This window comes from Erpetoichthys calabaricus, chromosome 5 (genome assembly GCF_900747795.2).
Source record: "Erpetoichthys calabaricus chromosome 5, fErpCal1.3, whole genome shotgun sequence".
Classification (NCBI taxonomy): domain Eukaryota; kingdom Metazoa; phylum Chordata; class Cladistia; order Polypteriformes; family Polypteridae; genus Erpetoichthys; species Erpetoichthys calabaricus.
Window position 1 is genome coordinate 31,784,297 of NC_041398.2, and position 72,089 is coordinate 31,856,385.

At 38.0% G+C, this 72,089-nt stretch overlaps 1 protein-coding gene across 1 annotated transcript; it reads left to right on the plus strand.

Moving 5' to 3' along the window:
- Positions 1–13,511: 13,511 nt before the first annotated feature.
- Positions 13,512–50,265, plus strand: rpia (ribose 5-phosphate isomerase A (ribose 5-phosphate epimerase)). Its single transcript, XM_028792703.2, has 9 exons — positions 13,512–13,719; positions 15,094–15,154; positions 15,670–15,725; positions 16,617–16,676; positions 31,936–32,000; positions 33,447–33,515; positions 36,553–36,694; positions 42,739–42,838; positions 46,738–50,265. The coding sequence occupies exons 1-9, from the start codon at positions 13,555–13,557 to the stop codon at positions 46,833–46,835; spliced, it is 816 nt and encodes a 271-aa protein (XP_028648536.1). The 5' UTR covers positions 13,512–13,554; the 3' UTR covers positions 46,836–50,265.
- The last annotated feature ends 21,824 nt before the right edge of the window (positions 50,266–72,089 follow it).

Below are 72,089 nucleotides of genomic sequence, written 5' to 3' on the forward strand. Positions count from 1 at the left end.
TTTTGATCTGAGACATTTTTTCTCCCGGTGTTTCAGAAGCGCGTTTTATGCGCCGCCGTCTATTTTCTTGTTTCTTTCATGTTCATGTGTTTGTTCCCGTTATCCTTTCCGAATAGTTTTGTACCCGTGACCGTGTATTCATGACTTGTTTCTTTCTCAGCATGTGAAATATGGATAAGTAATAAGGAGGATCGCACTCACTGTTAATATGTATCCTTTTCTGCAGTTGAACGGTTAATAGTGCTTTATTGAAAGGATATCCACCTATGCTGACACCTATGCCGACACCTATGCTGCCTAGTGTGAAGGTGTCGACGTTCACTTTAGAATATGTGGCTTTGGGTGTCACTTCTTATGGATGTGTGGGGGGGATTGTTGTTGCGCGAGCGTCTTCTTTCTTTTTGTGTTCCTGTGTCTTGTTTGAATCCCCATCTTTGTGTGTGTCCCGTCCCTTGCTTGTAGGGTCTGTGGGGTGGTTTTGTGTTCTTTTTTTTTGTCTTCCATGGGCTTGTTGAATCCCCCTGTTGGTGTGTGTCCCGTCCCGTCCCGTCCCGTGCCTGTAGGGTGGGGGGGGGGGTGTGTGGTCGTGCCTTGCTGTTGTGCGCTCGTCTGTTCTTTTTTTTGGTGTGTTTAGTTTCGTGTGCAATGTGTTTCGTGCCTTTTCCTTTTTTTCGGTGCTTGTTGCGCCTCATTTCTGTGACTCCTGTTTGTATGTGCTCACTCCTTTTTTCTGTGGTTTTCATCCGCCTTTGTCGCCCTCTTTTGTCCGCCTTTCTCCAACTCTCGCTGACTCTTTTTGCGCCTGCGCCTCTCGCGGACCCTCATCCGCCTCTCTCGCCCTCTTTTGTCCGCCTTTCTCGGCTCCTCAGCCGACTCTCGCGGACTCTTTTTGCGCCTGCGCAGTACGTCTTTTTGCAGCTACGGCCCATGGCCGGATGTGCCTGCGTCCATCATCCGGTTTAGCATTCTCGGTTAGTAATATGGATGTCATTATGTTCTTTTTTCTTGTATATATAATATCCTGGTTGATCTATCTTACTATGATTGCATATAGTGTACAATATGCTGTCAACAAACCTGAAACTGAAAACCTTTATATATATATAGGTATTGTGACAGCAATATGTACTGTCACAAAAGCAGACCGCAGACATAAAAAGGTTTGGGGCAGCCACCTGCATATTGTGTCTTGGCTGCAAATGGGTTTAAAATGATCGAGATGATCACAGGTTTGAGTCCAAAACAGAACTGAGTATAACAGGAAAAGATGGCAGCTTTAAAGCCCGGGACCGGAAGTGACGTCATCACTGGCACCGGGACCTAGAGAAATTTCCCATAGATGGTCTGCAGAAGATTGAGAAAGAGAGTTAGTGCAGCTCGTCATCCCCTGGTCTGGCATGGTATTACTATTCTTAAGGCCTTTCAGATGTCTCCCAATTGCACATGTTTGACAGTACAAATAAGGTAATGAAATAATTAAATTTAATGTATTCTTTTAAAGCACACTTCTACTTATAAACCCTATGTAGTATACTCTGTGGGAAGTAGCCCAGACATAGTTATGTCACCCAACATACGTTTATTCTGTACACTATTTACAAAGTCAATTGACTGCACAACCCAGTGCCGCAGCACCAATCACCCCAACAGTCCAGGCCTCTGTCCACAATATGCCTTCAGGCCGCCTCCTTCTCTCCTCTATCTCTCTCACTCTCAGACCTCGTCCTCTTCCACCCGACTCCAGCCTTGATTGAAGGGAGGCGGCCCCTTTTATAGTTACCCGGATGTGCTCCAGGTGGTTCCTGACAATCTTCCGCTGACACGCCCCTGTGTGGCGGAAGTGCCAGCTGTCTCTCCGGAAGCACTCCGGGTGTCTCTTTTCTTCTTCCCCCCAGCACTTCCATGTGTGGCGGAAGTGCTGGGGTCCCAAGTCCTCCAGGCATGGGGACGCCCCCTGGCGGTGACCACGGGCCCCTACAGGGTTGAGCTTCCAAGCCCTGTACCCGTGGCCCCCAAATATAACCAGGGCGGTCGCCCCCTCGTGGTCCGGAGGAGGCATGAGCCCTCCTCCTGTCCTCCTGGGTGTCCCGGCTGGGTACCACCCCCAGCCACGTGCCACAACTCTAACAACAATTCAATTTTCTATCCCTTGTCAAATGTGATAATCTTGTCCTTGATTGTCAGGACCAGAGCCTATTGTGGCAGCTCTCAGGAACCAGTTCTGGATGCATCATTTGTACATTACAAAACACACTTATGCACACAGCCAATTTTGAACTCCAAAGATGTTGGAAGGAAACCCACACAGATATTGGAAGAATATGCAAACTTTCCATAGTGTCCAGGCAGGCATTTAATCCCAGCAATTCTAACCACCCCTCTGCCAATAATAATAATAATAATAACAACTTCATCATTATATCCTGGTAGACTTTATCACACTCATAATGTTGCTGCTTGAGTTGTGCTACTCACTAACGACTAAGCAGGAGTGTGCCTGCAGGCTGTTTATCTTACTCAAATAGCAATCTAACTAACAAAAAAATACCAAACATACATGAATGTGTTAATGTTTTCTTTGGGAGGGGTGTTGGATTTACGTTTTTATTTTTTTTAAGCATTATGATTTTCATTAAAAAAACGGTTCTTTTTTTTTTTTTTTTTTTAATTTTATTTATTAATTTTTATTGTAATCATTCCATACAAATAGATCAATTTATAACCAAACAAAATTGAAGACAAATCAAACCCCACCCCAGAGAAGGAGAGCTTAGCCAAAGGAGAATTGCTTAGGGCTTTTTAATAAGGCAACAATAAACAAAAGAAAGGGAGAAATAAATATATAGGTAAATTAGAAATGGAGAAGGGAATTAAATGTGGTATAAGTTATTTCTCTTATATTCTAAAATAATATTGATTAGATCCTGCCAGGTTTTGAAAAAATTTTATACAGATCCTCTAACTGAGAATTAGATTTTTTCCAATTTCAAATAATATAAAACATCGGTTTCCCACTGACTTATCAGAGGAGAATTAGGATTCTTCCAATTTAACAGAATAAGTCTGCATGCCAAAAGTGTAGTGAATGCAATCACCATTTGCTTGTCCTTCTCCACTTCAAGTCTGTCTGGAAGAACACCGAACACAGCTGTTAATGGGTTAGGAGGGATTGTGACCCCAAGGCTGTCTGAAAGGCACTTAAAAATTTTGTTCCAAAATGATGTTAGTTTGGTGCAGGCCCAGAACATGTGACCCAGTGAGGCAGGAGCTTGGTTGCAGCGTTCGCAGGTTGGATCTTGCCCTGGAAACATTTTGGACAGTTTTAAGCGAGACAGATGAGCTTGATATATCATTTTTAGTTGAATAATTCTATGCTTTGCGCATATGGAGCTCGAGTGAATTCTCTGCTTTGCTACCTTCCACTCCTTTTCTGATATATTGATCAAGAGATCTAATTCCCAATGTCCTCTTGGATCTTTGAAAGGTAGGGACTCTAATAGGATTTTATATAACGCAGAAATGGTGTTTAATTCCTCGAAATTGAGCAGTATTTTTTCCAGCCTTGTGGAGGGTGCGAGGTGGGGTAAATCGGGCAATTTCTGTTTATCAAAATTTCTAATTTGAAGATAGTGAAAGAAATGTGTAGCTGGGAGGTTGAATTTTGAACGTAATTGTTCAAAAGATGTAAATATGTTGTCTATATAAAGATCTCTGAGCATTTTTTTCCCAAAACTTTTCCAGGTATTAAAAACTGGATATGTTTGCGAGGGTTGGAAGAGGTGGTTCTCTTGCAGAGGTGCCACAGATAAAAGATTTTCCATCTTAAAATGCTTTCTAAGTTGGTTCCATATTCTGAGTGAGTAAAGCACAATTGGGTTATTAGTATATTTGCGATAACTTGCATTTATTGGAGAGCAGAGCAGGGAGTATAAAGAAGTACTACAGGATTTTACTTCTATTGCGGACCAAGCCTGTGTATGCTCATGTATTTGTGTCCAGGTTTTTATGGCTTGTATGTTTGCTGCCCAGTAATAAAACTGAAAATTAGGTAAAGCCATGCCACCTTCTGCCTGAGGTCTTTGTAGGGTCGCTCTTCGGATACGTGGGTGTTTTGAGTTCCAAATGAATGAGGTTATTGTTGAATCTAACTGTTTAAAAAATGATTTATTGATATATATTGGAATGTTTTGAAATAAAAAAAGAAGTTTAGGAAGGATATTCATCTTAACAACGTTAATTCTTCCGGCTAGAGTTAGATGAAGGGTTGACCATCTATGCAAGTCTTGTTTAATTTTTTCCATGCAGACGGCAAAATTTTGTTGATAAAGAGCTTTATGTTTACTTGTGATATTTACCCCTAGGTATTTAAACTGATCTGCTATGATAAATGGTAGGGTGTCCAATCTAATATTATATGCTTGTGAATTCACTGGAAAGAGTATACTTTTATTCAGATTAATTCTAAGACCAGATATCTTTTGAAATTCTGTTAGTGCTGTTAAAACTGCAGGGATAGTGTTTTCTGGGTCTGATATATATAAAACCATATCATCTGCATATAGAGAAATTTTCTGTTCCAGTCCTTCTCTGACAATCCCCTTTATCTGATAAGAATTTCGACAGTGAACCACCAGTGGTTCAATGGCGATTGCAAACAACAGTGGCGACAAGGGACATCCTTGTCTGGTACCACGTTCTAGTTTAAAGTAGTCTGAGCAAATGTTATTAATACAAACTGAAGCTTCTGGATTGGTATACAGTAGTTTGATCCATGCACAAATATTCGGGCCAAACCCAAATTTCTCTAATGCAGTGAAAAGGTAATTCCATTCAATCATATCAAATGCTTTTTCTGCATCTAATGATAGTAATATCTCTGGGATGTTTGATTTTGCTGGTGAATATATAACATTAAACAAGCGTCAGAGATTGGAAGATAGGTGTCGGCCTTTAATAAATCCAGTTTGATCCTGTGATATTACAGAGGGCAGCACTTTCTCCATCCTTCTAGCTAGAATTTTTGAGAGTATCTTAACATCATTATTCAGGAGTGAAATTGGTCTGTATGATGCACATTGTAACAAGTCCTTATTTTGTTTAGGAAAGACGGTGATTAATGCTTGACGAAATGTTTGAGGTAGTATTTGGTTGTCTCTAGCTTCTGTAAACTTTGCCAATAAGAGGGGAGCTAGCTGAGTGGAGAATTTCTTATAAAATTCTACGGGGTAACCATCAGGGCCTGCTGATTTCCTGCTTTGAAGTGACTTTATAGCATCTAGTAATTCTGTTAGCATCAGAGGTTTATCCAGTTCCTCAGCACTTAAAGCATCTATTTGTGGTGTCTGTAATGTATGCAGAAATGCATTAGATTGTGTGTTGTCTTCTTTGAACTCAGTAGAATATAAGGATTTATAATAATCTCTAAATGCGTGCATTATATTTTTATAGTCAATGATTTCTTCTCCATTCGTGTTGGTGATTACTGGTATTGCATTGCGAACTTCTTGTTTGTGAATTTGTTGAGCTAAAAGCTTATTAGCTTTTTCTCCGTGTTCATAGTAATGATGTCTTGACTTATAAATAAGTTGTTCAGTTTCTTTAGTTGTTAAGATGTTGAGTTCTGTATGCAGGGCCTGCCTTTTCCTGTGAAGAGCTTCACTTGGACGCCTGTCTTGTTCTTCATCAATTCTAGTAATTTCGTTTCTAAGCTCTGACACTTTCTTGGTTTTTAATTTATTTCTGTGTGAAAGATATGAAATAATCTGTCCTCTTAAGAAGGCCTTTAGAGTTTCCCAGAGTGTTCCTGCAGAAACCTCTGTGGGCGTGTTTGTCTCTAGGAAGAAGCTGTTGACTTGACTTTTGATCATGCAGGAGTATAAAATGCTACTTTTTAACAAAACAGTATGATATTTTTATTTAAAGAAATTGTTAAAATATAAATTTGCACTAATATTTCTCTGCAAATGACAAACAATAAATAACAAATACACAGAAAATGTAATCTTAACAAATGTACAATCAGTTATTTTAAAACCACTGAGACAAGTAGAGGGGGTTGTTGAGGCCAATGAAAAGGAAGTAAAGGGCATAAATGGAGCAAAACTGTTATAGTGATTGTGTTTTAAGTGTTTCTGCAAATGGCTTCTATTTAATAATTACCTTTTAAAGGCAATGTTAGCAAAAAGCCTTAAGTGTTCTGGATGTCCTTTATCTTTTGGTTTGAAGTCAAAGTGGGTTCAAACTGCAGAAGCTGCATTTGGCTTTGAAATAATATAAATCTGAAATGCCATTCCTTTTTTATTATTCACTAAAGTGCAACATCTTTTTTCCAAAACATTCTAGCTGTAACAAAGAGTGGCAACTGTTCAATCATTACTCGGATAAAGGTTATGTAATAAAACCAAATTTTGTAGCTTTAGAAAGTTTGCAAAGCATAGTCACAACTTTATTGGTCTTCATTAGTCAATGCAGGTATTGTCAAAGATGCCTAAAGGTTATGTACTGTCAGCGCACTGGCAGATTAACTTTTCAGAAAAAACTGGGAGATGTGCATGAAAAACAAAAAATAAACAAATAAAAAGATATAAAGCAAAACGAGAGAAAAAAATTGTGGTTGAGAGAATAAAAGGGTCAAAACTGAAACTACACATGAGAAAATAAGCTTTGAATACTGCAGATAGTTGGTATCCGCAGTTCAGATAAGGATTTGCACTCATAGCCGTCCTTTTATCCAATTGTGTTGTATACGCATGGGTCTCAATCTCAAAGGCCATGCTCCTATCAATACTGGAAGAGCAGAGAATAACATAAATAATCACTGGCTGCCTTTAAGGACCAAATCATGATGGATTACTTTACTTTTTGAAATTAACATTTAAATCCTACCGCTTGATTACATTTTGCCAATTCAGGGTGCTCTAATTTATTGTTCAAATTATTTTACCAATCCAAAAAAAATGTAGGCATCAGTAAGTCAGACTTTGCACAAATAAGAAAGAAACCCCTTATTTTACAAAGACAGAAATAATCACACTATATGTATACATTTTTTATACTAATAAGTTTCTTAAAGCACATGCTAAAAATTACATTTTATAATGTATCCATTGATGGTGAATACATATTTATGTCAAGGCACCTCAGGATGTCAAGAAGAGAAGGAGAACAGGAAAGGGTTAGTAACAGCTAATCAAAATGATTGATACAATTGTTAAATAAAATTAAATGAATAGTCTGGGCAGCAGCTGTAACAATAGTATGCCATGCAGAAGTAAAGGGTGAGAAGACCTGAATCTTGTGATCACAGTGTACACTGGAGTATAGGCATTAATAAGTGGCATAAGGTAACCATTTATAATATGTCAAAAAAAGGAATTTAAGATCAGTTTGAAAGTTAACTAGAAGCCTGTGAATCAATTTAAAAACTGGAGTTATACTGTCCTATTTCTTAATTCTGTTTAACAACCTTGATGTGTTGTTTACAATTAACTGCAGTAAATGAACATTTCAAACAGCCTGACAATAATCTATAATGTATCTGTATGTCAGTCTGCATAAAATGACTTCCAGACAAACTGACTCCCAGAAAATCCTCTTGTGAACGAACGGTACTGGCATGCGTTCAAATGAGATGGAGCTTTTGAACTGAAGACCCACAACTCCCTTCTTTCTTTGGTTATTAAGCCACAACTCCATATCTCTAGTTTTTCAACCACTGCATTATTTCTGTTTGTTGGAGCACCCCATACATACAAATATGAGGCCTACTTTTCTTCTGGTAACGTTTTTACTTACTTTTCTTTCCTAATTGTTCACCTCTCTTAGCCTACACTATGTAATTTTGTTATAACGTAAAGCAGCATGGTATACAATGAATGAACTATTATTGAGCAGAACTCCGGATCAATGAATTAAGGAGGTGATCAATTTGAAAGGTTATTTTTGTTTCAGCATAATCCCCAGCTGTTCACAAATGGTTTATATAAAATATTTTCTCCAAAATATCTGTTTGGGGCATTGTGAGCATACAGTTGGATATCTGATATATGGATTATATGACACAATTAAACAGAGATTTTTTTCTTTGATATTTTTGGCTATTTGTCTGTTGTGTCAGCAACATTGTTGTCTCTGTTTTCCATAAACAATTAAACATTTTCCTTGGCCATCATTACAAAATACCACAAGATAAATAAATACAATTTTGGCTTTAGTATTCCTTTAAATTGGTTTATTAACAGAACGCTTAAAGCTAAATAAATTAACTACTTCAGTTACAAAATAATGAAGCAAAATCTGTAAAAAATTAGTAGACGCTTAAACTCAAACAACAGAAAAATAAGGCAAAAATGACAAGAAAAAACAAGGTGCAAAACTCAACAAACGCAATAACTATGAGGTAAAAAAGCACTATGAAAAGGCCAAAATTCAAGAAATACTGTGCCATAATTACAATTATAAAATACAGAAAAATACATAATTAAAGCGTCCAAATACTAACAAAAGGCCAAAATTCAAACTTAGTTATAATAACCTTGCTTTTATGTAACTTTTGCACCAGAAATGAGATGCCAACAGCAATGGGTAGAAATTCAAAACTGCAATTAACCTGAGGCTTGCAAAACCTTAATTTAGTGCACAGGGGCAATGCTGTTAGTGGCACCTCAGCATAATTAGGAGGCCTCTTCCCCTTGGGCTCAAAGTAAAGATGTAAGAGTAACATGAAAACAACACAATTAAAAGACAAAAAAGAAAAGAAAGTGATCAATACAAATAATATCATTTGCAGAACGTTTTACAAAGAAAGTAAATAACCTTAGACAGAATTAAAGGCAGGAATGAAGCCCTGGTAAAATCATGACAGATAATAGTTTTCTCTCGTTAAAGATCTTTTCTTTGATAAATAAATATTAAAAAATACTACAACATGCAGGTCAGCCATAAATAAGGTGTTCACCGTAATATCACATACCTGCATGTACGTGTAACAAAATTATGGAATAGCCAGGCCCTTTAATGATGAATGTCATCTTAGCATCTAAGAAATTCAAAATGGTGTTTTGATAACACTATTACTTCATGGAGATCAAGTGGCAAAAATAAAAATCTAATTAAACAGAACAAATTGTTACATGTTAGATTTCTGAATCATGATAAAGAATATTTAAAGTGAGAACTACTGTATGTGCAACAGTTTGATTTACAGTATATAGTGAATACATAATAGATACTGTTCTGTGAATTCTGCAATCAATAACACTATTAGAATTTATGAGATATTCACACTTAATTTATATAGAGTTTTTACAGTTAGTGTTTAATAATTCATATGTTTCGAGTTTCATAGTTGCATAGCTGTTTACTAGCATGGGTGCCCGATACAGTACAAGCAGAATCCATAAATAAATTCCACAAGGGGAAAACGTTTGGTCCCAAACCAAACATTCACCAAGTACACCCCCTGTTGGGAGCAAATTTACAAACCTGTGCCAAGTCCCTTAAAAGCCTCCTAAGGACATTTCCCTAATAAAGCTCAGGTATGGTCACTAAATAAACTTCCCCTAGGAGTAAAATTTCAGAACAAGACATCCTAAGGTCGTCCCCGTACAGATAGGGAATCTGTGCGAAATTTGTATACTGTACTGTATGTTCAATGGTATGAATTTGCATATCGGACAAACACATAGAAATAAATATTAGATTTACAGATGAGTGTGTGAGGTTGATTGGTAACACTTAATTGACAAGATTCAATCAAAAACATTAAAGTTTTGGCCTCCTCAGTTTTGTTTTACTCATTAACTTATTATTTTTTTCCCATGTGAGGCTCTCACATTTTCAGATCACACAATGATAATGCCATTTTTGATTTTAGTTACAATATCATTTTTTTCTAGGAGCAAGCCATATGCTCACCTATTGTCCAATCTTTCTTTCAAAGAAAACTAGGTTCTCTGGGGATTTATTTTAATGGCAGTTTTTAACTGTTTGCTTTATCTTTACTACTTCAACTTTATCCAGTTTTGTTTTATTTTGGTAGTTTTGCTTCTTCTTCTTCTTTCAGATGCTCCTGTTAGGGGTTGCCACAATGGATCATCTTCTTCCATATCTTTCTGCCCTCTACATCTTCATCTGTTACACCCGTCACCTGCATGTCCTCTCTCACCACATCCATAAACCTCCTCTTATGCTTTCCTCTTTTTCTCTTGCCTGGCAGCTCTATCCTTAACATCCTTTTAGGTTTAGGTTTATTATTCATATATAGGTTAACACAGGGTCAACATACAATGAAATGTGTATGACGAGAAAAACAAGTCACTCAGCCTAGATCCAATAAAGCTAAAAAATAATTAAAAAAAATACAAGTTAAAAATAGACAAGCCATATAAAATAAAATGTGTACATTTTAAAAGAAGTTATAGAGCAATATGAGTTGAATGAGCAGCAAGTACAAATGACAGTTATTGCACAGATAATGTTTTATAAGTACAGATACATATTCCATAAAGTACAGATGCATGTTCCAGTCAGTATTCAGAGTGTGTGCAGCTACAGTTGGTGTGTGAGTAGTGCAATGTAGATATAATGCAATGTAGGTGTAATGTAAGTGTATGTGAGTGTTCAGGTGTTGCTGTTGAGGAGTCGAATGGCCTGGTGGTAAAAACTGTTCTTAAGTCTTGTACTCCAAGCAGCCAGACTCCTGTATCATCTGCCAGATGGTAACAAGGAGAACAGCTGGTGTGATGGATGGCTGTGGTCCTTTGTAATGCTGCTTGTCTTATGCAAGCACCGATGGAGGTAAATGTCTTCAATGGCAGGGAGACTCTTGCCTGTGATGTGCTCTGCTGCCTTCACCACTCTCTGTAGTGATTTCCGGCTGCTGGCACAGCAGCTCCCATACCAGACGGTAATGCAGCCCATTAGCAGACACTTGACCACACTCCTGTAAAAGTTTGAGGTGATGTTGGCATTCATGCCAAACTTCCTCAGCCTCCTCAAGAAGTAGAGCCGCTGGCGAGCTTTCTTAACCACAGTGTCTATGTGAAGGGTCCACAAGAGATCCTCGGTGATGTTTACTCCGAGGAACTTGAAGCTGTTAACCCTTTCAACTTCTACACCGCTAATGTAGATGGCCTGGTGTTCTCTGCCTTGTTGTTTCCGATAGTCCACGATCATCTCCTTGGTTTTGCTGACGTTAAGAGACAAGTTGTTATCCAGGCACCAATTACTCAATGCCAGCACCTCCTCTCTGTAGGCCGTCTCATCGTTGTCAGTGATAAGATTTATGATGGTTGTGTCATCTGCAAACTTGATGATGGTGTTTGTGCTGTGTTTTGCAACACAGTCGTGGGTGAACAAGGAATACAAGAGGGGGCTAAGCACACAGCCCTGCGGCGCTCCTGTGTTTAAAATGAGTGATATTTTCCCAATATACTCAGCATCTCTCCTCTGCACATGTCTAAACAAAAACAATCTCACCTCTCTGACCTTGTCTCCAAACCATCCAACTTAAGGTGACCCTCTAATGTACTTGTTCCTAATCCTATCCATCCTCATTACACCCAGTGAAAATCTTAGCATCTTTAACCCAGGTACCTCCAGCTCTGTCTCCTGCTTTCTGGTCAGTGCCACCGTCTCCAACCCAGTGGTTTTGCTTAAAAATAAGAGAAAAAGAAAACAACAAATCACTCTCACTTTAACCTTTTTCAGTCCATTTTTTATGGAAGGATCAAACCAGTTGTTGCATAAATTAATCATTTATTAACCAGTATGGGTGTATGATAGAATGTTGTATAGGTTCTGCTTTGTGCCCAGTGCTGTTGGTATAACCTCTGATCCTGTGCAGTCCTAAATTGTATTAGGGAAAGCAAGTTAGAGAATGAAAAGAAGGAGAAATTTTAGAGTTTGTGTGGCCCCTGGAGTAACTGAACTGATAATGGATTCTTGGATGAATGTTATTTGCTGTTTTGTGACATTTCCTTTAGCAGAGGTGAGTAATTCTATACCGTGGTTTTATTGCACCACCTAGTGGATATTAAAAAGAAGTGCATAATGCTGTGATTGGATTATGATGTTGATTTATTAATTGGAAATTGTGGCTTGATCTCATGTGGCTATACGCATATTGAGCATTTGTTATATTGCTAACCATATTATTATTGTTGCATGGTACACATCCTAATTCTTAGGATCACATGGCTTCAGAAAGAAGGGCCACATGAATAAGAACTAATAACCCTTAACTGGCTATGTGTTTGTTTCAACTGTAGAGCATTCTCAAATAGGCACACCTTTATTTATCAGTTATGTATAGTGAGTGCATGTGGATCTTAATCCAGGTTCTTTAATAAAGATCAAACAGTGGCTTCTTTGAAAGAGTCAGAGTTAATGTGTTTTAGCAAACGTATATCAAAGGATAAGATCTGTACTTTCTAAGTCAAAGTTATACCTTCACAAACATGGTATAAATGCAGTTGCCATGCAAAATTATGTTCTAAAGTTAAGCACTTTCTATAAATTAAAATATTCTATAAATTAAAAAATATATATATATCACCTTCACTGGCGTTTTACATTAAACCATGTAGGTCCGTAGGGCATGGAGCATAAAGCCTGAAAACTTACCAAATATGTCAATTTTTCAAGCTAAGCCAGTTGTCAAATATTGATCCATCCATCCATCCATCCATTTTCCAACCCGCTGAATCCGAACACAGGGTCACGGGGGTCTGCTGGAGCCAATCCCAGCCAACACAGGGCACAAGGCAGGAACCAATCCCGGGCAGGGTGCCAACCCACCGCAGCAAATATTGATCCGCATCCTACAATTACACACACATTGTAAAATAGTTTATACATATAATGTTTAATGAAAAATAAAAAGTAAAAACACCAATATTATGAGATACAGCCATTTTAATAGAAGTCCTTGAAACTAGACATTCTAAAACTACAATCAATAAAATAGCTCCGTGTTCCTGTAATTATTTTTTAAGGAAGAATGAAGGTTCTTTAACATTGACAACTGATGACGATTAAGTCTGATGATGGTAGCATTTCAGTTTGCAAGAGGAATCAAACACGGATTAAACAAATTAATGACAGCTGTAGCGACAGCGGTACTGTAGGAACTGAAATTAACTAAATCTGCACATTTTTTTTGGAACAGAATTTAGGTAAATCTGCGCAGGCTTAAAAGCTGATTGGCTACACGAGATCTCCCGGTAGGAAGTTTTCAGTGACAGGTCCTCGTTGACAGAAGGTGAGAAGGTGCTGGTGACACGTTTTAGGTATCAAGTCACTTCAGAAATTTTATAAGAGAAATTCCGTAAAAGAACGGGCTGGCATTTTCGTGTATTTAAGGTAGTTCGCCAATGGTGTATTCTGGGACATGTAGTTTCTAGGCTCCAAATGGTTTGTTCTAGTGGTGGATCGAATTGCACTATGAAAACTACATTTCCCAGAAGTGTAGCGCCGTTGTTTGGAATCCGTCATTTTTTTTTTTGCGGGTAATTCTGGCGCCTCGAGAGGCTTGTCGTTGTGAAGGGATGGGCAATGAGACTCCTTGGGGGTGTATACCTCCCTCTTCTCACTAGTGTTGTGGCAGTGTCTAGAAAGGGGAGACACGTGCTTCGCAGACTTGGCACGACTGTCGGAATAGTTATGGAAGAGCAAGCAAAGAAGAAAGCAGGTTATTCAGCCGTGGATAACCACGTGCAGGTGAGGAAATAAGAGCAGAGTGGGCCAACCAGAAGGAGAAAGTGGAGGGGCTGGGCTGCCGTGGTGCGTACGAATCAAGGAGAAAGGGTGATTCCGTGAAGAATTGAGCTGACCACTCATGCAGGTCGTACAGCTTTGATCCGGCTTGAATCACGGAGACTGCTTTGTACTTTCCAACACTCGTATGATTGTTTTATATTTAATATTTTATCACGAGGGAACAGACTTTCTGTACCGGAGACAGAGTAGGGTTAGGTTGGTTAGGGTTCAGCTAACACCACAAAGCGACCACAATTATAAAAATAAAAAAGATAAAAGGGAGGCCAACGGTCTGGTAATTGCGAGTAGCATGCAGAATTCTGTATCCATTTGGCTAGGAAACGCGTAGATTTAGCTAAAATAAGGCTAGATATGTCAGTAGTTTCAATGAAAATTAAGTCGGTGTGATTTCCTACAATCTAAACTGCGCTCCTCACTGAAATTACTTGATCTTTTTTTAAATTTCTGAACCAATGTGGTATTTCAGAATGCAGGGTTGCATCATTTCTATTGACCGTATTACTACTTTATCAGTTTTTTGGAATACAAACAAGTTGTGCTGACAAAAATGGACTGATAAGCAGATGACCTCTGATGCTTTACTTAGAGATGTGAAGGTATATATTAAACATAAAGATCAATGCAGTTTCTTCCATCAGTTCCTAGTTCCTTAGTTTTTGAGCATTGCTGCATTTTAAATTTCAATTTGATACCCATAAATTAAAAGATGAACGTCATTGTATATTTTGCTAATTAAATGTCTTTATATTATATACCGTCTTTCACATAGAAAACCAAAGAAGGCATTTGACAAAGCAAATTATAATAATAATATAGAATAGCAGACCACACACTTTTTACATTGATTTTAACCTTGAAGTGTCTGCCCTAGTAAAGACTAACTGACTGTTTTTGAGAAGTATATGCTTAAATGAGATAATACTAGAATTTGTACAGCTGGGACTGAAGATTTAACTAAGGGAACAGACATATAGATGTATTCGATTTAAAATGGAAGGCTGAAAATGTGAGTTTAGCATGCTTTGAACGTGACCTTTAATGGAGTTTCCGAAACTGGCCTACACATAAATAGATAGCAATTACTACATTGAACTTTGGAAACTACTGGAGGGGAATCCTCAGTTCTGGATACTGAAGCTGGATTTTTCCCTCTCATTGTGTTTATCAGTGTGACTAGCAAAACATTCGGGAATGAAGTGAAATTGTGCATGCTATGCGTTTTCCAGTATGACAGTTATCGTGTTGGCTATGACAGGATTTCTATAACATTTTCTTTGAGATGGTTTTGTTTCTCTTGCTTTCTCTTTTTCATAGAATAACCAAGCTGTAGGGATTGGCAGTGGATCCACTATCGTCTATGCAGTGGAACGTCTTGGTGAGTGGATCTCACAATAAACCCTCCACCATACCTCAGATATTTATTAAATAGCATGTTTTTTTAAAGTGACTTTCAGATCCTAATGGTAATTTATGTTTCTTTATTTGCAGCAGTAGTATAGTAAGTAATTGGTGAGGGTTATTTATTTTCACTGAACTTAAGGTGTGAACCAGTAAGTCTTGCGATGTACGGTAGAGACTTTTAGTACTTAGGCCTTACTGTAAGGTGTTGCTAAGCATTACCCTTACACATCATGATAAACCATATTAATATTTTGGACACTTTTTTGTTTTATTCCTTTTTATAGTGTTGTATCTTTAAAGATATTTATGTACCATTTTGAATTGTGTGAGAGGTTTTTAATTGCTGCATTGTTTGTTGTTAATTATAAGTAAACACTTAAAAGTATACATGTATTTGTCTTTTTTTTTATTATTTAATATGTCATGGTCCATGGCTGGAGTTTGTATTTGAAAAATATACTAACTTACATTTGTAAATGACTCTCACAGCTGAACGTGTTCACCAGGAGAAGTTGAATATTGTTTGCATTCCCACATCATTCCAGGTTTGTTTGAAATATTTACATTTTTAAATATGTTTCGCTAGGGTTTCCGGTTTAATATACATTTATGAATAGTGCTGTACACGGAAAATTGAAAGGAGATATTTATTTTAAATGGCTTAGACCTGGGGTATCTCAAAGTGTATGGCAGAGGTGTATAATTATGAGACTTGTTGGTACATACATACTAGTAAAGTAAAAGTGAATTGAACAGCTGTTTTGAATACTTTGTTTCTAATTCACTAGAGTGTGTGTAGTAGCCTGTCTCATATTCTGCTTAGCAGTCTGTCTCCTGGTAATATGCCTACCTGCCATCTATTCTCATTGCAAAGGCATAAGCCAACTACATAGTTGTGACTTTTCACATTATATCTCAATTTCAAAGTTAAAAATGGATTGGATGCTTATTGCTAAAGTTTAGAACAGTGGTGAAGGTAAAGCTAAAGCATAAAGTAAGCGACAAGACCATAGATGCCTGGAGTGTTTTGGAAACTTTTGTAACACTAAAGGCCATCGTTCAACAAAGTGAAGGAAATATGATGAAAAGTACATTAAATTTCATTTTTTTGTAGCCTTAACATAATTTATATTAAATATTGTTGAAAATCTTAGTCATTTGTGTTAGTCTCTTCAGCCACCATGCAGCAGTCTCTTTCTTATAATTAAGTCAATGTACAGGCTGAGATTTACTTGTTCCAAATCTTTTAGCATCTCGGCACACAATACTTGGTAGAAAAGTATTGATTTGCAAGGCAGTGGGTGGGGTCTGGGGAATGTAGTCCTGAAATATGTTTACTTACTTCACTATTAATCTGTATTGGATAATGTGACTGAATTGGCTTTTAAAAAGTTTGGGATATTGATTACTCTGATTTTTGTCTTTTTTTTCTTTAGGCTCGTCAGCTAATTTTACAACATGGCCTTACTCTGACTGACCTTGATCGACACCCTGAGGTAGCTTACACATTTAGATTTTAGTTATAAGTGATTTAGTGATGTTCACTGGCTTGTAAGGCTAAGTTGTGAGTGTGATAGTTTAGTTAAAATTTAAGGGAGGTACAAATTAAATTAAAAGTGATTGTTGTATTATGCCAGAATTACAGACTGTTCCTATGTGTTACTGCTCTAGTCATGGTAATCAAGAAGAAAAAAAAAAAAACAATTTTAAGAACATTTTTGAAAATAGCCTTCTAAAATAAGTGAGCTGTCTTCGAAAGTGGGTTGACCTGAAAATTGAAGGTTTTTTTAACATAAATTAAGGCATATAACAATGTTACAATTAAGAAGAATATTAAATATGAATACACGATACAAGTCCCTTAGGTAGTAGAAGTAAATGTAGGGGAACTAAAAGCATTTTCCTTGGTATATATTAATAGAAGACACCATCTTTTGGAGCAAGGATCTTTTGAACTTTTTTTCTTTTTTTTGTCTTTTTGTCACAAGCCAGTCTTGCCCTTTTTTTATTGTCTTCAAGATCCATTCCTTGTCGAATGCCCGGATGATCGTCAGTGCTCTGGGTGCTTTCCACCTTGGAGAATCATGGCCAATCGTCAGAGCAGAGCGAGATCACCCTTGGGTAACCATGGGTGATTGTGGGTGGGCTAATCAATGACAATCATCAGAGCAATGTTGATTGCTCAAGCAATCTGCGGCGACCCACTGCAACCCAATTCGCAACCCCCCACCCCACAACTCGTTACCATTAAACACAAAATTACAACCCAACAGTGGCAACACACAACATAGTTTAAGAAAACCTGGTTCAGGTAATATTTAGATAATAAGAAGGCAAAACAAAAAGTGCAAAGAAAGTGATAGCATTTGGTGCAGTGTGCTTTCAACATTGACAGATGTCACTAGTGTAGGGTACAGCAGTGCCTTATAGATATTTCAACAGACTTCAATATTAATGAACTTTAATAAATTTAATGTTCTATTCATAATGAAAGATAAGAGTTATTGCAATTACCATATGGGTCTCTGTAATCATACAGCAATGCTATATATAGTTCTGATCATTGTGCTTTCAGTGATGATAAAACTAAGTGAAAATAGCCATACTGTTGCATAAGCAAAGAGAATAGCTGGCTTACCACAGGTTAGATGGTGATTCAAATTGTCCAATTGTATGAGTGAATGTGTGTTTTTGTCCTGTGATGAATTATCATCCCATTCTTTTTTTTTTCCTACTTTATGCTCCATGGTAATAGCCTAATGAGATGGGCATTGGTTTCTCAGGACAACCAGTTTAAAAAAAAAAAAACTGAAGGATGGATATTATAGGCATTTTTACCTGGTATTGATTTTAAACAGATGTTAAGTTTTAACTTGCACAGTTTCTCTACAACAACATAGAATAGGAACGTGGATCATTAATCTGGCTCAGATTTATTGCTTTATGTCGAAAAGACCAATTTTATATGATATACGTTATATGTAACTTTAATATTTCAGTTAGCTTGCCTTACTGTTGTTTGCAATGTTTTAGTTTATATACCCATAGAAAGCAATATGATTATGGCTATCAGTTCTCTTTTATATGTAACCTCAGAGGTTAAGTTTTGTTTGACTAGTGTGTGCTCGTTGTAAAACCTCATGGGCTAAGTAGCTTTCTTTATTTGTGTTAAATAAATAATATTTTACTAGCACGCCGCATAATTATTTATTAATGGGTGAACATTTCCTGAAAGACACAGTTGTCCAGATGGGGTGGGTTTGAGGATACGACTGTGAGTGAATGAAAAGATGGAACTCTGGAGAGAGCAATATACAATTGTCCGTGACTGAAAACTGGTTTTGGCAGATACAGGCATATCTTTTTGAAAGTTTGGCATTGTGCCTTATTAATTGTCATTGCAAAGGCCAGTCTAACAGGAAATTGTCTGCATGCAAAATTAAAAGGCAAATTTGAATCTGATGGAGTCAGGGATATCTCGGAAGTGAATGGTGATAGTAGCTGGAAGCATTTGGGACATTGCCACAATTTCTGCCTCGCCACCATAAACTCCAGAAGTATTCATGTAGTCAGCGTATTGTTGAGCAGACTGTATGACTATGCTTCCGTGACTAAGAACACCACTCTGTCGTGCGTACCCCATGCGCACTGCCTGCTGATGCCTCGAGAGCGAGGGTGGACGCAGGAGGAGGGTTAGAGTTGGCGGGGCTCTGTCGTGCATATCCCATGACGTGGGAGGAGGGTTAGAGTTGGTGGGCGGGGCTCTGTCTTGCATGCGTGCATATCCCATGGTCGGGCGACTTGGTGGATTATATATAGAAAAGCAGCCGGAACAGAAAAGAACAATGAAAAGTCAATGTGGCTCAGAGGTGCATGTGGACTGTAGCAGAGACGATTATAGCTCGCGTGCTGAGTTGTTCCAGAGTGACAGTTGAGAAGTCGATGTCACCATATAGTTGTTGAATGGGATCAGAAATAAAAGGAAGACAATGTGAAGGCAATGTCACAGGTGTTCCGTTTGCCCTGTCGCCAACATCGAGGAGCCATGTTGCGAAATGTTGTTCTTCAGGAAGAGCTCTTATATTTGTCGTCAGTGTAAGAACATGTATGTGACGCCACAAAGGTTGCTTGTTAATGCAACTGGCGACAGTAAGTGCTTGGGAGCTGCGCATAATGACGGGGAGAATTTGTCGGAAATCTCCACCCAATAGTATTGTTTTGCCTCCAAATGGCTGCATGCACGTCACCCGTGAGGTCACGTAATAACCTGTCAACTGCCAGGAATGCGTATGCTTGTGTCGCAAACAGCAGTTTATTGTTGATACAAATATAATTTCCTTATGTCATAAGCTCCAATTTCCTTCAATACATAGAACATATGAACATAAGGAATTTGACAAACGAGAGGAGACCATTTAGTCCATCAAGCCTGTTTGATTACAACTCTGACTATGGGACCAAAACTTTTTGATATCTGCAGCCGTAACTACTAGTAAGGAAGGCCTGGTTCAGCCATCTCAAGATATAGCATGTTACCTGTGCATTACAGTGTATCATTGAAGGAAATCTTCTGACCTTTTTACATTTGTCATGAATGTTTCTGTCTGGACAGTTCTGATGTGACCGCATTTTTAGTGATAGGAGTACCCTCAAATATTAGCGGCAAAATGAAATCTACCATTGGGGTCTGGGGTTGGAGAGGTAACTAATATGTACTATACAATACTTAATTCTACAAAATGTGTATTCTTAAAATGTTGAAAAAATGTTTTCTTTCCATATTTAATTTATTGTGGTAATTTTTTTACTTGCCATTTCATGAAAAAGACAGGCAAAAATAAGAGTATAGTGATCCCCCACCTATCGCAGAAGTTACGTTCCAGACCCATCAGCGATAGGTGAAAATCTGCAATATAGAAAGACCATATAAATGTGTTTGTTTTTTTTTTTGTTTTTGTTTTTTATAGTTTAAGCCTTAAAATACCCCTCCCACACGCTTTAAACACATGTAAACTTATTAACACACACTTTGTAAACACATGTGATATGTGGATGTCGGGCTAAGGATATGAGTAACATCTCTCTATTACAGGGGTCTGCAACCTTCACTATCAAAAGAGCCATTTTGCCCCCTCTTCCTCCAAAGAAAAATAGTCTAGAGCCGCAAAACATAACACAGCTTATAAACTTTTAAAAGTTTTAATCTTTTTTTAGATTTTACATGTTACAACCACGGAATACAACAAACAGAAGTGCAGTGTGCATGTGTAGGCCTACTTTGAAATAAATTAAACTGAACTATGCAGGCCTATTTGAGTCCTTCCTATACCTGTGTAAAATTAAAATAAAAACTAGCCTACTTTAATATAAATAAAACATTTAGCTGTAGCTCTCATCCTCTTCAGGTTTCCTTCTCAGCCAGCAATCAACTGAAGCACCTGAATATACAAAACAACCTACATCAGCTCCGGGTCTGAAATGAATGTGTTTTTTTTTTTTTTTTTCTGAAAAATAATAGCCTTTTAAATGCTATTGTTCTCACCTGATTAATGTGACTTCTGTTTCTGAAGTTCGCTGCAGATCATTTCTATGTCAGGGCTGTACGATGTGACTTTGACCTTCACACAGGACTGCAGGCTCTCATGTGTGAGGCAGAAGCGATATTTGGACTTTATGAAGTTCATGCTTGAGAAAACTTGCTCACATAAGTATGTTGAGCCAAAGATGGACAGGACTCCAAATGCATATTTTTTCATGTTCATATACGTTTCGGGAATGGCACTCCATGTGTCGAAAACAAGTTTGTCGGGTTTGGGGAGGTTTTCAATATCACTCCATTTGTGCTTTTTAGCGAGAGTGGCCTTCTGACAGGCGACTTCTTCCAAGATCCGCTGTCAGGCATTTGAACTTGGACACCCATAAATCTTTATCCGCTATGTCGGCCAGTTCAATTTCTAGATTGGGCTTACTTACTCCTTTGAATGCGGATGTGTTCAGCAGGGATGGGTCGATGTCCAGGGGTGTGACAGGGAAGGAGAGAGTTTTTTTTTTCCTTTCTGAACTCACTGAATCTTTCTCTAAATGCAGCTTGCGTTGCAATAATTGTACGGTGGAAATAATCACAATATATGTGATTGTTCGCTTCTTTGAACTCTTTCAGGGAGGGGAAGTGAGAGAGCGTACCTTTCTGTACATCTCTGGCAAACACTGTCATCTTGCACGCAAACGCCAAAACATCCTCCAGCATCTGCAGGGCCGTGCTTCCCTTTTCTTGGAGATTTTTATTCAGTGTGTTTAAGTGACTTGTCATATCCACCATGAAGTGCAACTTTACCAGCCAGTCGAGGTCTCCCAGTTCAGGATAGCTGAGGCCTTTGCTTTCCAAGGAGGCTCTCACATGCTCCAGACAGGTAGCTAAGCATTTCAGCAGCTCTTCCCTGGACAGCCACTGGACTCTGTTGTGCAGCAGGAGATCCGAATATGCGCTGTCGACTTCTTCTAACAGTGAACAGAACTGTCAATGGTTTAACCCGTTTGCAATTATTTTGTTCACTATCTTGATAACGAGGTTCATCACTTCCACACATTCAGGGGGGAATGTTTGAGCACACAGTGCTTCTTGGTGGAGGTTGCAGTGAAACGTCATCAGCTCTCGATCCAGTAACTTTTGAAGTAAATTCACAAAGCCCTTCTGTACTCCTCTCATGCTGGGTGCCCCATCAGTAGACACTGACACCAGGTGAGTGGTGTTTATTCCTTTGGCTTTTAGACAACTCACAACATCCTCACAAATGTCCTGTCCACGCGTTTGGCCCTTTAGCGGTATGAGTTCAATCAGTTCTTCTTGTGGCCCATCAAAGTTCACATATCTGCATAACAGTGCTGTCTTGCTCAATATCATTTACATCACTTGACTCATCACAGGCAATTGAAAATGCTTGAGCTGAATTGATGTCATCAATTTGCTTACTGGTGATGTTTGTTGCCATTTTAATGGACCTGTCCTTGACAGTCTTTGCAGAGAGAGGCATTTCTCTAATTTTCTGAACAATTTCCCATTTGTTTTTAAAGTTGGAGAATAGATGCTCTGATATTTTTATAAACGATTCTTTCATGTATTCTCCGTCTGTGAACGGCTTAGCCCTCCTTACGATCTTTTGAGCTGCCACAAAACTATCAGCTGTAGTTGACTGTGGAAAAGTGATCTACTTTTTGAAAGTATGTTTGCTCTGTTGAGCTTTCCGTTGCAGTTCTGAAATTGCTCTCTTTCACTCATCTTCACTTGGGTATTTTTCAGTGAATGCTGAGTGCTTGTTTCGAAAATGTCTTTCAACGTTACATTTTTTGTTGTTTGATAATTTATCACCACATATTAAGCACACCGGTAAGCCAGCGTCGTTGGCGGTAAAGGCAAATGCTTCTGTCCACGCAGAATTAAACTCTCTATTTTCTTCTAAGATTTTTCTTTTTTGGGATTTATTCATGGTTAGTGCAGGGGTCGCACACTCCAGAAGCCGCCTGCAGGTAAAGGCGAGGGCTATAGACATAGATGTGACGCATATTTTAGTTGACAAATTGTAAATAAATAAATAAAAGTAATAATTAGATGTTAAAGTGTATGACAGTAGTAGTAAATAAACCTATATATAAAAAATTAAATTAAGAAATTGCCGTTATTCATTTTCATGTTTTTTTTTGTCAATGCCAAAGGGAGCCACTAAAAGGAGGCTGAAGAGCCGTATGCGGCTCTCCGACCCCTGCTCTATTATAAAACATTTTAACGTCACGCAAGACAAGGCAGTGAAACAGAACAGTGAGAACAGCTGCTGTACAGGCTTTTAAGTGATTGACGGGCAGAGCGACAAGCAGAACAAGCATCTTGGCAGAAGCAGCACAAAGTCCACTTCTCCTTAGCGTGCATTCAGCTCCCCCCCTTCACAACGCAAAGTGGCAGGAGCGTAGCGTGCCTCCGGGGAGTGGGGGGGTTTGAGCAAAGCAATCGAGACCAGATCATCTCGGACAGACACTTTTGACGACACGCCTTGCTTACAAACAATTTAAAACAAGTTCACTGACATCTAACCTTAGCAGTTGTTGGAATGCTTTTGGCAGATAAACTTCATGTGCTACCATCTCTTAAAACAACGACAATCGGAACGCGCAGCTTGCCAGGAGCAGCTGCAGAAACCCAGCAGATGATCCGAGCACCTCTCCTTAGCGTGTGTTCAGACCTAAGAACAAACCCCCCCCTTAGAACGCACAGAGCGACAAACAGAACAAGCATTTTGGCAGAAGCAGCACAAAGTCCACTTCTGGTTAGCATGTGTTCAGCCACCACCCTTCACAAAGCGAGCGGCAGAGACTCGAAGTGGCAAAAGGACAGCTGCTGTACAGGCTTTTAAGTGATTGACGCAAAGTACAACAAGCACAACACACAGCTGGCCAGCGGCATCATCAAGACAGCAGCTGAACTGATTGCATATCTTTAGCGTGCGTTCAGACCTCCCCTTCACAATGCAAGCAGAGTTATAAGTGGCGCAAGAAAGAGATTTAACCATGCCTGGGGCAGGAAATAAAGGACAAATATTGTTTTTACAAAAGTTTTAAAGTAAAAATGAAAATAATGTATATGTAACAATTCCCATGAAAATAACAATCTCTTTAAATTGTTTATCCAGTAAACCAAACCTGGGGGTGGGCGAGAGAAGCGAGTAATAATAATAGTATTAATAAGTCTGCGATGTAGCGGGGGTGTTATAGCTGAACCACGATATAGCGGGGGATCACTATATATGAAACCAACCTGATTTTAAGAGTAGTTAATTGTGTATGGCATATAAATTAATAGCAATCCTGCACGTAAGACTGAAAACTTTGTAAAAAATTGTTAATATGGAAAATAAACACATGCCGGAAATAATTTAAAAATCTAAAGACCACAGGGTATACCTTTACTTTATACTGAGTTGTATTAAAATTTGGTTTTACATTGTTTATGCTGTCTTGAAGTTAAATGGCAAAGACCTTGAACATGAATGTGCCAATTATCCTATCCACAAATTCTTACCTTTTTGGGAAATGCCTCCATGAATTTTGGAATTGATAGTTTCTGAGAATAGATTGGTAATATAGCAGTGAGCTAGTAGTGTAAAAGGTATGGCAACAAAATATCAAAATTTTATAGACATTGAATTGTTTAATATTCCTTAATCATATACTGCTAAGAGAATGACTTTTACATGCCATGCTTGTGAGTATTTTAATTTACTTTGTCCTCACCCATGAATTTGGTGGAATTGCAATATTAAATTGAAAGAGTATCAAAGTACTCGGGTATACCAGTTGCTCTCCACAAAATAGACTTAAGTTATAACCATCCACTAGCCTTCTAACCTGGTTTTCTAGATTATTTAACTGAAATAACCTTGTAGCCTTTTGCTTTTGAGAATTATGTGAATTCACATATCTCGATGCATGCTCAATAATCCAGGTAAGGAAATCCTAGAAATCCTAGCCATTCCTCAACCCTCTATGAATGGTTCACACGTCTACTAATCAGTGGACAATTTGCATATCACTGATCAACTGGCCCTTTGTCAATGGTGCTAGTCTCTGTGATTAAGCAAAGGTACTGTTTATAAGGTTGGGGAAACCTGCAGTCAATTGAGACTGAGGAAGAGACTTGGATAAGTCTCGAAATATTTCTCCCACTTAAAAACTTTGTCCAGATGAACAGAATCAAATTTCTAGGATTTCCTTACCTGGATTATTGAGCATGCATCGAGACATCGAGAGCCACTTTGGCAAGGACGGCCTAAAGCTTGTACGTGAGTATGAGCAAACAGCACGCAAGATGGCAGACTACAGGAACCAGCTGAGATTCAGCCTCAGATGTAGACAGAGCGGGATCACTCCTAAAAGTCTACAGATGAAATCGTCAGTAAAAGGCCTGCGAGCTAACAAAATCCTCCAGAAGGCACAGAGTCAGCTGCTAAATGAACGGGTGAGACAAACTAACTTCACTATTGATGTTTTAAAATCCAAAGAGGAGCAGATCCACCGAAGACTTTCTTCACTTCTAGATGAGAAAACACTTCAGCAGGTGCTTGAGTTCACCGAGAAGGCTCGTCTAGCACAGCATGAAAAGTCTAAAACCAGGCAAAAGAGGAAGTTTGATCTACTTGCTGTGCACCACAAACACCAGCACACTATGGGGAGTGTCCTCCACAACCAGCATAGAGAAGGATGCCAGACAGAAACTAAAGATGTGGACAAATGGGTGAAGAACTTGTCTGACAAACAACTCACCCAAGCAGAGAAAAACGTCCTTTCTAAAGGGTTAAATTTTGTGGTCACACCGAAACAAATCCCGCTAGTGGAACTGATTACAGCCACAGAATCTGCTATCAGAAACAACAACATTGCTGATTTGGAAGCAGAACAACTGCGGATAAAAGTTTCGGCATGTCTCAGCGATGCAAAACCCCCTGCATCCAATATCAGCATTGAGGAGAGGAAGGCCCTCACGGCACTCAGCAAGGACAACAACATCATCATCCTTCCAGCGGACAAGGGGAGATGCACAGTTGTGCTTAACCAGACAGACTACCATGAGAAAATTTTATCTCTGCTCAGTGACAAAAATACTTATGAGCCCTTAAAGCGAGATCCAGGTGGTGGTTACAAGAAAAAGGTGATAGATTGTCTTAAGCAGTTAGTTCAGGACAATGCTATTGACCGGACCACATACCACAGGTTATACCCAGGGGAATCTACACCAAGTCTGTATGGTCTACCAAAAATACACAAACAGGGTGCTCCTTTAAGACCCATTGTCTGCATGATCAATTCAGTCACGTATAACATCTCAAAGTTCGTGGCCGCTGTTCTTAACCCGGTGGTAGGCAGCTCAAAACACCACATTCAGTACACTTTGGATTTCGTGGAGAAAGTGAGAGAGGTCATTATGGAGGCAGAAGAAACCTTGGTCTCATTTGATGTTACATCTCTATTCACTTGTGTCCCAGTGACTGAAGCAGTGGAGGTAGTACGTAAGAGATTACAGAATGACCCCACTCTCAGTAAAAGAACCTCTCTCAACGCAGACCAAGTGTGCCTGCTTTTGGAACTGTGTCTTCAATCAACATATTTCATATACAAAAGCCAGTACTACAGGCAGAAGCACGGGTGTGCCATGGGTTCCCCTGTTTCACCTATAATAGCCAATCTATATATGGAAGAAGTGGAAAAGAGGGCTCTATCATCCTATCCTGGAACACCACCGAGCCATTGGTTCAGATATGTGGATGACACCTGGGTGAAAATCAGATCTCGGGAGGTACCACAGTTCACAGACCACATCAACGGGGTGGACAAACACATCAAGTTCACCAGAGAGGATATGAAAAATAACAAGCTAGCCTTCTTAGACTGTGAAATTTCCATCGTCAACGGGGGACATTTGAAAGTGGATGTGTACCGTAAACCCACACATACGGACCAGTATCTAAGGTTTGACTCTCACCATCCACTAGAGCACAAACTAGGTGTCATTAGGACTCTACAACACAGAGCTAACACCATTCCCACAGACTCAGAGGCCAGGGAAGCAGAAGAACACCACGTCAAAAAGGCCCCGAGTAAATGTGGATATCCCAGCTGGTCCTTTGTCAAAGCAGGGAGGACACCTAAAGAACGCTCCAAGCGATTCATGAGAGAGGAAGGACATCCACTGCCTAAGCGAAAACCCTTAGTGATCCTGTATGTGTCAGGAGTATCGGAACAGCTGAGGCGCATTTTCTCGAAACACCAGGTCTCGGTGGCTTTCAAACCCCAAAACACGCTACGCCAAAGATTGGTCCATCCCAAGAATCGGGTCCCACGGCACAAACAGAGTAACATAGTTTATGCAGTTAAGTGCCAGGAGGAGTGCCGTGAATTGTACATCGGGGAAACCAAGCAGCCACTGGCTAAGCGCATGTCACAACACAGAAGAGCTTCCTCGTCAGGCCAGGACTCCGCAGTCTATTTACATCTACAGGATAGTGGTCACTCCTTTAAAGATGAAGAGGTGCACATCCTGGACAGGGAGGAGCGCTGGTTTGAGAGAGGAATCAAGGAGGCCATTTACGTGAAAAAGGAACGACCATCTCTGAACAGAGGAGGGGGCCTAAGGGTACATCTGTCGCCATCTTACAATGCTGTGATTGCAGCCATTCCTCAACCCACTATGAATGGTTCACACGTCTACTAATAAGTGGACAATTTGCATATCACTAATCAACTGGCCCTTTGTCAATGGTGCTAGTCTCTGTGATTAAGCAAAGGTACTGTTTATAAGGTTGGGGAAACCTGCAGTCAATTGAGACTGAGGAAGAGACTTGGATAAGTCTCGAAATATTTCTCCCACTTAAAAACTTTGTCCAGATGAACAGAATCAAATTTCTAGGAATTCACATATCAAATGTTTGTTGGACCTTTTGGTAATGTCAGCTTGTACTCTTCCCAAGTGTAATTTAATTAGTTTTCAGATTTGTCTTTGAAACTAAGCCTAGTTAACAGTTTATAGAATTCATAGATATGTGCCACCAATGTTCTCTCAGTTGACATACAATACAATTTTTGAAATTTAATGTTAGTGTGAAAAAAAAAAAAAAGTTATATTGATTGATTTGCTTTTTTTTTTTAATTGATTTTATTGTCATCATTCCATACAAATAGATCAATTTTTACAAAAAATAGGATTGAAAACAAATCAACCCCCACCCCTAAGAAAGAGAGCATGGCCAACAGAGTAAAACATAAAGCTAATAAAAATAAATAGATGAGTTTAATAGGCAGATAAAGATAAATGGAGAAGAAAAAGAAATGGGAAGAGAATCTACTTCCTTAGTACTTTAAAAGCCTATTCTAAAATATTATTGATTAGATCCTGCCAGGTTTTGAAAACGTTCTGCACTGACTCTCTAACTGAATTTTATTTTTTCCAATTTCAAATAGTATACAACATCAGTTACCCACTGACTTAAAAGAGGAGAGTTAGGATTTTTCCAGTTTAGCAAAGTAAGTCTGCGTGCCAATAGTGTAGTGAAGGAAATCACAGTTTGTCCTTCTCCACTTTAAGCCCATCTGGAAGAACACCGAACACACCTGTTAATGGGTTAGGAGGGATTGTGACATCAAGGCTGTCTGAAAGGCACTTAAACATTTTTGTCCAGAATGATGTTAATTTGGTGAAGGCCCAAAACATGTGACCCAGCTAGGCAGGAACTTGATTGCAGCGTTCGCAGGTTGGATCTTGCCCTGGAAACATTTTGGACAGTTTTAAGCGAGACAGATGTGCTCGATATATAATTTTGAGTTGAATAATTGTAAGCTTTGCGCATATGGAGCTCGAGTGAATTCTCTGCATTGCTCCCTTCCACTCCTTTTCTGATATGTTGAGGGAGAGATCCTTTTCCCATTGTCCTCTTGGATCTTTGAGAGGGAGGGAATGTAAAATGATTTTATATATTGCAGAAAAGCTGTCCGAGTCCTCGAAACTGAGCAATATTTGTTCCAGTATATTTACCCCTAGGTATTTAAACTGATCTGCAATAATAAAAGGGAAGGTGTCCAAACTAATATTGTATGCTTGAGAATTCACTGGAAAGAGCACACTTCTAGTCAAATTAATTCTGAAACCAGAGATCTTTTGAAATTCTGTAAGTGCTGTTAAGACTGCAGGCACAGTATTTTGTGGGTCTGATTTAGACAGTACCATATCATCTGCATATAGAGAAATTTTCTGTTCAAGTCTTTCTCTGATAATCCCCTTTATCTGATAAGCATTTCGACAGTGAACTGCCAGTGGTTCAATGGAGATTGCAAATAGCAGTAGTGACAAGGGACATCCTTGTCTGGTACCACATTCTAGTTTAAAGTAGTCTGAATTAATGGTTTTAATACAAACTGCAGCTTCTGGATTGGTATACAGTAGTTTGATTTATGCAGAAATGTTCGGGCTAAACCCAGATTTCTCTAATGTAGTGAAAAGGTAGTTCCATTCAATCATATCAAATGCTTTTTCTGCATCCAATGATAATAATATCTCTGGTGTGTTTGACTTTGCAGGTGAATATATTACATTAAACAGGCGTCGAAGATTGTAAGCTAAGTGCCAGCCTTTAATAAATCCAGTTTGATCTTGTGATATTTTACCAAAGGCAGCATTTTCTCCATCCTTCTAGCTAGGACTTTGGAGAATATTGATTTGCTTTAAGTAAACAAACTTATAATACATGGCTCATCGTCTGCCTTAGTGAACCTCTAACATATTTTTTTGCATCACAAAAAAATAATACTTCAATGATCACTCTTTTTATACTGTTTTTTTTCTACATTGCTGTTCTGAGTTTTTTCATGTTGCTATATTACATTCAGTCATTTGAAGGAAAGATGTGATGAGGTGTGGAAAAAACACTTTTCCTAGTTATCTATTGAAATTTAAGTGAAAAGTAAAATTAAACACTGTCTCATACTACATATAATCATAAAATGCAGATCTGATATTAGTTTTTCCCCAATTACTTAAATACCTGTACATTTCACTGAAAGTGCCCTCATTCCCTCAAAAATGTAAATACAATATCATAACATGTCACTCATCTGTGCAAATCCTAGATTTCCAGCCCACAAAGCAATCAGTCAACTCAAAATCATTCTGTCCCTTTAAAGCAAACATTTTACTCAGATGACACACACAATTTCCAAAAGACACAATAAGGATCAGTTCAGAACACTGTTCTAAAAACATGATACAAACAGGAAACGTATATTTCAATCTTGCCAAGGCTTCCATTGGTAGTAGTCAACATACAGTAATGAAAGTGTACAGATACACCATGTGCAAGACCAGGTTTCAGATTTTAATTCTTTTCAAATGCAGTGCACCAGATGCAACAGTATGTAAACTCATGCACAACAAAAGAAAAAAAAAAGTTCTATACATGCTGAAAACTAAAATAAAAAAGTTACTGTAAATAAAATGTGCATAAATGACACAAAACTTGAGAAAATGTACATGAAGCTTATGAATAATGTCAGTAATGTACAGTATTTGGCAGACTTTATTCATCAGCTTCATTGTAAAGGGTGGGTCAGGTCACAAAGCCTCATCCACATCACACAAGATGTTTGCTCTTCTAAGGCAAAGATCTTCTAAGATCTAAGTACAGTATAATTTTTTGTGTAGGATCTATTCAGCACTGGTAATATAAACATATTTCTACAGCATCAGGAAGACTGTTCCTGTAATTATGTAAGTCTGCTAAATGCTATAAAGGTAAAGTGTGTTTACCTGTTCACAGTTCTGAAGGCAAGCAACCGTGTAGCGACAGATTTGGACGCACTTGTTGCCCAGCTACTTTCATTATCAAACCGTGAACAAGCACATGGTCAACCACGGTAGCACAAATATCCGATACTGCAGTTCTTTCCTCTTCCAGCTATCTGCCTATTATCCATTGTGAGTTCATCCAAAAACAGCCACAGTAAACACACACACGGCTTCATTTATAAGCAGTCAGTTTAGCATCAGATTGGTTGTATAGTGATGTGTGTTTTCCCTATGGGATTTGTGTTTGAAGATCTGCTCAAATGGTGCAACCAATCTGTAATATGAGAAAAACAACAGGAAAGCAGTTTGTAATTCTGGGAATAATGTGATAATTTTCAGGACTGAATTAAAACAGATGGTTATCTAGCAGACTGTTCAAGATATGGTGTTTAAACAAATGGGAAAAACTGTAAAATGACCATATAAAACATTAAGTGAAAGGAAAAGTAATATTAACAGATGCTGACATCAGCTACAAGTATCTGAATGTTGTTTGTGCTTGTAGTGTTGTACTACTTTGGCTGGCTAATCATTAGACAGGATTGCATTTACATAACATTTATCTCTGTTTATAAGACTCAACATTTCTGCGCAACAAGTGCATTATACTGAAACTGTTTTAAGGATAGGACATATTGGTAGCTAGTTACCCCTATCACATAGCCTGGTCAACGGGCTACAAAAAGAACATAGCAGCGCTAGAAAAAGCCCAGAAAACAGTGAGTAGGCTGATTCCAGGGTTATAGGGCTTTTCCATTTAAGCAAAAGAAGATTAAGAGGATACCTGCTTGAAGCATTTAAAATAAGAAGAATTAATCTTTTGGAAGAATTAAGTGGATAGGACTGGCGAGCTTTGTTGGACTGAGTAGCCTGTTCTCCTCTAGATATGTTTTAATGTTCTAACATAGAAAAAGTTAAAGGAAAGCACAAACAACTACTTTGGCACCACGCAGATCACTGCAGATGAATAATACTCCAAAGCCAAACTATTACTGCAATAAAGGCCTGAGATCAGAGTATGCCTGACATTAGACAAGGTTTTGTTTTTACTCCAGTTTTAGTAATATGTAATAGGACAAATAATACTGAAGTCTTGACAGTTCTTCCTTCATTTACACAATCTGAACTTAATTAACAAAAAGTTTTAGTTTTTCAACACAAGTACAAACATAAATGTTAAAATAAAAAATGGCACCGATGTTTGTGTCTCTGAGAGTAAAGTGATCATGACAAAAAAACAACATCTTTTAATGTCATAGGTGTTTGTGTACTGGAGACAGAATAGCAAGCTTCGGTCTGCCCTGCTGTTCACCCCACTAACATTGTCACTGAATCTGATGCAAGGCTTTTCTGAGTGGAGCAATTTGTTTTTTACACAGCTGGATGTGGCCATTGATGGAGCAGATGAAGTCGACTCTGATCTGAACCTAATCAAGGGTGGAGGGTGAGTAAGCAATATGTTTTGTTTGACAGGCATTCAGCTACTTTTAGAGTCTGCCTGTGACAAAGCAGTAAATTTGCATTATTGCTTTTTTTCCCCCAATCCTTCATGAAGCAACTTTGTGGGATCTGAAAGGGCATAAATGGATATTTTGTCACATTAAACATGGTGAAAGAAACTTTGTTGTATATAAACAATAAAGCATTCTGTGCTATAAATGTGAATGTACAGTGTGAAATGGTCCTCACATTTTACTTTGACAAAGGACTGAAAGTTATTACTAGAAAAGGGAGAAGGAAGATACAAAAGATTGTAAGTGACAAATGAGAGCCCTCCCATTGTTCATGTAAAAATGTCAAGACAGTGAAAAAGAATTAAAAAAAAATAAATAAATAAAAAGTTAGAATTACTATATTACTTTGATTACTTAATAACTATGTTGATTTCACAAGTTGATTCTCTATGGTAAGTGACTTAAGGATGGCACAAGCAGTCAGTGATGGGGATTTTACCAGCTTGACAGTCCATCATCTTTGCTTCAAAACTACACTGCATGGCCACAGAGCATCATATGGACCCACAACACCTGTATTTTTTTTTTTAGGATATAATTTTTTTTTTTTTCTTCCCTTAAGCACTTCAAAGATTGCTCCTTTGGGTAATTTACATTGGAACAGAATCAGATAATTAATGATTTTTAATTAAACCTGACACTTCATAGAAATTATAAATAGTCATTCGGATAGAAGTAACAAAGAGAATGAAGTTAACCCTAGTGAGCAGGAAATGAAAGAGTGTAATATGGGACTGGATTTAATGGGTTGCTTTGTGAATTGTTACATGCAGTATTGTAGCGTTTGACTACAGCACAACATTTTCTCTTGAAAGAAACAGCTGTTACACTCCTCCAGTGAATACCTTGCAGGCAGTTTAGCTGCTAGTGTTATTGAAGGGAAAAGAAAGTGCCCTTTGGTTACATAAGGGGATAGCGGTATTCACAAACCTCTGATTGTGTCCCCAATATTCTCATAAAAGAAGAAACTATAAACTTCTAACAGAAGGTTCTTAGAACCTTAAAATCTGTTTTGCCTATGTTGGTATATACTTGCAAATAATAAATAGGCTTGTGATGTTTTGTTAAACCACTTGCTATGAAGATACTGGTTTATTTAGATGTATTAACTTCTGTCTTAGCAGGGAATGGTAATTAGCTCCTTGATTTTTAGATAGGCTCTTGTATGCAATGCTCAGCTTGTCTTTGCATGGTAAGATTTTTTAGCTTAAATATGTCTCTAAACTCTAAAACAGCAAAAAAAAAAAATCATAAACTGAAAGGGGGGAGATGGGGTTACCTAGCTTGTGCTTATTTTATATTGAATAGTTCAGTGGCTTCTTTTGGACTGTACTTGACTTCTGCTTGATTTCTATATCTCTGTATTGTATTTCCAGTGGCTGCCTGACTCAAGAGAAGATTGTAGCTGGATGTGCTAAACAGTTCTTTGTTATCGCTGACTATAGGTAAATGAGATTTGTTTGCGAAACTTTATACTTTGTCAATTACTTTCAAAGTACCCTTTATTTATTGCCCCCAATGAATTCCTCTGCCCAATTGTCTGCTGGTTCCCATACACAGAGTGGGACACATGGGTGAAGGGGGAAATATGTGCACAATTCTTTACCTCAGAATGTTGGATGAATTTGTTAGTAAAGCATGCCACTCTCATTTTTCTTTGGTATTGTGCCATCCACATTTCCTTCTTCTACAAATTCTGAGTATTGTATTGAAGCAACAGTTCCAAATAGTATTCTTTTAGGGATGGAAAGCAACAATAGAAAACTGATACTGTGTTTGTGTGGCTACATTGTGGCTTCGGTCAGTGACTGAATTAATTTGTAGACTACTAAATTATATTTCTGTAACTCATGGTAGGGTATTTCATTTGTAATTTCATTTATTAAAATCTTTTCTCTTTTACTCCTAAGTTATTTGCTTTTATATTATTTCTAATTTTTCATCCTAACAGTATTTGTAATATTTGTCTTTTTTTTATTGTTTTTGTAATGGCAGTAGACATGCAACTCCAAACATTCTGAATCAGGTCTTTTAAAAAACCAAAGAAAAAAATTAAACACACTTTCAGTTGTTTTTTAATGAATGATTTTTAGATTCATGTAATGTAATTTATAATAATACATTGTCTATTGTATTACATAAAGGAAAGGGAAACCCAAAATAACACCCACCTTTCAAGCACTTATCCACAAATATTTGTAATGATGCCCTGATTATTGTGAACAAAACAGATAAACTCTATTCCTCAACCTCCAGTACCAGAGAGAGAGTGAAAGCATAAAAGGGAGAGTGATTTAGCTGACTAAGGATGTGGAAATACATAACTCAACAAAGAGACATTTTCCTATTTTTCTCTTTCCCTATGCTTGCATCGTGCCTGAAGAAGGGGCCTGAGTTGCCTCGAAAGCTTGCATATTATAGTCTTTTTAGTTAGCCAATAAAAGGTGTAATTTTGCTTGACTTCCCCATACTTACTTAAAGATTAGTACAAGGGTGATATGATATTAATACTTTGGTTTTGTTTGCTGCCTTCTCACAGAGCGCCAGGGATTGGGTTGAGGCTTCACTTATACAAAAGGCTGTTGTTAAAGAAGAATCAGACTGTGGAAAGCCAAAGAGAAAATCCTTATTTAGTGGTTATATGGTTTGAGAGACAATATATCTAAGAGTATATAAGGAAACTTTTGCTTCTGAATTACTGTGTAACTAAGTACTTTTCTGAATATAATATTTGTAATTTAAAAAAAAAAAAAAAAAACAAGTGCTAATGGTATTGACAGACAGTGTGGTGTAGTGGTTAAGGCATTGAATTTGGAATCTTGAGTACAAATTCTGCAGCTGACACTGTGACAATGAACGAGTCACTTTCACCTGTCTATTTCCAATTGGAAAAACAAAAGAAATTTAACTAATTATATCTCAAATATTGTAAGTCACCATGGATAAAGGCATCAGTCAAATAATAAGTATTAATAATATTATTAGGTCGTTGGAGCTGCCTACTCTTGAACATGCTGTATACAATTACACACAAGTAAAACAATCCTGCATCAAACATGTACAGGAAGATGATTTCTTGCTTGGCTCTACACCTGCCGTGCCTCCACCGGTGCCTGTTTACTTAGCTGCAGGGATCAATATCTGGAGACCACCATTCTTTGATCATTTGCCCCTCATTCCAGAACATCTCCTGGGTGTGGGGCAATGAACAGGGACGTCTTCCTGACAACCTTTTTCAGATAACCTTTTCTCGGGAGTTACTCACTCCCCAAGCCTTGTCTGTCCTCTTCTGCCAAAACCAGAATTTTGACTTCTCTGTTTCTTCTGCCAGTTCACTATTTGCCTTTTGCTGTCTGCCTCCCCCCAAATCGTTGATCAGGTCTGTTGTTAATAGGCCCACAAACCCTTTAGCTCCTACCTCAACAGAGTAGAGCCTCACACACCGTCCAGATTTTTTGCACCTTGTGACCAGATCCAATTTTTACTCTTTTCTCTAATGTGCTACCTCAGTCCCTTTTTCCCATTGCGCTCTCAGCTCAATCAGCAGCACAGATTTTGCAGCTTCAGCCCACAACACTATGTGTGGCTGCAGTGAGGTGTTACAGATCTCCCCTGAGAAGTGGTTCTGTATCCAGAAGCTTTAGGGCTGGCCTTCTGCTGGAGATGACTGAAGGCTCTCCCTGCCTAAAGAAAGAGATCTGTTGGTTTGCTGCTGGACTCATTTGGTTGGCTTCGAGCTGTTCTTTCTCCACCAATTCTAACTGTTTTCTGAGCATGTGTTCATGCTGGCATCTGACAATATGTGTTAGAGGGTAGACTTGGTAGGATGTCGTAGGTAACTCTGATAAGGAAACAGAGGGTAGACTTGGCAGGATGTTGTAGGTAACTCTGATAAGGAAACTGAGCAGACCCTGTGTTGCATCTTCCAATAGTCTGCCCAATATACTGTGTTTCTTGCAATGTCCTGTCAACCGTGTGCCACTTCCTTCACCCTGTTCTTCTCCTACTCCATCCTGGTCATGTCTGTGATGGTGAGGCGGTTCTTCTATTTATTGCTGGCCTTTGACTATACGTTGGATGTATCACGCCATCCAAGGCCTGCCCATGCTGTATCGACCCTGCCGATTATGTCCTGGTGTTGAAGCTTGGACACTGCCCTGTCCACTTCCTCCTCAGCTCTCCACTTATTCCCAGTCACCACTCAGGCACCCATGTTCTTTACTTTCTATCAGAGTAGTCCCTCAGCTCTGTCACCAGCCTTACCTTCTCTTGCCTGTACCCGAGGATGATGGATTTCAGGGGTAGTTGAACTGTGTTCCACTCGTAAACATTGGTGAGGTAACTTCACACAGCTTCAGTGGCCACGTTACCCATGGGTACAAGATGAAGTGATAATACTACATCTTGTACTTTCTGTGTAACTGGCTAGAGTTACACACATCCTGATATAGTTTTAAAGTTGATCTTCATTTTTTATTGCAGAAAAGAGTCAAAGGCTCTGGGAGAGAAGTGGAAAAAAGGAATACCAATTGAAGTAATCCCAATGGCTTATGTGCCTGTTACCAGAGCAATAACTCGACAGTTTGGGGGTACTGCTGATCTTCGAATGGCAGTTAGTAAAGCGGTATGTATTAACACTTACGAGGTGGTGGCTCTGGATTTACTGGGGGGTAAATTTATTGTTGTAAGGAGCTTCATGTTGCAAATCACCATTGAATGTATTTTGTCAAGGGTTTATTATAGTAAAGTGCCAAGTCTGGCATGCAATTGAATACCCTAAAAGCGTTTTCTTATTTCTTATTCTGTCCTTTGTAACTCAACACAGCCATCTTGACTGTACTGTCACATCTGCTGCGCTCACTTTACTGGCTATATCTACCTGTATACCTTATTGGTGGTCTTACCACAGTCTTAAAAAACTTAACCTAATTCTTTACTCTGTGGATTATCTCTACATCCAGGTTTCCATTTTGTGCTGCCACTGATACTACCCATACAAATTTTGCTATGATCACTTATAATTCTATGTCAGTTGTACTTCAGATACACAGTACAGTACACCCCCAAAATTTGCTGGGGTTACATTCCTAGAGCACCCGCGAATTGTGAAAAACTGCAAATTTTGGTTGAGGTTAAACAAATGCTTATTTATTTTTATAGGTTAAACCCTAAATATGCCCCCCAAAACACTTTAATTTCAAACTCAGCTTAATACATTACCTAAAAAAAGAATGTGAAGGTAAACCTGTATACTGTACTGCTATGTCTCCCGCAGTGCTAGAATGTAAAATACCGATGTTACCGCTATATGTACTGTAATTCGTGCAAGCGCGTTTTCACTGCCAGAAGCCTTACAGGGCCTTTCGGTGGCATCTTGGGGCTTTAACCGTTATACTGTCACATACTTGGGGGTTAATGCATCCCTAGACACCAAATACTTTTTTGCTGCACTTTAAGTAAACATCACAATTCACAAAGAAAAAGTGAAATTTTAATAGAACACATCTTTTTTTCATGCAAAGAGCATCACAATTACTGCAGTACTGATCATTTTACACACTGCTAAGGAACTGTAAAAACTATTTAAAAAAACTACTGGAACAATTTGTACAAGATGCAACTGATGCTTGAACTGGCAGCACGCAAGCACATAGAGGTAAACGCTGACGCTGGCAGGCTAGTCTAGTGCAGCGGCTCAATCCCAGGGATTGCTGAGGCTGCAATGTTGCAGGGTGTCACGCTTGGGTCACAGAATTGCACAAAAACACAGGAGATTGTAGAGACAGGAACTTTATTCAAGCACTTCAAACAAACATGTCTCTTTCAGAAGTAAAACAAGCTCAGTATGCAGTTAGTTCTCGGTTAAAGAATAGACAAACATCATAGGGGAGCACAACGGTAGTGGGACCCCCAACAAGAGCAGAGGATGTCTGGGGGAGGAGAGAGAAACAAACCAATCAGCCAAAAAGGACAGGTGCTGTGCAGGCTTTTAAGTGTGCGTAGCGTCGCGCAGGAAGCATATCACGCGACAGAGCAGCCGCAAGTAAGGGAGCAATGTGAAAGTAGTCTATCAGCGTTTTTTAAAAGGGTTTTTTCGAGGAGCGTTCGTGTCTTCTAGGGGTGCGTTCAGCCCCCCTGCTCACAAGGGTCTGGCAGTGGTCATGAGCTGGCTGCTCAACGAATATACGGCACTGATTGAACAGCTCCTGCGTGCTCGTAAATGGTACTGGGAAACGACTATAGCTGGTTGTGGCGGTTTAAGGGTTAAGAGGAACAAAACGGAAAACACAAGAACACTCAGCTGGAGATGCATCACAGTCAATCAGCAGCAAGGAGAAATGAATAACGCTGTAGTGGTCCAGTGCCGCTAAGATTCACACCGTTGAGAAGACAGTGATTTATTTATTTTTATGGGGGAGATTCCAGGGACGCACCCAGCCTTGGCCTGACCCACACACACTCACAGAGACAAAAACAAAGCAAACCGGTAATCAAACAGCAAATAAAGAATGTAATGAAAACAAATGAAATAAATGAAAACAACGATACCACCCCTGTTCCTATTGCGGTGATTACACATTAAATACAGCAAAGCACCAACAAAACACACACAGTAAATCTTGCAAAACGTTCATGAAAAATGGCAACGGATGAAATGTAATGATGAAAATAGACAGTCCAGAGATCCGCACGTTGAATGGGAATGTAAAGATAGTCCTACCGCTAGTTCCTGAAATGGTGGACGGGTTCAGGAGCACTTCTTTCTTTGTAGGATGGCCATGAATCCACTTACAGTCCTCATGTACACAGGCAGACGTCAGACAATCCAGACGCCAAACACGAAACGATCCAGGACAAAATGAATGAGTACAGGGAACCCAACAGAAGGCAGGCAGAGAGACAGGAACTTGAAATTCAAATTATAAAAACTTTTTTTTTTTTGCTTTTGGTCACCGGCCCCCTTTTTAAAAGCTCCGCTGACATCCTTTGACCCCAACAGCCCTAGCACTCACAGCAGAAGACCAATCAGAGCCACTGCTGGGAGTTGCAGTTTCAAATTCTATTGGCTACTTTCACCATCCTAAGCCGCGTTTTCCTCTACAGTTGCTTCCTGTTCTCTCTACAGTGCAGTATTGCCACGATAAAAGCCATAAAAATTGCAGAGGATATTTGCGGTTTCCGCTAACAATTATTAGAATTCTCTGAACCGCGACTTCGTGGGGGTCTGCTGTATCTGCAAATGAATATTTAATGCAAAAAAAATTACAATTGCTGTTTGGAAATATTTCTCTCTATTATAAAAAAAAAATCTTGGGAGGGAGTCTAGGGAGACGAGACGTGATCTTCTCAGAAGACAATTTGACGTCCCACGAGAGACACTTTAACGTCATGTGAGACAACATTTTAAACAAGTTCATGGACATCTAACCTAGTAGTTGTTGGATTGCTTTTGGTAGACAGACATCATGCGCTGCCAGCTCTTAAAACAACGACAAGCGGGAAGCAGAACATGCAGCTCGCCAGCAGATGATCCGACTGCTTCTCCTTAGTGTGCGTGCAAACCCAAACCACACCCCCCCATTAACAACACGAGCGGCAGAGACGCGAAGTGGCAAAAGGACAGATGCTGTACAGGCTTTTAAATGATCGACGTGCAGTGCAACAAACAGAACTTGCAGTTCACCAGCAGCAGCAGCAGAAAAACAGCAGCTGATCCGACGGCATTACCTTAGTATGCGTTCAGCCGCCCCCCCCTTCACAACACGAGCAGTGTTATACGTCCTGCAAGAAAGAGATTTAACCACTCTCGGGGCCAGACATAAAGGACAAGTACTGTTTTTACAAAAGTTTTAAAGTAAAAGTGGAAATAATGCATATGTAAGAATTCCCATGAAAATAACAATCTCTTTAAATTGTATATCCGGTAAACCAAATCCGGGGGTGGGCAAGCGAAGCGAGCAGGGGGCAGAGCCCCCTAATCAGGGGAAAAAAAAAAAACATTGCCTAAGTTATGTGATGAAGAAATTTTGAGTGGATGTGCCAATTTTATATAAGTTAACAACAGTGATTTAAACATCAGAAAATTTGTCAATATTTGAATTTTGGAATGGTTAGCTTGAGATGTCATTAAAAATAAATTATAATTAGAAGGAAATACTTAAAGACCATTTCAGTGCATCCTTTGGTATCTTCAGTTATTTCTTTTGTAAAGCTTGTAATGATAGTGTCTCAATTTATATAGAGCATATTTAGCAAAATAACGTGCTCTTAATGTCTGTGCATATCCAAAACTACTGATGTACATGCAGCTGCCATTGTTACATTTTGACAAGAAAAAATTATTTTATTCAGGATAAATCTAACAGTGTTTGGCAGTAGGACAAACAAATAGGATGAAAAGTTGGAACACTTTGTCTGATTTGTTCCCTCTGTCAGCACTATGCATCAGTGTGGATTGCCCTGTGGGACATCCTGAGACTTTGCGAGATCCCCATGAAGTTGCTGGGTATCATAGCCGGCCTATATACTGGCACTGTGAGTGCTGTGCAGAGTGCAGGCAGAACCTCTGTGTTTTTCCCAGTTGATTCTGGGGTTCGTCAGGGGTGTGTTCTTGCTTCTGCTCTGTTCAGTGCTTGCATGGACTAAGTGTTGGGCAAGGTCGTGGGGTCCAGTAGCTGTGGGGCATCTATTGGTGAGGAGAGATTCACTGATCTTGACTTAGTTGACAAAGCTGTGATCTTCGCAGAGTCAATGGAGGCTCAGATCAGGGCTCTCAAGAGACTGAGTGAGGAGTCTGAGTGTCTGGGCTTGCAGGTGTCCTGGCTAAAAACCAACTTACAGGCCTTTAATGGCCTCTTGGGCACAGCCATCAGCAGTGTGGATGTCAAGAGAGAGAATGTCGACCTCGTCGAGAGGTTTACTTACCTCGGCAGTGACATTCTTCTCTCTGGTGACTCGTCCTATGAAGTCTGTAGACGGTTTGTGAGAGCATGGAGGGCCATGAGGTTGTTGGAAAGGGGTGTGTGTGGCGCTCCTCATATCTTTGCAAAAGGATGAAGGTCCAAGTCTTTAGACTCCTGGTTGTTCCTGGATATCTGTGCAGCCTAAAAATTATAAGTAAAGCAAATATATTGAGTGTTCAAAGATGTTGTGGAAGAAAGAGCTGTTCCAAATAACCCCTCTGCTTGCCTGTATTTCCTGGCATACTGTGCTACAGCGAAACATCTTTAAAACTGTTGCATTGACAACAGGAATAGTTTAGAATGCCTGTCTGTATTGTTAACATCACATACAGTGGATTCAGAAAGTATACAAAACCCCCCTTCACTTTTTGCCCCCTTTGTTGTGGGCAGTATTTTTGATATTTAGTAAATTTGTAAACATTTTTGAAAACATTTCTGTTTTGACTTCATCATTATGGGTTATTCAGTGTTGAGTGATGGGCAAAAATGACATAATTATTCATTTTAAATGGATTCTAGGACACAATAAAGTGTACAGAAAGTCAATAGGTCAGAAATGCTTTTTGAATCCACTGTAGACTCAGTAAACAATTGCTACCTCCTGTTCCACACCTTCCCCAAGATGATATGGCGGCAAATTCATGTGAGATGACAGACTGTTCAAAGGCCAGGATGAAATATAAAACAAGCATTTGATATTCTTCCCAGATTTAAGTTTCAAATATCTGATAGATCCATGTTTCAATTGTTGGATGCATTTTTTTTCACTTGGTACAGGTTATCACAAAGTGGCAGAGGATTGTTATTCTTTTGTAAAAAGAACACATTCTTTTGAACTATGTTTAAAAAATGGGGGCCACCACAAACTCGGTCAACCATTCTTGGAGTCATTGAAGTTTGGAACATGTGTATATAACTCTGAGTTTGGAAGAATTTGGTAAATTTTCTTTTAGGGATTATGAAAGTATTAATATGTTTTCTGTTTCTGTCTGTCATGCACAACACTATCCAAAGTTACATAATGTCGGGATGTTGTATAGCTAATAAATATGGCATTATTAATGTATATTAATTGTATAGTTTTAATGTAAGAGAACACACCTTGTAAGTCCTTACATGACGTCTCAGTGGCTATGTAAATTTGCTTTATTAGGACCTGTAATGTCACTGGCTTCAAATGCCAGAATTTTACTCACATTGGGGCATGCATATCAACCTGTAACATATTTACACTTGTCCAGGTGTTCAGAAAATATAAATGTGTTTTATTCGGGCATATATTTTTTATTAGCTTTATCATCTAACTTCACTACGTTAGGAGTTAATTCTGTGCTCTGGTGTCCATGTGCTGGCTGACATTTTTTTTAAAGTACCATTACTGGTCACAAGAGGGCACTCTTGCTCCACTTTTTGTGTTTGCCATGGAGTACCGTAAGGATTAAAAAAAAAAGATTAAAAAAAAAGAAGAAACAAGACAACATTTTGCTGATATATTGTATTTTTTTACTTTAAATTGAAACTTATTTCATACAGCAAAAATGTAAATAAAATTGTGATTTTAGTTCTCAGTTGGCTTGTGACTATTTCCTGTTATGCCAGTTGTGATGTAGAACAAAGCCAAATGCTGTTTCATTTTAATTCCACGTAGGTTTGGATTTAATCTTTTCTGTCCCATCAAGTGATTTTCATTTTTTTATCCCTGCAGGGGCCAGTAGTAACTGATAATGGAAACTTTCTGATAGACTGGAAGTTTGATCGCATGCACAACTGGACAGAGGTGAACACAGCCATCAAACTGATCCCAGGTTCGTCTTGAAGCACTTAAATGAGCAATACATGTTTGCTCTGCCTCCAATGTATATTTTATTGGTATGATGTGTTGAAATGTTCGTGGTGCAACATTTAGTCGAGTTATGTATTTTTAATAGAGCAAATGTAACAACCTATGATTTAGCATTATGTAATACTCCATTTTACTTTATTATCGGCCATTGTGAGATCTGTCCAGACTAAAAAGAGCAATACAGAAACTCACAATCGCAAAAGGTTGGGAGTTTGAATTTCTTTTATCTTTTTATCCAGGCCAGAAACAGAATTCCTGTCAGTTTCCAAGTGAAAACTAAGTATCTAGGCTATTTCCTTTACACTAGCTGCTTTTGTGACAGGAAGTAAGAAAATGTGGGAATAAAAGCCTTCTTGTAACTTGCTAAAACAGTAGAAGATTTTTTTTTTTTTTTTAAGTTTTTTGGGGTACCTTTAAGGAACAAGTTTTATTTGTCTAAAAAAACATATGCAAAAAAGATGACATCATAAGGCAGTTGAGTCACATACTGATTTTAATAACCTGGCACAGCTTATGACATAATAAAGGTCACAAAATGAATTAAAAGCGGCCTTTGAAGTGTCTTAATGTTTTAGACTTGTTAGATAATCAAAACAAATTTAAAATTCAACATTAGAAAGGAATGTTTTGGTGCAATAAACCAAGTCAATAAACCAAGTTCAGGACGTTTGCAAAGCAAACAGGAAATTTGGCTTGTTTTATTGCATATTAAAAGTGCAAGACTTCTCGCCAGTATTGTAATTATAAGAGACTGGTTGTGTTATGTGTGCTTGTGCATACTAAAAAACAAAATCTGCAGAACGTTTAAACTACCTAGTCCGTAATGGCCCCCTGCCTGTCTAGAATGGTTCTCTGTTTATCAGTGCCCTCATAAGCAGGCAGTAACATTACATGTACAAAACTATTATTCCCCCAGACATACATATCCCACAATAGCATTTTTTAGTGCTCCCCATTATACTCTGACTTTTTTTTTCTTTACAAGTTTTAGTTAACAAAACAACTTCAGAAACAACTCAGGTTAAAGACTAAACACAGAATAGCCTGCATACCTGAGTGAATTACTATAATGACCTAAAATGCACAAGAGGTAGTTAAGCAGTACTTCTATCTCTTAAAGACTATTTCTGCCCCTTAGTGCTTTAATCATGAACTGCTATGGAATTTTCAATTAATCTAGAACATAAGGAGAGCAGTTAACAAACTATTTTCAGGTGGTCATTTGTTTCAAGCAGATTTTGATTGCATCTGTCTTTGTAATTTAGTGAGCATAAACTCAGTTCTATTCATTTCGCTCTCTTTTATATAGCTCTTGCAGTGAGCACCTTATTTCAAGTAAAAGTATTAAGTCACACTAGGTAACTTGTCTAGGGTTATGGACAGTCAGTTATGAGAAATGACGTTTGTACTTTATAGGCTAGTACCTTTGCCATTAGGCCTTGGTTTTAGACTGACGGTAAGAATGTGCATGGTGTTGATCAGAACTGTTAAGCTATGTTGCTTTTCTGGTAATAGCTTAACTTGGCATTGGGGGGGAGCATATGGGCAATGCTGGGCCTCTATAAAATACTTTATTATTTTTCTTACAGAATAGTGTGTTGTAGGAAATGTGTAACAGTATACACTACCGGTCAAATGTTTTAGAACACCTCAATTTTTCCAGTTTATCTTCAGATTTAATGAGTTGAAATGCATTGAATGACCTAAAATGGTGAAAAGCGAAGCAGTAAACTGCCAGAGGTTTAAATTTAAAGTTTATGTTAGCAAAAACTGAAAAAAGGAAATTTGAGAATATTACAATTGGGCCTTCTTCAGGGAACCACTAATAGGTTACAACCTACAGATGTTCTGCTGCAATTAAAGTAAATTGAAGCACACAGTTTGCACATGTGTCCCAAAGCCTGTTAATTACTTAAAAACCATCTGTCTCTCTTAAAGCAGAGTTGGAACACACTGTGTTACTACACCCTCTACACCCTAGAAACCCAATCAGAATATAAGTTTCTGAGGGTCACCAGCTTGCATGATAGGCGCCTCACAGCACCACAGCTTCAATCACAGCTTAACAGTAGTGGAAAAAATCGAGTCTCAGTTTCTACTGTGAAGAAACGACTTTGTGCTGCAGATTTGACAGGGTGAGTAGCAGGAAGAAAGCCATTCCTTAAAAGACAAAATAGGGCCTTGAAATACCGTCTTGTGGACTACTGCAGACTGGAAGAAAGTCTTATAGACCAATGAATCCAAATTTGAAATCTTCAGTTCATCACGCAGGATATTTGTACGCTATTGTGTTAGTGAAAGGATGGTTCCTCAATGTGTGACACCAACTGTCAAACATGGAGAACGAAGTGTGATTACCTCTTCCTAGAGGTAGAGTTGGTGACATGCACAGGGTAACTGGCTTTTTTACTTTAAAGGGTTACCACAGTTTGGCAGTAATATTGACAAAAATAGCTACTTTGATGAATCAAACTTTTAATAATATTTTGTACACTTAATTATTCCTTAACTTATTTTTGTATTTGCCATTGTTTATTTGTTCTATGCCAATGTAATGTTGCCCAAGTAGTACTTAAGAGAGTGTAGTAACACAGTTTGGTCCAACTCTGCTTTATGACAGATAGTGGGTTTTTAAGTAGTCAACAGAATTTGGGACACCTGTGCAAATTGTGTGTTTCATATTGCAAGACTTAATTTCCTTTAATTGCTGCAGAACATCTGCGGGTTGTAACTTATCAGTTGTTCCCTGAAGAAGGCCCATTTGAAATTTTCAGAAATTTCCTTTTTCTCCAGTTTTTGCGAACCTAAACTTCAAATTTAAACCTTTGGTAGTTTACTCCTTACCATTTCACCATTTAAGTCATTCATTGTATTTCAGCTGATTAAATTTGAAGAAAAACTGGAAAAACTGAGGTGATCTAAAACTTTTGACCTGTAGTGTAAGTTCTTTAGAGTGAATTCATATCAGATTATATTGTAAATGTAAAAGTATCAAGCTTGATAGTATTTGATGCAGGGTGAGGTAAATGGGTCAATTTCTTAGATAGATAGATTATTAATCCCAAGGGGAAATTCACATACTCCAGCAGCAGCATATTGATACAAAAAAAAACAATATTAAATTAAAGAGTAATAAAAATGTAGGTAAAAACAGACAATAACTTTGAATAATACAATATTAAATTAAAGAGTAATAAAAATGTAGGTAAAAACAGACAATAACTTTGAATAATGTTAATGCTTACCCCCCCCAATCCCGGGTGGAATTGAAGAGTCGCATAGTTTGGGGGAGGAACGATCTCCTCAGTCTGTCAGTGGAGCAGTGGTTGCTTTGTTTCATCACAATTAACAGTCACTAGAGATGGCAATTCTTTCACATTCCATTTTTGGGTAGGTTTAATTGCATAAATATAGAAGTTAAAGAATTAAATATGCCTCTTGAACCCACTCTCGGCACTTCTGCTGCCATATGTTGACCACTTAATATGTCCTAAAAAATGGAAAGACATGCAATTTATGGCTTGATTTTAGGTCCTTGGTTACCCTCCGCTCTTAATTTGGTTTGAAAATGACAAAAATCTTCCTGAGCCTTTTCATTAGATTTACTTGTTCAGGACATAGATTTGTTGCTCTCAAGGAGTCATTTATTTTGTTTTATTTCAGAAATTGAATTTTAAAAACCACATATGACCTGTAAACGGAAGTTTTTGTGTCTGTAATATTATCTGTTGTTTTTAGTAATGCGTCCATAGGGTTTTTGTGTCAAGAGAGACATCATACAAATGACAGCAGTGTGTTATAGTGAATGAATTGGAATTTACCATCTTTAAGGCTGAAATCTAGCTTTCGTTTCTCTTGCAGGAGTGGTGGAGACAGGCCTATTTATTGCCATGGCAGAGAGAGTGTATTTCGGCATGCAAGATGGAACTGTTGGAGTGCGTGACAGGACACAGCTCTAAAAATACATTGGACATAGCCAGACAGTGAATTCTGCAGCTATTCTTCTTACAGTCCCTTTACAACTGAACCTTTTAAAGTTTACCTTTGTGTTGAAGTGCCTAAACACCTGTCCAATTGTACAATAGTGGAATACCAGCCAAGTGCCAGCCCCTGTTAGGGGAGGCTGTATGTTACATTTCACGTGGCTTCCAATGATGCTGTCTGTGCAGCTTGGTTGTTTAGTTGCAGCTGAGGAAGATCACTGTCAGCAGGAATTGATCCAACCCTGGGAAGCTGAGAAAAAGCAAAGGGAAAAAATTGACAATTTTAACTTTTTTCAGTATGCATTTTAGCTTTTAACCTGTTTTCAGTTAACAGTGCCTCACTATGATATAAGGTAACTCAATTTAATTTGTCCTTGAAATCAGAAGAAAAATGAGATTATATTTAATAAAATGTTATACAGTAGTACATACGAGGAAGAAGTAAGAAAGAAATGTGAACGCAGTAGCTAATGAAAATAAATGCCAATGCTAGTTAAACACCAGCAGTAACATTTTATAAGTTGACACCTTACTTTACACATGTGGCTTATAGAAGCAACATTTTTGAAACTGAATTAGAAGGAAAAATACACTGAAATAATAAGACAATTTATTTTGCCATGCTGGAGGTTCAAAGACCACCCATCCAGGGTCTTTATTTCAACCACTCTGTTCTTTCAGGTTTCCACTTCATTAATGCCAGTTGAAGTTCACCTCTTTCTGCTTTTCTTCTACAGTAATCTGTCCTAATCATTCATCAATCTGTCATCAATGCATTGCATTGTGTACCTCTACTTGGGTACCGTGTGACTCTGAAATAAAGGTTGCTGGTTCTCTATGACCTCTTGCTATCCTCTCTACTACTGCCCTGTAGCAGTTCCATGAGAAATTTAATTCAAGGAGATATTGTTTCCACAATACTTTTAATTTTAACTTCATTTTTTAGCTAAAAGTCAATTCTTGTGACTCATGAAACTCTGCCTTTAATTGGATGTTGTCCTTCCTGGTCCTGCATGCTGCATCAGAACAGTTCTAACTGTGTTTATTTTATTTTAAAAAATCACTACATGTTTTTAGAGAAGGGTGGAATATAAACATTTTTTTCCTGTCTCATTTCTTTTGTAATTGTTTAAAATTGCTGTTTACTGGCGAATACACAGTTTGCCATGTTTTAAACCATTTTGCCTTTTAAATGAATGTTAGTTAAGAAACAAATATGTACATTAATTGAAGAAGGGAAGTGGATTTGGAATAAAGTCCTGTTCTGGAAAGTCTATGGCAGACTTAAATATTTTTATGAATCTCAAAGAACAGTTTTAGTGTTATTAAAGGAATTATTGTTTTTCCATGTTACATACCCCAAGTGGTTTGTAGTGGTGGGCGAGAAAATTTTTAATCTAATGTTTTAAAACAGAATGGAGGGAAAAAAGTTTCATGATTGTATAGAAACTAATATTGTATAGAAATGATGTAAAAAAAACATCCATGGGAAAAAGGAAAAAGGTTCTCATGTTATTAATGTTTTATATTCCAAGTCAGTTATCCAGTCATATGCTCAAATATGCAAAATGCATGCTTTCTAGTTTAAATAATTTTAAATATATACTTCTGGAAATATCAGCACACATCATAAACTGGAAACTGTAAAGCCTCATGAGAAGGCATGTTTTGAGCATTTGAATGGGTAACAAATGTGCATAATGAGACACAAGTAATGTGAGGTCCAACAACACAGCCTTTGTACTTTTTTTACACATCATTTGCCATTGTACTGTGCTGGTCACTACTGGCTCTGCAGGCAGCGTGAAAACATGTGATTAAAATATTTCTCGACCACCACCACAAAACTACATAAGGCAAGTAACATATATACTAAAACAAAACTATTTTTGGGTGGATTATTCCTTTTTTTCAGATAAATAATAAATTAAGAAATGGAATAGGCTGAAAGTTTGCAGCTTTATAGGGGAAAGGTTGGCTGCCCCAGATGTTGTCAAGTTTCATCATTGGCTACAGGTTGTGTAGGGTTTTATTAACCTACTAACATATTCACCTTGTGAGAATTTGATAATGTTCTATTTAACTTTACACCCCATTACAAGATGCTGCCTTTCTGAAATTACCCCATTCTGAGTAGTTTGATTCTTTAAGAAATCCAACAAATCTTAATTACATTTAAGCATGGTGTCCTAAATCAAAGTAAGCACTGTCATTTTTTTAACTAGATGTCCAGTTGTCATGAGCAGAATTCATTATAACTTTGGTGGTCACTCTAATTGTGTTCTTCACCACAAAAATTGAGATAATAAGACCAAAAAATCTAGTTGGGATTGTTTGAAATTATATAAGGAATAAACCAAAACAACTTAATAAACCAAACATAAATCCCACTGCCACCAAATAGTGCTTCAATTTTCTTTGCTTATCTTGACTTTCACTCTCTGCTTTTGCCATCATACTCGTTGAATGTTTTTCTCTTCTTACCTCCCAACTCCAAACTCAGTTGGGCTATGGCTAAAAGGCAGTCGTATAGATCACTTTGAGGTTGTACCTTTACCTCTGGATTTCTTGCTAGAGCTTTCACTGTAGACCCTAGGTTTCCCTTCATTCCTGAACCCAATATACACTTAAACACACAAGCTTCTCTTTAGGGCTTCAACCCATACCATAAACTTTGAAAACATCTGTCCATGGTCTGTTTGTCTCTTTCTCTGTCTCTCTCCCTTCCCCACCACCCCACTGGTTAAGGTAGCCTTAATTATTCATTATTTGCATCTAATATCCCAGAAGAACATTGCATACTTTGGCCTTTTCTAAACCTCAGTCTAATCTGTATCTGTGCTTATGTCTGCAGCCTTCCCAGGTCACAACATACCTCTACTGTATACCGTATACTTACCAGTCTGTTTTTGACTTTTTACTTGAGATTGACTGAACATGACCATTTTGGACATGAGAGTTGTGGTCTTTTTTTGATCAGTGTTGAAACGTTGTTGCCTCTTACCTGTCTCTCCATTTTTTAGCTAATTCATTGGAACTCTGACCAGAGTGGTTGCAGGCATCATTGAAGTTTGCACAGATGAATGATGAATTTTGGTTTTCTAGAGTTGTTTTGAAGTGAATGTTCTTCTCTTTCTTCTTGTACTTCTGTCTTTCAATAAAAAGTCATTCCATATATAATAATTTTACTGAATTTTGAATGTCCTTTTGTGTTGATGCCTTACATAAAACTTCATACATTTATTATAATTTAAATGATGTGACACCATGGTGCAGCAGTTAATAAATTCCTCACTCTGTTTACTGTCTCTGTGGAGCTTGTATATCACATCTATAGCTGTGTGGGCTTTTGTACTTTTTTTTTTCCTTACACCTCAGCTCTTATTAAATGCTTATCCTAAGTTGACCGGGTGTTGGCTTATTTGATGCATTGCATTTTCCTTATGATAGATTCATTGTCACATTTCTAAGAGGTTTTTGTTTTTCTTCCACAAGAAGTGCGAGGCACTTAAAAGGATATCTGCATGAACATTACCTGTCAAACTGAATAAATAACTTGGACACACATCTTGTCATTTTTATATAACCATCAAGTGGCCTAAAATACAAAGGGCTTCAGTAGCATTTTTATTACCTTTTCATTTAATTTTCAGTCAACCCCAATTCTTCACATTTTAATAAAATCACAAGATTTGTTTTTTATTATTTGTTCTTAACAGTAGAGGGCAGGCCTGCTCAGAGATTGTGTAAAAAAGGATGCACCACAGTACTCCCTGATGCTTTGCAGCCTGTTCTGTTTTATTATTTCTGTAGTTTGCTAATCAGGTCTGCCCCTTGCATTTCTTTAGCTGATCGTTTTAATGCTGCAGAACCATCTGTATGTTTCCGTATTGTAATGGAATTAATTTATCTGCATCTGTCTACACAAGCAATCACCATTACTTACTAAGCAGCTACGTAAAATAACAGAGCCACCATCTCCACTTCTTCACTATTATTGCACCTGAAATGCTGAGACACACCATGAACAGCTGCCTTTATCACTTGCATAATCTTTTTTTTTTTTCTCACTGGGATAGTGATGATATCTCTGTTAAAGGTAGATAGCAATTTTCTAAAGCTACACTTTGCTTTACAGGGTCACATGAAGTGTTAGCATATCCTGTCAGTCTCATGTGCAAGGGAAGAATAAAGACTGAATGGTGGGCCAGTCATCTGCATGGCAATTGGACCGTCTTAGATGTCACAAGTCAGCCAAATCTGCTTATCTTTGAAATGTAGAAGGAACCATCCAAGCTACAGGGAGTATTTGTAAATCCTCCAAATAATGATTGAGATGTGAAGGTTGGGCCCTATAACACAGTATCAATGTACTACAATAGAACACATCCAAGTCTAATTTAAAACTGTGCATGTAGTAACACTCAAAGGCATGTTGCCGATGTTCATTAGAACACTAGGCAATGCTTTATTCAGGACTGCATGGAAGTAGTAAGCTGAGTGGAGATTTATGAGTGCAGAACTTGTCATTGCCATATTTAACTGTAGTCTCGATTTAGCTGAAAAACTTTCATTTTATATGTTTATGTTATGACAATCCTTTAGCACTTTAAATAGGTTGGAATTATGGGGCTTAAAATTAGTTGAGGTGACTGCATCGTGTGTCCCATTTTATTCCCCAATCTGTTTCTACACATTGGTGCTGGTGCTAATGGAGTTAAATGTCTCTGGGTCCTAAGTGGCATAGAAAGGCACACATTTCTCATGTTGTCATTCAGAATTGTGTTTGGTCAGAAGATTAAATGAAGCACTTCCAGCAGTACTGTCTACAGCCTGCCCAAACCTAAATCTCCTGTCTATCTCTACTTTCACTAAAGATTGACAACTGGGCCATTTCAAAACATGACCTCTTTCTTCCTGAAGTTACACAGTGATACTACAGTTGTACTGGTTTTGATGGCACAAGCCTCTACATTTTCTGCATTTCTTTTCTTCTTTCTCTTATCTCCAGCTCCTAATTATGCAGTAACGGCCAATTTTACTGAGATTTCAAGCTAGCACCCAAGCTGTAGCACCCTGTCTAATCTCATTGTTGATGTGCTCTGCTCTATCTTTCCATCTACATCCTAGTTTACTAAATTCTCAGTGGCTATTACATGGATGGTATTGTAGAAAAGAAACATTTCTTAATTATTGCAGCTGCCATGTTTGTTAATTTATTTATGTCTTGAATATCTTTGTCAAATCACAGCCAAAATATCCTTGTTGACATTTTTTAAGTAGTATGAGCTTTGTCAACAAAACTCTATAAGTAATGGTGGTTAAGCTGGTAGCTGCATACTTTACAGTATGTTCAGAGATTTAGCCACTAGAGGGCCATGTTATCTCTTTTTTCCCTTTACTCCTGATAGAGTATTAATGATTGTACAGTATTATATTGGGTTAGTGAGAAGGAAATTATTTGTTGTGTATTTTTTATATATATCTGCTATATCGTATATATACTATACATGAAGAGGACCCAAAATTTCCTGGAATTGTTAAAGAAAGAAAAAAAAAACATTTATTGTACAACTTACAGATTCCACTTTATTCAGAGTCAAAATACACCCCTTGAGGTGTAATACCCTTATTCCATTGCTTCCTCCATTTTTGGAAACATTTCCTGCGCTTATCATTTGTTATCGTATCTAGCACCTCCTGCATTTTTTTCTTGAATCTCTAACAGGATAGCAAATTGTCTGCCATTCAGTTTCAACTTTAATTTCGGGAACAGAAAAATGTCACGTGCATTGAGATCTGGCAAATTCGGGGCACGTAAAGCAACAATTGGTAAAAAACTCATTGACTGATAACACAGTGCATGTGCAGCTGTCATGGAGCAAAATGCAGCTTTGTGTGCACAGCTGCTACTGCAGACATTATTTTCCTTATGCTTTCCCATAGATGGCTCAGGAGTTAGTGTAATGTTGTGGATTAACAATCTCTTCACTCAGAAATTCTTTATTAACAAGTCAGTTAATGCTTAAAAAGCCCAGTCATTGTTATCTTGAAGTTGAATATGACCAAACCTGCTTTATTTGACTTCTTGAAAAAAAATCACCAAAGTCACCTTTGCAATTGTAGAATAAATGTCAGAAACACACATCTTAATCAACTTATCACAATGCCAATTTGCAAACTGTTTAACAATACTTTAGGCATGCGAAAACTAGTGGCATAGTTGATAACTTCACCCTACTCTTGTGCTACTGATCGTTTCAAGGAATGTTTACCCCCGTATGTGTGTTTGTGTATGTGTGTGTGTGTATATGTGTATATATATAATGGCATTCGTAGTCTGAATCACAATCTGATTGTATGGGTGGTTACCTACCAGGTAACGCTTGTGGTTGGTCAGCAAGTCGGCTAACACCCGCCACAGTGCCCTCTTTCAGTTGCGAGAAGCAGATCATATAATGGTTGAAGAAGTTTACTGTCAAGTAATGCAAAGAGTACGTAACACGTGTTTTGCCCTAATTCTGGACTCATCAGGCATACACATTCACTGCACTCCCTCTCGGGAATTGAACCTCGGACGTCAGCGGCGAAGCCTCTTACGTTGCGCCACGGCGTGTGGTTCGTTTATTTGACAGTATGTACATCGGGGTAATTACATTCATGGTATTCGTAGTCTGAATCACAATCTGATTGTATGGGTGGTTACCTACCAGGTAACGCTTGTGGTTGGTCAGCAAGTCGGCTAACATCCGCCATGGTGCCAGAGGGCGGATATATATATATATATATATATATATATATATATATATATATATATATATATGTGTATATAGTGTGTGTGTACATAAGTATACTAATATTGTTACTACTATAAAACAAAGGATTTCCTTTAACCTCACCTACAACATGACATAGCTTGGATAAGTGATAAGTTAAGCAGGTTTGGGCCCAACCATTTAAAAAGCCTGGGTTGCAAGAGGTGTTGCATAGGCATTCAGCAAGCTAAGCTTGCGGTCCAGAGATGGTTAAAATGTGCTGTAACAATTGATGCTTTCCTGTGGATGAGATGTAAAACTGAGGTCCTGACAGTCTATGTTCATAAAAGATACCTGGGCATTTTTTAAAAAGAGTAAGGTGTTTCCCTAATATGCTTTACTGAATTTCTCACCACAGCCTCATTCATTCTGTCCCCCTAATCATCCCCTGTTTCTTATTGGCTAACTGTCTCTCTTACATCTTCACCACCAAGTAGCAAATGTGTGGAGCTTGTACTGTCACAAAAATGGCTTTCATTGCATCATTCAGGTTGATGCTACACATTTGTGGCAGTTGAAGTGGCTCCCCACTGTCTACATGAGACACTTTGAGTAGGTTAGAAAAGCACTATAGAAATGTAACTATTTTATATTATTATTATTATTAATAATAATCAAGTTGTGTTGTTTATGTTTCTAACTTTCCTAGTAACTTTCCACAGTCTATAGGATGACTTACAACCTTGTTAGCTATGTTTCTTTTCAATGTCTATATAAGCCCAGGAGTTGCAAAAGTAGAACAAAGCTTACTTACCGCTCTCCAATTGATTTATTGAATTAAATATATATATTGTATATATATGGAAACCTTTTCAGAGTGACATTGAAACATTTGTTCAAAAGAAATTCATGACAGTTAGTTACAAATCAACAAGACATACAGCATTACAGTTTATTCAGAAGCCCTCTCCATACCCGTCTAGAGAACAGACAACAAAATGCATTCTAATGTGAAGAAATTCCCTGCAGTTGCTGAAATATGCTAAAAGCTAGAAATGCTGCTTAAGTAACTGAGGACAACTTTTAATACATTCCCACCAGGTTCTAGAGAACTTTTAAACTGTCAATCATAATGTGAATTCCATTTTGTTTTCAAATTTCAAATAAAAGAGGAATTCTCATTATATAATGGTAGGTGTTCTTGCAAGCTGAACAAAGACAATGGGCAAGCAGTAAAGTGTAAGCAATCACAGTAAAGAGTTCACTATATAGTAATGTGCCAATGGATGTCCAAGGACAGTTAGATTATTAGGGTTTATTGAGTCAAATAAGAAAAAAAAATCCAGTAAGGTCTGAGCATGTGTAACATGGTGCCACAGTCTTTAACATTATGCCACACTCTCCCACCATCCTGGGTTTGAGCTCCATGCCTTCTTATTGCCTCTGTGGAATTTCCACATTCTTCCTGTGTCTATGTGGATGTTCCCTCAGGGTGCTCCTGCTTTTCTTCCACATTTCCAAAGACATTTGTGTTTTGCTAATTGACTAATTCTAAATTGGCTCCACTTCAGTGTTAGGGTGTGTTTGAGTAGGCCCTTCAATGGACTGTAATGCTTCCAGGATAGAATCTGGCTTCTGTGGATTAACCTTTGAGAATGTTATATGCTAAATGATCGCTTACAGTATTTTAATGAAGGTAGTCATTTACGAATGCCCTGCAAGTAAATCTGATGAACTGAGAATCCAGAATAAGAAAAAAAAAATCTGAATTTCACCCAGGGATACCAGTTTACACTTTTGTATATACAGTATGTTATCTTGGGTGGATGTTTGTGTTCAACAGAGAATTTGGATTCTGGATTTATGTGTGTATATTTATACATTAAATGTACATTGCTGAAATAACAACAAATACATAATAATAATTGGAAAACAAAATTGTGGAACAATAACAACAAGAACATCTGTGAATATTACTATACACTGTGTTATTTTGTGTGGGCTCTGCTGACACCTCTAGAGCATAGAGCCTGCTTGTAGGGTATTATTCTATTCCTTCTGAAGTGTCTAATGAAGTTCCTGGCCATTGATGGGCAGAGGGTAACATTACTGGATGTTGTGATTCAGGGATTTTCAAAGGTGCTTTATGAGGTTGAGGTCAAGTAAGAAGGCAGGCCAAAGCAGCCCCTCCACTCCAGCATTTATTTTTTCAGGACAGCTGCAACCAGAGCAGAGGTGTATGGCCTGTTATTGTTCTATTGTAGGATCAGGTTGTGTAGGAGGTGAAAGTAGTCATCTTTCTCTGTGGCTAGCAGCATGGATCCTGTGTCTCATTGTCCTATTACTATTGCAGCAGAATGGATTGCAGGTTTGACACAATCTTTCAATTAGATCAGTCTGATGTGTTGGTTCTATTCTGGTGTGGTCACTCAATGGTGACCCAATCTTGGATGGTAATCTGCTCTTCAGGTCTGCTAAAACCTTACTTGAAGTCAGGACTCAAGACACACAATTTTTGTTGTTTAGTTTTACTGTTCCAGTCCTCACTTTTCTTGAATTCTAAAGGAGGTGATGTGAAGTCTGGAAAGTAAAGAGGAGTCCGGTTCAAGTGGTTGGCAAGCATGCTTATGTCTTACTGTATCAATGCTGATTTTTAAGGTAAAGGTGTCTGGTAAGGGGCGACACTGCAGTGTAGTTGTAATGCTGTTTTTGTGTAATAAGAAGACTGTGGTTTGCCTCCAGGTTCTGCCTGCATGGAGTTTTCATGTTCTCCTCATGTCTGCATTGGTTTTCTCCAGGAGCCCCCCAAATGTCTAAAGGCTTGCAGTTTAGGTGGATTGGTGATGCTAAATTAGCTTCTGATGTGTGCATATATGTTTACCCTGCAATGGGCTGGCACCTTTTCCGGGGATTGTTCTTGCCTCCCTCCCAATGCTTGCTGGGAGATGCTCCAGCTGTCCTGTAATCCTGCCTTGGATAAGCAAGTTAAGAAAATGGATGGTAAATTCTGCCTCACAGCTCCAGAACTTAGTGACTATGTTTGTGAAGTTTGAAAGTCCTGCACATATCTACAACACTTTTTGGGGGGGAACATCAGCTGTATTGCATATCCCAAAGAGATTTGAATTAGGTTATTATTATTATTATTGTTTAATTGGCTGATGCCTTTATTTTTTGTATATTTGCAGATGGGTCACAGGTATGTTCAGTAAGGCGAAGATAGGAAATAAACTGGACATCATGGTGTATAGTACAGTGTCTTAGCTTTTACAAATCATTAACTACAAGGTGAACTGGTGAATGGCTGACCTATGTGCAGATAAGTGTGCTTACCCTGTGGTCTGTGTGTGGATCCCAGTGCAGTGACAGGTCACTGTGCTGTAAAACCTGCCTCCATGAGATTTAAGAGGCACTGACTCTTTGTGGTCATAAATGATCCCAGGGCATCTTTTAAAAAGATGAGGGTGTTTTCTAGTTTCCTGGCTAAATTGCCCACCATGATCTGGATATGGTGTTCCCCTAATCATCCCCTGTCTCTAATTGGCTGTCTTTCTCACTCCTTCACCACCTAATAGCTAATGTGTTTATCAGCGTACTTGCGCAAAAAAGGCTGCTGTCACATCAACCAGTTGGAAGCAACGTGGTGGTTGAATTGGCTCCCCACTGTCTATGTTAAGTGCTTTGAGTAGGTTAAAAATGTGCAACATTAATATAATTAATTAATTACTTTATCAATTTTTCCTGCTGGGAAAGGTCCAAGCTTCCATGACTCTGCATTTGTTAGGACAGTGAATAAATTAATTTTAATAGTAATGTGTTTTCCGTGAGTGTATTGGCTATAGAACAGATTATTATTGGAGGTGAGCACATATGAGATCGGTCAGGTTTTCACTTGCTGTTATTTTGCACCCTTCACTGAATTGATTTACAGCAGCAGAACAAGACTTCCTGTGCTGCATACAGCTGAGGACCACACAACCTTCCGGTGGTGGGAGGTTAAACTTAGTTATGTCTACAAATCATGGCTTCTGTATCACTGTAGGCACAAAACAGTGCTCTCCTCTCATGGATTCTAATCCCATTTTCAACTGTTTCTCAATTCTCACACATTCCCAAAGACATGTGTATTAGGATGATCTGGCAATTACAAATTAGCCTGGTATGTATGTGCATGTATGGGTGGGATGGACCTTTTCAGTGATATTTTCTGCTTTGTTCAAAGTGCTTCCTGGATAGGCTTGTGTAACCCTGAACTGGTTTAAACGAATTTGAGAATGTTATGTTATGTACTACAGCACTAGGTGTCAAAATGATTTGATCCATGCTGGTATTTTCCATCCTCACACTCTGCTGCCAACTTTTCCATTTCATTGCATGCATTACTGATCAATAAGACATATACTATGTGGTATTTTAAACCAGATCTGAAAATGTGACTGGCATTTTTATTTGAACGACATACTCTATTAAACAAATGGTCTGGACAGCACTATACAACATGTGATGTAAATGCATCCATTCATTCATTTTCCAACCCGCTGAATCCGAACACAGGGTCGTAGGGGTCTGCTGGACCCAATCCCAGCCAACACAGGGCGCAAGGCAGGAACCAATCCCGGGCAGGGCGCTAACCCACCACAGGACACACACACACCCACACACCAAGCCCAATTTAGAATCGCTAATCCACCTAACCTGCATGTCTTTGGACTGTGGGAGGAAACCCACGCAGACATGGGGAGAACTTGCAAACTCCACGCAGGGAGGATCTGGGAAGCAAACCCGGATCTCCCTACTGCGAGGCAGCAGCGCTACCCACTGCGCCACTGTGCCGCCCGTTATGTAAATGCATAACCATGATATTAAACGCAAGTGTTAAACCATAATATTCTGTCCTTGTTAACCAACTCTGCTTCAGCCAGTAACACTCATTTCTTTTAGAAGAACCTAGACCTATCTAACTTCTGTAGGCTCTTTACAACAGGTAAATAACTCAATTGTGGAGTCATACGATTAATATTAAGCACTATTATTCTCCATGTGTCTTCTCTTTTTTCAGTTTGTGCCTCCTAAGCATTGCAGCACAGCTGCTCAATCTCTTGCTAACCTGGATTAAGCAGTTTCAAAATACATTGCTGATTGGATAGTGGGGCTGCAGACAGTGCTTTACCCCAAATAGAATAGTCCCCCTTGCCACACACATACCCCATACACACGCATCAATACCCTCCCACACCAAACTGTGTGAGTGCATGTTCATGTTGCAGCAAGATCAAGTGAAAAACCTTCCTTACTAACCCAAAAACAAATAGAGCTGTTGGTGATCACTCCAAGACCCAGAGTAGGACATCACAAAAAGTAATGTTTGAATCAAAAGCCCCATGAAGGTGAGCAGGGATGTCTTTCTTGACTGTCAAAAAATTGCTGTCCCTGCATGTGACATTTGAATGGAGAAAGTTTAATGCTGTTTATGATAGTGTACACTATTATAAGCACTATATTGTAATAGCCATGACAGTTTAATCTCTAATGAAGGTTTTGATGAAGATTATCTCCATCCTGGAGTATTAATACAGCAAGTCTTGTAAAATGTTTGATGGCCAAAATGGTTTATTATTATGCACTTCATGTTGGTTAAACTTGGGGTAGGGGAAGGTGTTCACTGGGGCCACCTTTATGGACTACTCAGCAAAACAAAGGCTTTACCACAAAAAAGGAGAACCTGAAGCAGAAATGAGGGGTAGTCGTACATCAAAGCCTTGTGGAATTCATGTTTTTGCCCACAACTCTTGCCTTTAAGTCAAGCTTTGTTTCTTCATAACCACAGTAGGAACATGGCAGTCAGGAACCCTGATAATGTTTAAACTGTGTCTGAAACTGCATCCATTCCCTCTTTTTAGATAATTTTTTTGTGACACTTTCTTCAGCCATTTTGTAGGTGGTGCTGTACTGCAGTGATTTTTGACATTTGTCATAGGATTTTTCCCTCTGATTTATCTTCTGTTGAGGGCTCGGAACTTAGCACTGCTGTCTCACACTCCAGAGGTTTGGGTTCAAATCCTGGGTTTATTGTGTCTGCTTGACTGCTTCACTTTCTCCCACATTCTGGGGGCTGTAAATTTGCCCAGTGTGTGCAGGTGTGTCCTGAGATGAAGTGGCACTATGTCCAGTGCTGATTCCTGCTTTAGACCACTTTGATCGTTGTGGGGTAGGCTCTGCCTCCTCACAACCTAAACAAGCAATTTCAGCAAATGGATAATTTTATTATTTGCCTTTATGTTATCTTTGGTCTTGCATTGGCATCATCATGCTTTGTAGGCATCCTGCAATAGTGAGCTTGATAAAATGGCACTTCATCCATCCAAAACTGCTAAAGTTAAAATCAATTAACTCCAAAATGTCAATTTGTTCTTTTTGTGGCAAGGTGTTATGACAGTTCAATTCCCTTATCATTGCTCATTATTCTTGTTTGTTTTTTAAATTGCCTTGAAATGGTAAATGGTGCTATTTTTTGTAAACTGCACATCAATTAAACACAACATGACCATTTATTCCATTTTTGGGCAAATGCTTTACGTGTTGTATTTTTAGTTCTTTCTCTCCTCTATCTCTCTATAAACACACACATATTTATATATATATATAGGCATCTTACAAAGATTTCTGTGGTGTATAGCGCTATATAAAATAAAAATTAGTTTTCTACATACTGGCAGTTTGCTCTTGTGTGATACTAAATCTGTCATTAGTCATCATTCAAAACTGTTATTTTTATTTTTTGGTAAGGTGCATTAAAATATTGCTCACACCGAATGGCACTTTCTGCAATAAAATAAGTGTGGCTGCATGCTCTTTCTGGCAGGGTGCTATACCAGGCTTATTTTTCAACCATTCCACAATATTCTTATTTACTTTATAAAGTTTCGTGAAATTGTGCTCATCTCTGAATGGAAATATACAAGATAACATAACATCCACAAATCCACCTAATTCTATTCAGGGTCACGAGGGGCCAGAGCCTTTACCAGCAGCATCAAGCACAAGGCAGGACACAAATCAGGATGGGGGGCCTACACACATACATGGGGACAGTTACAGTTGCCAGTTCACCTAATCCACATGTCTTTGGAGGTGTGATAAAAAAGTGAACTATATAAAAACAGTGATCTAATTTAATGCACAATTATCATTCATTCTTTTTGCAGCAGGATACTATGCCAATTTGTTTTTAGTCATTGCTTAATATTTTAGTTTGTGTGTGTGCTTCCTACAATGGTGCCCATGATGTATGGTGCTGCATAAAAAACTGTTTGCTGCTTTCTTCAGGTTTTTGTTTTTTTAATCATCATTCAATATACATCTTTGCTTTGTAAAGTGCTTTGAAATGGTACTCATACTATTTGGCATTATCTAATATAAAAATAACTAAACTGAAAATTGAAATTACTACATAATGGCTGTTGGTTCTTTCTTGACAGGGTACTATACTAGATTAATGTTTTAATCATTACTCTCTCTTCTTGTTTCCTTTGAAAAGGTGCCTTGGAATGAGGCTCATACCTAATGGCACTATGTAAAATAAAAATGACTAAAGAGAACATGAATTTACTGCTCAGTAGCTATCTGTTCTTTTTTTAAGCAAGGTACTATACCAAATATAATTTGTATCCATCACTCAGTATCTGCAGCTGGCCAAAACCACTGAAGCATCTCATAGTGCACGCAGTCTGCATGTAAAAGAGGGAAGGAGGGAGCCGACACCTGTGGGTTACAGCACACTGAACGTTTAGAGGATCATCCAGTCGAAACCAGAGCAGAGAGAAGTGGGCCAGGATTTGCATATTAAGAACCAAAAAAAGCCTCAATGGCAATCTTTTCAGTACTCCTGGAGCTAATAAAATCCAAAAACAGAAGCGAAAGCTACACAGATGTGTCTCTTGTGAAACCTCATCAATATTTTCAGTATGAATGGTACATGAGAAAGGAAACTGTGAAACAAGGTAACAAGCCCAGCTTACTTGAAATCAATATCTAAATAATATTTACTGTGATTGATAAACATAAATAAAGAGCCAACAGATAAATGAATAAAAAAGAGTGATATCCATGGATTAAAACAAACTAAATGTGTCGCTTGAATTGCACACAAACTGATACATTAGAACACTAAAATAAATTTACACAAGAGCAAGTTGTTCAGTCCAACACATATGACGATTTTTTATTCATCTCATTAAGCCAGAATTTTGAGATCTCTGTGGTACTGTTATTCACCAAATTATATATCAGTTAGCTATAAGGAAAGACTTAAGGAGTATAACCATTTTAGTTTAAGCAACACAGTGATTATGAGATGCCATGATTAAAGTAATAATGAAGGAAATTAGTATGACATATCCCAGCTGTTGCTTTAAAATAAACCATTTAATAAAATACAGGCTCACAGATGGAAAGTTGTTAGCGGCAGATTTCTCACAAATTTCTTCACACAGAACACCTTTGACACATGGAATAAATTAAATGTAGTTTGATGGATAGTTGGACTTTAGTGGCCTTCAAAACTTAACTTGATGTCTTTTTTGGAGAAATTAAGTGTATTGAATTAGTGAGGTTGTTGGGCCGAATGGTCTGTTTTTGTCTATATTGCTGTAATTTTGCAAATCAAATGGTATTAACCCCTAAAATATCCATTTTAATTCCAGGTTATAATGTGACAAAGCAGGACAAACACCAAGGGGGATAAATAATTTCACAAAGAACTGTAGATAGCCATCAACACTAGTCAAATATTCTATGGCTCTCTGTGCCATTTTTACCCTTAACCAGTTTCCTTCTATGTTCCTGTGTCCTTGTTTAAGAACTCATTTTTAAGTAAGTCCTGACATCCACCCTAATACTTCCCATCATAATTATGAAAGCTTACAGTATATCATGTCATTGATTTTTTTTTTAAACTGAAAACATTTACCTTTTTAAACCATTCCTTGTGACCTGTACTCCACAGTCCCAGAATTTGTTTAGTTATTCATTTCTGGACCTTCTCTACTGTAGTGCTGATATATGCTTATATTATATGGAGACTGAAACTACACACTGGATTCCAGTTAATCTTCCTTGATTTGTGCTCCTTTCATCATGAGTACTATTTAAACCTGTCTGACTTCCAATTATAATTTTGAAGTGCAGACCCCTACTATATAATATTGAATGTGCGTTCTTCTAATGTCTAATATGTTCTGTTTAATACACAAAAGTTCCTTCCCTACATATCATACTTTCTATATTGACTTTCATTTAATTTTGGGGATTATTCCAAAACCCTCTTAACATTCAAACCTTTAAGTGGTTTCACCCCCCCTCCCCAGCCCCCCCCCCCCCCCCCCCCCCCCATTTTGGGTCCTTCTTACTACTTCAGTGTTTTTAGAATTGTTTCCCACCTAATGATGATGATGATGATTATTATTTTTTATGGTAATAATAATAATATCACCTCCTTCCTCTCAGTTCACTGAGGCACACTGGTGTGTTCACCAGAAGTCAACTAGACCTCTAAGGCTTTGAACTCAGCTCGTCCTTCAGCTGAGAATTCATGTAAGAATGTTGGCCTTGCTGAGGAGTGTGATCTTCTGGGTATCATTTACACTGGACTCTGCACAGGAGTTTGAAGACCTGCTGTTGTTACCCAGTCTTGATGGTTCCCAGTACGCCTTCTACTACTGAAGCTATTCTTCTCCTTGTATTTCACATGCACCTGACTGAAACCACAAGGTCTTTATACTTGGTGATCTTCTCTGCCTCCTTGTTCAGGAAATTATTATTATTATTATCAACAACAATAATAATAACAACAAGATTACATTAATCAAGCCAACAATCCAGCAAATCCAAAACTGTATTACATACGTTACAATATCTGTAGTACTAGGGTGTTGTACCGTGTTAGCCATTATAGCTTGCATATTGTAATCTTTTTAGTTAGCCAATAAAAGGTGTCATTTTGCTTGGCTTTTCTCTACATACGTTGCAATATCAAAATTTTGTGTAGGGACTGTTTTTTCTCTCAATTATTTTTCATGTGTTATTAAATTTGAATTCAAATAATGCTGTTGTTTTGTATTTTGAATCCTGGCCTGGTCACTGCCTGTCTGGAATTCCCATGCTCTTCCACTGTCGTTTGTTTTTTCTCTTTTATCCCAAAGATGTGTTTGTTAGGTTAGTAGGTTACTCTCAGTTGGTCCTGCGTGAGTTGAGTGTATGTGTGTTTGGCTATAAGTGTACCCTGTGATGGACTGGTGCTTCTTCCAGGGTTTATTATTATTCTTACCTTGTGCCCGATGATACCAACATAGCCACTGCCTCCTGTTAACTTGAATTGGATTGCTGGTTTAAAAATGGATTGATGTAAATATAATTTGTTATGTACTTTTTCAGTATAATACTAAATCTGTGAAAAACCTTTATAGCCTGGTACTAGTGAAAATATTGCTATATAATACTATATTACTATACTATACTGTATAACTGAAATCACCACAATGGGATCATGTCTAGGTTTCCTCCATTGGTTTCTCTGAACTTTAAGGTATCTACTAACCCACATAGTTTTAAATTAATTTTCAAACCCCCTTGTTCCAGTACAGGATCTCATTGGATCAGCGTTTAGCCAAGCAGATTTGCAGAACACGAACCAGCCCTGAATGAGACAGCAGTTCATCTAACATTCAGTAGATTTCTTTTTCATGATGGTAGCATATCTGTCTAATGAGTTCTAGTGCTGAACCTGCTCATGACCAGTGTAGAGTTGATGTATACTCCTCATGTCTATGTGGGTTTTTCTCCCACACCCCTAAAAAATGTGCTTTGTGACTTGCACTCCATGCTACTGGAATTAACTCTAACCCTCTTCAACCCTATATTAAAATTAAAATGATTTGAACTTGTTGAGATATATTGAGATAAAAGTGGTTAATTAATATGAAACTTACATCATGGCCACTTCGGTAACCTCTGTATTTTGAACTATGTATTAATTTTAACTTTAAACATGTTTCTCACACTGTTGTTGTGATGTATTGGGTTGAAAAGCAATCATCAATTACAACAAAAAACTCTTGATCCTATGGTCCATTATTATTTGACGTTGTCCTGCTTATATCCCAGTAATTTAAGTTTCTGTTACTTTAGTTTGGTTTAATCTGTTATTTCCCCTACTAGATTTAGTTTTTTGATATTGATATAAATCTGTAGACTGGTGCTGTCATCTGCCTTCAAGGGCCGTTAACGTGTACTGACAGCTTTGTGCTGGCAGCTTTCTAATCAAACCCAAACCCAAACATTCTCACTCAGACGTGGCTCTTCTCCCATATGAAATAGGCTAATATTGTTATCAATCTTGCTGGTCTTTTCTAAATTGAATTTAGATTATAGTCATCTCCATCTTAACATAGATGTCTTAATATCACTATAATGTTATATTTCTATACACATTCCACCGACCACTTTTTTAATCAGTGTGACCTAGTGGTTAGTGTTCTTTCTTAACTGATTCAGTGTCCTGGCTTTGAATCCCAGACTAGTCGTTTTCAGTTCAGAATTTGCATGGATTTTTCCCTGGTACTCTGATTGGTATATGACAACCCAAAAATGGGTGACTTAAGTTAACTGGAGAAATGTGCCCGGTGTATGCATGCATATACTGTATCTTGTGATGAGCCTTTCCTGGTATATGCTTTGTGCCTCCGTGACCGTAGATAGATCGTCAGGTATGATATTGATACACTGGCTTTTTGGGATGCAAGTGCTGACTAGACCACTAGACAAAATATACAAAGAAATGTCTACCCATTAATTATCTAAAACTGCAGTGGGAGATTGATAGATATAAGAATGGTGTTCCACAGGGGTCTGTGCTAGGATTGCTGCTATTTTTAATATATATAAATGATTTGGATAGGAATATAAGTAGCAAGCTGGTTGAGGTTGCAGTTGATACCAAACTAGGTAGATTAGCAAATAATTTACAGTCCATTGAATCATTACAGAGGTACTTGGACAGATTACAGACTTGGGCAAATTTATGATAGATGAAATTTAATGTAAGTAAATGGAAAGTATTACACATAGGAAGTAGCAATTTTAGATTTTAATACACAATAGGAGGTCTAAAAATCAAAGGTAAACCACACGAGAAGGATTTAGGAGTGGACTATCAACTTCCTGCTTGTGTTCAGAAGTCATTAAGAAGGCTAACAGAATGTTAGGTTACATAACACTCTGATCTGTAGAGTACAAACCCAAGGAGGTTCTGCTCAAGCTTTATAACAGGCTGGTGAGTCCTCATCTGAAGTACTGTAAGCAGTTTTAGTCTTCAGGCTGAAAAAAGGACATTGCAGAGCTAGAAAAAGTCCAGATTAGAGCGACTAGGCTGATTCTGGGACTACAGGAGATAAATTATGAGGAAAGATTAAAAATGCTGAACCTTTTGAGTTTAAGCAAAAGAAGATTAAGAGCAGACATGACTGAAGTGTGTAAAATTATGAAGGGAATTAGTCCAGCGGATCAAGACTGTTATTTTAAAATGAGTTCATCAAGAACACGGGGACATAGTTGTACACTGGTTAAGGGTATAGTAAATGTCACACAAACAAGACATTTTTCTTTACATAGAGACCCATAGATACATGGAATAAGCTACCAAGTATTATGATAGACAGTAGGACATAAGGGAGTTTCAAAACTAAGCTTGATATTATTATTTTTAAGAATTAAGTGAATAGGACTGACATACCTAGGGATCTGCACTGGCAATTGGAAGGTTGCTGGTACGAATCCCGTAAAAGGCCAAAAGGGACTCTGCTCTGTTGGGCCCTTGAGCAAGGCCCTTAACCTGCAATTGCTAAGCGCTTTGAGTAGTGAGAAAAGCGCTATATAAATGCAAAAAATTATTATTTATTATTATACTTTGTTTATCTGAATGGCCTGTTCTCATCTAGATTGGTCTAATGTTCTAATAATGTTCTAATATGAAAAGCATTATATAATACAGTAGATACATGGGTTGGCCTATCATATGTCTATTAACATGTAGTTAGATATCTATATAACTTATATAGATATGAAAGGCACTGTATAATATATAGTGTGAATATATATACAATGTATTGAAAAATGGATGGGCGGGTTCGCTTCCCGGGTCCTCCCTGCGTGGAGTTTGCATGTTCTCCCCGTGTCTGTGTGGGTTTCCTCCGGTTTCCTCCCACAGTCCAAAGACATGCAGGTTAGGTGCATTGGCGATCCTAAATTGTCCCTAGTATGTACTTGGTGTGTGTGTGTGTGTGCGTGCCCTGCGGTGGGCTGGCGCCTTGCCCGGGGTTTATTTCCTGCCTTGCGCCCTGTGTTGGCTGGGATTGGCTCCAGCAGACCCCCGTGACCCTGTAGTTAGGATATAACTGGTTGGATAATGGATGGATGGATGAAAAATTGGTAGAAATAGGTACTGTATCATAGTATACTATATGCTACTATAATCTATAGGCAGTATATAATTAGATAAAATGATGAATCAATTATTGTGCAACAAGCGAGTGCTTTAATGTATATGAAATTGTTACAGTAATAAATTCTGCTTCATATTAATGCCCAAATTCATTTTTCTGAATTCTGCTCTGTGTTACAGTAACATTACCTTTGCAGTATTTTTGAAGCTGGTAAAAGCAGATTAATTAGAGTCTAAAAGTAAAGATCTTTATTAGATGTAGCATGAGGCAAAGTTGAATCTGTCTGGATTTAGAGATGCAGAACTTTCCAAAAGAAAACTTTTGTTTTCTATCAAAAGTATTTCACCCACCTCTTCCTTGTCTGTTGCTAGCGTAAGCAAAGTGTTTCATTAACTCTAAAGCCCAGTATTCTACAATCCATTATAACACACATAAACAAAAAATATGAGTAATGACAGAATAGGACTAAAATTGAATATACTGTCCTACTTTATGTATGATTTCAGTTTGAAACCGTATACTCTGAGAAAACAAGAAGTGAACCGTTAAGCCCTTCATAATTAAATAAACACCAGCAATAAAGGGTCATGGACATCAGGCATGCACAAATACTCAAAGTTTAACAAGTCAGGTACAAACCCTTTAAGAAAAGCACCTTTCTATCTTAACTGAATTTCGATACCCCCCACACCATGTCAGAGATTGTGTAGCACTGTATCCCAGACATTACTTAATTTGGAGAAGCATGCATTATGTTTAATCATTACTGTCTCATAGAAAAGCCCTTTCTGTCTTGGGACCGGAGCACAAATCTTGTTCAAGTAAATTATGGTGAAGGCAACCTTTACACTAAGTTTTTGCTTTCAGCAGCAGACTTTGTTGTATAGTAGCACTTCCAGTAAGGGTTGGCTTACTGTTAAGCTACTGTGACTTATGCAGTGCACTAGTAATGGGAGAGGCCTGGACAGTTCTACTCTGCTCTTGCAGGTTCAGTAACAGACACTAAGTCTGGCAGTGGTCTACTAATCTTGTTTAAAAAGGAAAATTTTATATTAATATGAATGGTCACTTGGTCAGTACTGCAGAGATGCATGTTAATCCTACTTCTAGTGAAAATTGTACATTTAGAAGTCTGTATGCTTCATGTGCACAACTTATCATGCAATGAATTTTGAGGTGTTCTGTATCAAAAATATGTTAATGTAGACTGACCAAAGAAATTGATTTTACAAAGAAGTGTAGATGATTCAGTCCCATCTCATCTTTCATGGGTTGAATGAATGTTTCTAAGAATTCAAAAGGTAATCAAGAAAGAATAATAATATTGAGACAAGATTAGGCAATTTGGCCAAAACACTTTCCCATAGTTTCTGAGTTTATATTCACATATGTTTTAAATGCTATATAAATTATGGATAAGAAAATAGGAGTGGCAGGAAAAAAATCTGCAAGAATCTAGTATTAGTGAATCAGTTGTTTTTGGGAGCATCCAGTGTGTGATCCCTGCCATAACACAGCCCCCAGTAAATTGCTGGGGTTCGGTGTTCACTGTAAAAATGGGCCGCTATTTCTCTATTTGTTTCTTTGAGCTATCCTGGAACATTTGATTTTAGCAGGGCCTTCAGTCCATATCTGTTAGTAGTTTAGAAATTGTATCAATATGAGTCATCTTAGTTCATAATGTGTGTTTTATTTACCTGTTTGTAATTCTCAGTACATGTATCTACAGTAAACTGTCATGTCTGAACAACTTCTGAATTGTTTCTGCTGTACTCAAAACTTTTTTCTCCTTCTGTTACATTTGGTCATCTTCAAGTAATTCACCAGTTACCAGAATATCATCCACCCATTTCCTAGATCTTCTTTCCTGATTATAGCTTGAGCTAAATCCTGTCCAGATACACTTTTTTAGTCACAGTGGATTAGAATCCATCCCAGTAGGACCTCGTGCATTGCGGATGCCAATTTCATAATAAGTTATAAACGATTGTCGTCAGTTAGAAACAGATGTTGCTATTATAACTTAAACTAATAAACAAAGAAAATGCAAAGAAAATGCACACATTTCTGTGTCAGGAGAAATACCTTATAAATAATAATATGTAAAAAACACACAGAAATACAGAATAAAGTTATCTTGTTACAGTATGTTGCACCTTCCTGTGTTGTACATAAAATAATTAAACTAAATTACATTGAGTAAAGACAATACGTAAGTGAAAATGAATGGGTGAGGAAGCAGCATGGCCTCCCAGCACCTGCCACTGGTTTCCAGTAACTGTCTTCTGCCCAGATGTGCTGCTGGTTGAAATTGAAACTCATTGGGGAGAATCAGCATTGCCTGCAGCTGCACAGGTCCTGTCCTGTTCTGACTGTTCATTTAACTTCACCTGAAGCGTCAACTGACACATTTTCTTCAGACATATAAAATTAATGTTTTCTTTATTTTAGTCATGAATGATTTTTTTATATCATTAACAGGCTTAATTGAATGGACTGACACTTGAATTAAATTAATTAGTGGGTATACAAACAAGTTAAATATTCACATGTACATATTTGTATAAAAGTTACATATGCTATATTTTAAAAGTAAACCGTCCAGGGGAAATAAAATTAAGCAATGTTAAAACACTATTGTCATTTTAATACAGGGTGGAATTCAGAAAAAAACACTTTTATGATGTAAAAATGAATACTGCAACACATTAATTTCACATATTTCAAGACACTTTTTTTTTTAAATTTTATTGATTTTATTGAAATTGCACAACATTCCATACAAATACATCGATTTTACAAAAATAGGATTGAACACAAATTAACCCCCACCCCTGAGAAAGAGATCATGGGCAGCAGAATAAAATTTAAAGCTAGTAAAAATAAGTAAATAGATGAATTAATAAGTAAATAAAGATAAATGGAGAAGAAAAAGAAATGGGGAGCGAATCTGCTTCCTCTCTGCTTTAAAAGCTTATTCTAAAGTGTTATTGATTAGATCCTGCCAGGTTCTGAAAAATTTCTGCACAGATCCTCTAAGTGAGAATTTAATTTTTTCCAGTTTCAAATAATATAAAACATCAGTTACCCACTGACTTAAAAGGGGAGAGTTAGGATTCTTCCAGTTTAGCAAGACAAGTCTATGTGCCAACAATGTAGCGAAGGCAATCACAGTTTGTTTGTCCTTCTCCACTTTAAGCCCATCTGGGGGTCCACCAAACACACCTGTCAATGAGTTAGGAGGGATTGGGACACCAAGGCTGTCTGAAAGCATTTAAAGATTTTTGTCCAGAATGATGTTAATTTGGTGCAGGCCCAAAACATGTGACCCAAAAGGCTAGAACTTGATTTTAGCGTTCGCGGGTTGGATCTTGCCCTGGAAACATTTTGGACAATTTTAAGCGAGACAGATGGGCTCGATATATAATTTTGAGTTGAATAATTGTATGCTTTGCGCATATGGAGCTCGAGTGAATTCTCTGCATTGCTCCCTTTCACTCCTTTTCTGATATGTTGAGTGAAAGATCCTTTTCCCACTGTTCTCTTGGATCTTTGAAAGGGAGAGACTGTAAAATGGTTTTATATATTGCAGAAACGGTGTCTGAGTCCTCAAAACTGAGCAATATTTTTTCCAGCATAGAGGGAGGTGGGAGGTGAGGAAAATTGGGCAGGTTCTGTTTAACAAAGTTTCTAATTTGAAGATAGTGAAAGAAATGTGTTGCTGGAAAGTTAAATTTGGAGTGTAATTGTTTGTAGGATGCAAAGATATGGTCTATGTACATATCTCTAAGTGATTTAATCCCAAATGTTTTCCAGATATTAAAAACTGCATATGTTTGCAAGGGTTGAAAAAAGTGGTTCTCATGCAGAGGTGCCACAGATAAAAGATTCTCCTTCTTAAAATGCTTTCTACATTGGTTCCATATTCTGAGTGAGTGAAGCACAATTGGGTTGTTAGTATATTGGCGATAACTTGCATTTATTGGGGCACAAAGCAGGGAATATAAAGAAGTACTGCAGGATTTTATTTCTATTGTGGACCAGGCCTGTGTATATTCATCTGTTTGGGTCCATGTCCAGGTTTTTACAGTTTGTATGTTTGCTGCCTAGTAATAAAATTGAAAGTTAGGTAGAGCCATGCAACCTACTTCAAGACACTTTCTTGTCACACAATAGTTAATTTAGAATGTCACCTTCTATCTATCTATCTATCTATCTATCTATCTATCTATCTATCTATCTATCTATCTATCTATCTATCTATCTATCTATCTATCTATCTATCTATCTATCTATCTATCTATCTATCTATCTATCTATCTATCTATCTATCTATCTATCTATCTATCTATCTATCTATCTATCTATCTGCCTGCCTGCCTGCCTGCCTGCCTGCCTGCCTGCCTGTCTGTCTCTCTGTCTGTCTGTCTGTAAGTCAACTTTAGCTAAAAGCTTGTGGAAATGACTGACAAGTAGGTTTCAAGTTAATTACTGATATTTATGATTGGGTTGGTTCAGGTTCCCAGACGCAATTCCTAATAATTTATAGATTTAGTAAACAGATGGGTTTGTGGAATTGATTGTTATTTATAGCTAGAGTCAGATAGGTTTGCATGATTCCGTATGCCCAACAGATATCAGACATTGGGGAAACAAAGTAGATGGTCCACCAAAGCACAACACTTAGATTGGGTGTTTGGTGAGATTTTATGGACGACTTCAAGTCATACATTTTAGAAGCAAAGGGGTAGGGGCATTATAGTAGTAATTTTGACAATTATTATTATTATTATTATTATTATTATTATTATTATTATTATTATTATTATTATTATTATCACCAATCCACCCATCATCTGAATCTGCCCAGCTAGAGCAGGGTTGTGATGAAACCAGAGCCCATCCCAGCATGCAGTGGTGGAAGGCAGGAACAATCCCCAGACAGGGTGCCAGCTTATCACATTATTATTATTATTATT

Bases quoted from the DNA above. Each gene is read 5' to 3' on its own strand.
- rpia (XM_028792703.2), top strand. From the start codon at position 13,555: ATGAGACTCCTTGGGGGTGTATACCTCCCTCTTCTCACTAGTGTTGTG. The intron at 15,155-15,669 runs GTGAGTGGATCT...TGACTCTCACAG, and splicing joins CTATGCAGTGGAACGTCTTG to CTGAACGTGTTCACCAGGAG. The intron at 36,695-42,738 runs GTATGTATTAAC...TTATCCCTGCAG, and splicing joins GAATGGCAGTTAGTAAAGCG to GGGCCAGTAGTAACTGATAA.